The following is a 72,089-nucleotide window of genomic DNA, read 5'->3' as shown; positions in this document are numbered from 1 at the left end:
CAGAAAGTTACTTAACATGTCTCCAGCTCCTTGTCTTCAAATGGAGAAGATAATATACAATTTACAGTGCTACAAGGAATTGAACTATATAGGTAGAGGAAGTTAAACTAGGTACAGCACTTTGGGTAGACAATTTGTAGAAACTATAAAAATATAAATGTTCTTGTCACTTATTCAGCAGTTCAATTACTTCAAATCTATTCCAGAAAAATGCTCTCCAAACTTTACATAGATTTATGGACAAGCTATTTCTTTGCAGCATTGTTTTGAATAGAAAAAAATGAGAAGCAACTTTCAGTGTGAGAATTGTTAAATAAATTATGATGCATCAATGCTTGGGAATGTATTACATAGCCATAAAGATGAGTAAGGTAGATAGTATATTGACAAAGGAAAATCCCTATGATATATGGTTAAGGGAAAAATAGTCTCATTCACTTATATAGAGTCGAAGCTCAGAGAAATTTTGAAGCATCCAGTGTTTCCCAGCAGGTGGGAGACAGAACAGGTACAGTTATTCCACATAGTTCAGTATTCCTGCTCCATGACATAGTCATTTTTAAGAACCCTACTCCTAGGGGCTGGGATTTAGCTCAGCCGCATAAGCGCCTGCCTTGGAAGCAGGCAGTCATGAGTTCAATCCCTGGTACCAATAAGAACGAAAAACACAAAAAAAAAAAAAAAAAAAAAAAAAAGAGCCCTACTCCTAGCTGCAATGCCCCCTGCACACACACATAAATGCTCCCAAAGTCATAACTGCAATGACAAAAACATGATCATCTTAGAGCCATTCTGAAATATTTATGTCTTTCCTTCTGGATTTTGTTTCTACTGACTTATTTTTTGAAAAGCTCACCAATTTTCAAAACCAATTGATATTGCCCAAGTTTTCTCCATCACTAACCATTTCTTCCCCAGAAACTCACTTTGCTTATGCCAAGGTAGACAACGCCAAGAGCACAGCTCAGTTCTTCTGTATCCACAAGGAGATGGGCAAGCCACGTCAAGCCAGGCCACCAGAAACCTACCCAATGCTTTCATCCAAAGCTGGGTATAGGAGCAACTCTGAGATATCTGAGAAGGCCTGACTCAAGACCCAACACCCAGTGGACCTTGTCAGCCACCCTGTAGATGGACTGACTGCTGGTGATTGTCAGTTGGGCAAAGCAACAGCAAGGTTTATGGAAGGGGACCTAGTGGACCGCAGTTATCCCTGAGGACATTCACGGAGGACAGAGGAACTGGTGCCCTCAGTATTAATGAGCTAGGTAGAGTCAGCCAGCCAGTGTCTATGGATTTTTCATTCTGGATTCAAATAGCATGGACTACAAATATATATTCTTAAATAGTGTCTGTACATGTTCAGTACAGACTTTTTCTTTGTTTTTTCCTAAACCATATACATAGCATTTACATTCTATTACATAGTATAATCAGTTTAGAGATGACTTAAGGAATATGGGGCAAGTACCTAGGTTATATGCAAAACCTATACCATTTTACAAGAGAGCCTTGAGCATCCTCAGATTTTGGTATTCTAGGACTTCAATTCTGAAATCCTGGAACCAAACTCCTGTGGGTACCTAAGGACAACTTTGTATACATAATCTTAGAGTTTTCACGATAATCTTACAGGGTCAGTGTTTATACCCTGATTAGGTAGATGAAGACTCTAGGGTTAAGGCACCACCCAAAGCTTCAGTGGCAAACAGAAACATTGAAACATCACCCGGGATTTGGAGGCAAGTTCATTTAATGTTGATGGGCTCTGATAGGGATTCATTCCCAAGTTTTCAGGCCCTGATCTCAGGTGCTCTAAGATTTATGTAGTACTTGTTACATAAGTAGAATATTTGGCAGTTAATGATTAGTTATATCTTACCGTATTATTACTGATTGGCCTAAAACTATGTGAACTGATGAAGAGCTAGAAATGTAGGAGGAAAGGTTTTATTCTACTCCTTAAGGAAGTATCAATTAGAGTGAGAAGAGAAGCAACACACAATGAAAGAGGAGTAGCAGCAGACGGTGAGTGGTCTATTTCAAATGGCCTAGAGAAACCTTTCCAGGCCAGGCAACACCTCCACGCGGAAGTGCTCTCTATTGCCCCAAGTACTAACCGCTCTTCCTAGGAATCTTTGAATTTCATTTGTTGGAGACAATGTACTTACCCGTCATTTCCCCAGGAGACTCTGGGATTGCTGAAGTAGGCATTTTTGCAGGTTTGTTGCGGGTTCCTGAGGTCCAGGCAAAAACTGAGACCAGCAGAAAACATGCTTACTGATGTAAATGTGACTGGTGAGAGCAGAGCACCTGGATCAGACCAAACTGGAGTTCTGCACAGAGTGGCTTCTGCCTCTCAGAATGGGATGCAATGAAAACTATCAAAATCTTTCACTGCTGACTCGCTCCTCTCACCTACTTTTGCCCATTAACATGCCAATTCATAGTGCTGTGTGAATCTATTGTCATGTCTTGAAAATTGTTCCAAGATGACAGCATAGGAAAGGAGACCACTAGACCTAGCCAAAGGACCTAAATTGGAATACTGGTTTGTCAGTAGCACACTCTAACAGTGAGGAGGCCAACAGTTCTGTGAGCATTAGTTTTATCTGTAAGATCAAAAGGTTGAACTGCATGGACCCAAGACTTTTTCCTGTAAACCAATTCTAATAAGCTGAGAAGAACTGTATGAAGAAGGTGCCCACAAAGGGTGATATTCAGCCCAGCCACCAGGGAAAACAGGAGCCTTTTGACTAATGACTTTGTAGATATGCAGTGGGCACCATAAACCTCCTTTGCCATTCTCTGTGTTATAATTCCAGCTCATTGTCACTACCATCCTAGTTCCTGCAGTAATTACATTTAATTTTATGTCCTGGCTCCTCCAGCCTTCCTAGTCAGATAAGCATATTTGACAGTATGGAGGATGATGCAATGATTTTTAAGGTTTCGAGCTGTGTATAAACCAGCCAGATCAACAGGATAGCAGAAAGAATCAATTTTACCTCTGGGACAGACTTCCTTACAGGCAAATTCATAGGCCAGTGTGGCTGGCATGGGGGACAATGGAGTGCTCACCAAAGGCATGAAATGAGCAAGAAATGGCCACAAGTGCAAGCAAGCAAGCATGGATTAGCTCCACCTTGGAAGAGCTCCACAGTAGCTAAGCATAAGATCTTGAAAGCATAAAGTAGTGGGACAGGGTCACTTATTACTCAGCTGCTTAGGGTAAGTCAATCCCCTTCCTGAGCCTTCTCTTATCCAAGCAGGCCATCAGCTCCAGAATTTCAGGCCCAGTACTGGAAGTGAGGCCAGCCAAATGCTGATGTTTATTCAGCTTGTTCCTTTGTGAGCAAACTCCTCGGGAACAAATCTTAGGATTAACTTTTTGCCTCATATCTCCAGTTATAGCAAAGCACTTGACCAGGAGAGATTCAGGATATACTTGATGGGACCAGAGGATCCTATGACAAGTGAAGTGAAAACACCACCTCCAAACAGGCCTGGGCTTGGGGAAGAGGAGGCTAGAGGAGAAAGTTCCATTTTTCTCCTGCCTTTAAGTGGCTCTGCCTAACTGAGAAGCAGATACAATTGAAGGACTATCTGCCTTGCTCCGATCGGGCAGGTTTTGTAGAGGTGAGTTACCCAGCAGAGCAAGGTTGCACCTATGGAAGGCCAACTGGGACTTACTAGGGAAGTTTGAGATGAAATAGAGGACAGAAGAAAGAACGACCTTTCTTGAAGGTAGAAATGTAGCCCTGACCAGCAAGGTACCTGGAGTTTAGCACAAAGGCCAAGGCCTGGAGTCCAGTGGGAAGTACAGCAGGCACCATGGATCCCTAGTGGCTCCAAGCTTCAGCCTCAAGATGGTGCTGTGACCCAGAACATGGTACCAGCACATGGGTACCAGCCCCTACCTGCTGGAGCACATTTTTGTACAGCGCATTCCATCCCCAGGACAACTGTACGGCAGGTGTGAGCCTGCCTTGCAGACAGAGATGAGAATTTTGTTAAGTGGGTGGGAAAGCTGTCACAAGCATACAACTGACAGACAGAAGGAGGGATGAGACCTCCAGGCAGTACTCTCACCACAGCACTGTTGGCAGATGAGGCCAGTTCTCTCTTTTGGGGGAGCTTTTCAGGGCATTACAGGATGCTTCCCCCTTTCTTGCCCCCAACCCACTGGATGCCAGTGGCACTTCATTCCCAGTTTTGACTCCTAAAATATTTCCAGACACAGTCACACATCTCCAGGGAGGAAAGGCAGAATCAGCTCCCCTGGAAGCGATGGTCCCAGAGAGTGGCAGACTCTCATCAGGAAGCAGATAGTTTCAATGTCAACTTTATCACTCGCTGAGATGGGGTGTGGAGGCTGAGGTGAGGCTACAAGAAAGTGCTCAGGAAGGGTGCTGAGCTTAGCCTAGCAGATGAGGTAGAGGAGTGAGCTGCCCGAGGATGAGGAATCAGCTGTGGAAGGAACTGGGGTGGGTGTCCCAGGCCCAGGAACAAGCATGGGAGTGTGAGAAGTGGCCTTTTAGAAATATGTATGTCATACTCCTGCTCATTGAGAGCTGTTCCGTCCCTGTGCCTCTGGGAGAGAAAGCTCCAGGGTGAGTTCTTGGATCTGCACTTTGACAGCACGCCATGGAGTATGGGCTAACACTACGGTCAGGGCTCACATGAGTTTGGTGCAGCTGATGCTCTTCATGTGATCAGAAGCCTCCAGGACTGAAGGATCCTCTGAGAGGACTCTGAATGTGAAAAGAACTGGATGCATAGACGAGACTGTCCTACCTCTGTTATCCATGGAGCAGCTGCTCCTCATTTGAAATCTAGTAGCTGGGCTTCCTCACTTAATGAGATATTATCATAGCCTTTGCTTGACTATAGGGGGAAAAACAGAATAAAAAAGGAAACATGGATTTTGTAGTCACATGGATTTGAGCTTGGATCTACCACATACAGACCATCAACACCATCAGTGCTTTTGAGTCTGTTTTCCTAATTTTAATATAAGCAGAGGCATGTACCCATAGTGCCTCTGGAGCCATGATGCCCTGTTATAATGACTATGGCATCACCAGGAGTAGGAGCTTTTCAGATGTATTATAATCTCATGGGACTGTCATCATATATGAGATCCATCATAGCACTGATGGTCTGTCTCATTAAGTGAGTTTGATCCCCCCAAAAAGTAAAAAAAGAACCATAATACATGTTATGTTTTCTCAATTTGCAGATTTGCAAATAAGCCCACTGAAAATGCATAGGAAAATGCAGGATTCCAGGCAACCTTGAGATATCAGCAGAGTTACTTCTGGTTTAAACCCATGTAGGTGACTAAGAATAATTGAGGAGCCAATCTGTTCCCTGTTCCCGGCCAGACAAATGCCTTCGGCCACAGTCACAATTACAAAGGTTACCCTTGAGAAGAGACAATGCCTGCATTTGACAAGAGTTGGAAAGAAGTACCGTGGAAATTCTAACAAAGGGGAGTGGTCTCACTGTGCCAAGCACTGTGAAGACTTTGAACACATAACTGTGCCTATGGCAGTGTCCTCTACCTGCGTGGTTTTCCTCCAGAGGATAATGGCAGAGACCAGAAATATTTTTGGTTGTCACAATTAAGGAAGGAGAGTTTGTTCTTGTATTAAGAGGGTAGAGGCCAAGGATGTTGCTAAACATCTTAGCTGCCCACCATGATAAAGAATTATCTAGTTCAAAATGTCATTACTGTCAAGACTGAGTAGCCCTGGCATTCAAATAAACTGTTACTACCCCTATTTCCCAGATGGGGAAATGGAGACCTAGGGAAACTAAATTACTTTTATTTTATTTTTATTTATTTGGTTTTTTTATTGAGAGAAAAAATCAAAGCAAAAAAAAGGATAAATTACTTTTTAAAGATCAATAATTGAGAAAGCAAGATTCGAGTGGAGGTCTATCTGACCTAACAGCTCCATGGTAAGTCACCATTTTAGCCATAGGAAGTATCTTAAATCCAACATACCAAAGTATGGATGACCTGTTTTTAGGATTATCTTAAACTATGTAACCATAAACCCTCAGAAAAGCAGACTGAACAAATACACATTTACAAACAATATTTAAAGAATCTGATGTCACAGCTACTATCAAATTGTTGTGTTGACATTAAATCTCTGAACTCTAAACCTGTTAGTCATCTAAAGACATCTAAAGAAATGAATTCACCTGGAGGTTATAACCACTAACAATGACCAACTGTCACCACCTTCATCTAAATTTCTTCCAGCTAACTAACCAATATGAGGATTTATGAGTCCAATCTAAATTTTGGTTTGCATGTTAGGAAAGGATAGTGCCTTCACCCAAAGGAATTAAAAGAGAAACAGGCATTTCAGACACCAAAATGCCAAAATGGAAATTGTTTGGGGGAGAGTATCCTATCTGTGCACTCATTTCAGAAGATTGAATCCACCTGAGCATCCAGTGGGACCAGCCTGCGAACAAACTTGATGGCCAGGGCAAAGCAGAGTCTGTGAAAACTCCCAACCACTGCAGACCACAGGACCTGCTCTGTGAGCAGCAGCCAGGCTCACCAAGACCTTGGGTGTTCTCTGCACTTGCCCTGGGCCTACACAACTGCAAATGGTGCTGTGCTTTGTGGGTGCCTCTGCTTCATATACACCATCTTGGCCACCAGGCTGGAGCGTTTGAGACAACAGGGAGGGAGGGCAGGGATCTTGAAATCTTCCCATTGGTGGACTGAAGCCATCTCTTGTTTTATAATAAAATTATTGGGAATATCCTCACTGTAAGTAAGTCTGCACACATTCGCAAACAATGATGGTTGATATAAAGAACCCTCATGAAACAACAAGGTAAAAAAAAAAAAAACTAATGAATTTGAACGTCCACTTTAGCAAGGTGGCAGGGCACAGAGTTATCCACAAGAACATTCTGATTTTCTATATTTACAATAAACAACTAGAAAAGGAGATTTTCCAAATTCCTTTAAAATTAATGAAATCTTTAGGAATAAAGCCAATGAAAGATGTTTAAGGCCTCCTCACTGAAAACTCCAAAGTAGACCTCAGACATACAATGTCTCTGAAAAAAGAACAGAAAGAATCCTATTTGGAATTTTCAAAGTTGTTGACAAAAATCAAATCGCAGATCCAGGCATATGGTATACACAACACATACTATTTTATACAAATGTACTATTGTACTCAGTGGTTTTTGCAAAGGAATAGATTTATTACAGGACATATGATTTATATGATTATTTTATAATATTCACCCAACAAGTCAAATGTAGAAGAACACAAGACATCCATCCTCATGCTAGAGATCCAGAGAATCCAGCAGAGGGCCTGGGTCCCAGAACAATGTCATCCATGAGTCCAGCTGAAGGCCTACAGCCCAAAACAGTGTTCCATGCAAAGACCTGCACCAAGGAGGCCCAAATGTCAGTGGTGGAAGCTAGAAAGTCTGGGCCAGTAGGGTAAAGGATCTATACCAGAAAGCTAAGGAATTTGCATGGATCTAGGAAGTGATGCTCAAGGTGGAGACCAGAGCTTCCCACAGAGAACAACATCCACCCCAGGTGACAGAAGAAACCAAGTTCCTCCTCCAATGAGAACAGCCAAGTTGTCAAGTTTCTATCAGAAAACCAGCGTGACAAGCTTCTCTCAGAAAAATCAACAGCATGTTGACTTCTGCTTCCATTCTCTTTTTATGCTGTTCAAGCAACAAATCTCAGAACCACACTAACTCAGTTCAGCTAGGCAATCCCACTTCAACTGACCATTACTTAATCCACCACATACATCAAGGCTTGTAACATTGCAGGAAACTGCAGGAAAGCAGAACAAAAACAAGATACAGAAAAAAGTACAAGGGAAAATGCCTCATCTACACAGGAAGAAGAAGAAGAATTAATAACTAAACTTCTCTTCAGAAGCCAGGCAAGCAAGAAGGGAGTAGAATATTAAAGTTAAAGTACTGACACAAAAATACCAACTTAGAATTCTGAATTCAATTAAATTATCTTACAAATGTGAAGGAAATCATTGTAAACATTGTAAGAAATAGTAATATTATTACTATTACTACAATAGTAACAGTTATTACCATTTCCTGAGTAAACAAAAACTGAGCGACTGTATTACCAGTAGACCTGAGTCCCAAGAAGTGCTTTTTTAAAAGCCCTCCAGAAAAAAAGGAAATTGTGCAGGTCAGAAACTCAACAGTGTTAGAGAGTAAATAGAAGGTTATATTGGGAATAAGCAAACTTTTTATCTTTTGGACATTGTCAACATGGAGCCTTTCCCTGATCAAATGTATGGATGTTTATTCCACATCAAGTAATTCTCCATTTCTCACAACTCACAAGAAATTGTTCTATCATCCAATTCAATCCTGACACTGTTTAGAGAGTTCAGCCCATGTGACCATGCCCACTTCACACACCAATCACAAATAGTAAGACCTCAAGCTGCCCATAATTTCTGTCCAACTTGACTACAAACCCCAAGTTTTTGCAATCTATTCTTGGGCTCCTGTACTAGAATGGTTCATGGAACTCTGGGAAACATTGTCTTACATTAAACAGCCAAATTGAAAAGATGTCTAACACAAGGTGTGAGAGACAAGGCCTGGAGCTTCTATGCTTTCTGTGTCCATGTCATTTTTCTAACACCTCCATGTGTTCAGCAAACCCAAAGCTGCTCAAAACCGTTCTTTCAGGCTTTTATGAAGATATCAGCATATTGGAACGATTGATTACATCGTCCATCACTGGTGATCAACTCAAACTCAAATGGCTCTCCTCTCACCAGAGGTTCGGGCAAGGCTAGGGTAGGGAACTGAACATTTCAACTCTCTAACCATGTAATTGGCAACTAGTCACACTGTAAGCCTGTGGATAGACCCCAGCCATCATCTCATTGTCATACAAAGTACATCACTTTCGAGACATCAAGGGTTTTAACAATTATGTACCACTATTTGTCTTAGGCATAGGAGAACTCATGCTTTTCCTTATAGAGATTCGGATGTTTTATCTAAAACTTTAAAATTGGGAGACATGGTCTTAGCTACTTTCTTGTTTCTGGTGTGAAATATTTTACTCACAAGTTAAGGAAGTAAAGGCTTATTTTAGTATACAGTTTATAGAGGTTTCAGTCAATAGCTAGTTGGTTCCAAGTAAGGAGAGCTTGGCAGAGGAGAGAGAGTCTATGGCATGGAAAGCAGGAGGCAGGGATCCTTCTTTCTTCTTTCCCTTTTTATTCCATCTAGGTTACAAGCCTATTGGTTAGTGCCACCCATAGCCAGAGTGGGTCTTCTCTCTTCAGGAAATCCATCATGCATACTCAGTATTGCAAAATTTAATCAATAAATTAACTAATTAATTAAACAAGGAAATTTGCTGGTAGGACTGTGCAATCCAGAATGCCAGTGAGAGGGCTCAGAGATTCAAACTGACACACCACAGCCTCCCATTAAGGGATACAAAACATGACTGGGAGACTTGATGCTTTGAGTGGTAAGTCAGAATAACAGCAACACTCAACAGCACTGTGAAAGAAGACAAAACAATTGAATCCAAGACTTTAAAGTTACAGTCAGGAGACTGCAAACAAATTGTACTCATGTTCACTGAAGGTCAAACCACAAGATGCTCCAGTGGACTAGATGAACAGTCTCAGTCAATATCCAGTGTCTTTGTACCTCTCTGAGCTAAAAACACCCCCTTAACTCATCCATCAGACTAAGTTTGAAATTTCAGATTTTTACCCAGTAAAGCCACTGTTTCTGAAAACAAAACCTGTGGAAATTTCCTTCCAAAAGACCTCTTACCCTACATTTGCCTTGCAGGAACTATTCAATGTGCCCTAATTGCAATTCTTTATTTCTCAGACAAACGCTATTCCCTTTTACCTCTGTTCAATTTCATCTTAAACAGCAGTATTGACTCCTGTAGTGTATGGAGAGAAGGCGGCCTACTTGGAGCCTCATCTAGAATTGATTATGCAATGGGATGGGGAGTCAGGGTCAATCCTTCAAAGGGAACATAACACACACACACATACACACACACACACACACACACACACACACACACACAAACACCCTTTCTATGTTGTGAGCAGACAAAGCTAGCCCACTGAGTTAAATTGTCTCCTTGGTATTGTCCATGTGTATTTTTTAAAAACATGGTCATGGACTTAATTTCTGCTAAATTTCATCCTGTTAAATCAAGTCTATTTTGCTAGCCAGCTGAGATCTTTCTGATATTATATGCTTTCCCTTTAGTTTACAAGGTTTCTTCAAAAAAAAAAAATTTAAATAGTACACAAAACCGTTGTTTTTTTAAAGCAACCCTCTTTTACCATATATATCTCTACCCCAGCCTGCTCACCAAGGCCTCTTTCACCATCCCTGACTGTGGGACTTCAGCTGGTTACTTCTCTAGTTAATCCCAGTTTTTTATTCACCAGCTATAACGTCTAGTGACTTCTTTGGCTGGATCTACTTCCTTTTAGTCTGCTTCTACGAAGCAGAGATTATCTATCAGAGCTCCATCAGATCAGTGTTCAAGCAGATGAGGCCAAAGAGAGCCCCAGCCTAAACCCGAGTATGGAGAAGCAGGGTGCTCACTCTATCCCCATCCTGGTCCATACCCTGTGTGCTGTAGAGTGCTGTTACATGTGCCTGGAAAATAGAATTTTGAGTGAAATAAATCAGACACATAGTTTAAATACCATACATTATCTCTTATTTAAGTAAGGCAATGAAATAAATGATGGATAGAAGGTGTATTAGATACTTTCTTATTACTGGGGCAAAATACCAGACCTACAATTAAAGGAGGAAAGGTTTATTTAGCTCACAATTTGTAGAGATTTTACATCACAGTCAACTGGTTCCAAGGCAAGGTGGCATCACAGAGGAGAAACAGTCCACGGCCAACCAAACAGAAGACAGCAAAGCAAGCCTCCCTTTCCCTTTTATTCTATCCAGGTACAAACCTTTTGGGTGGTTCCAAAGTAGACCTTCCCCTTACTCATACCCAGAGCAGTACTAGACCAATCAGTGGACTAATTTAATTCCATACACTCTTAATCCTAATATCAGACACCCAGATGCAGCTATCTCTAAAAAGCCCTATCTTGAGCGCCTGAAGCTTTGGAGAGACACCCAGATACAAGTCATAACAGAAGCAAACAAGATGATAGATATTCTGCAAGTGGAAAGGGGTCCAGGAAACTAAGCATAAGGGTGAGATCGAGAGGAAGGGGAAATAAGAATTACATATGCTATGTACAGGGACCAAATGCCCCACCGTGAATGTAAACATCACGTGTCCCAACATGAGCTAAGAATGCAAATGAGGAATAGGAATGGAGAGATGGAGGGAGGGAAGTAGACAGGAAAGGAAAAGGGACTAGAAAAGGAAAACAGTTGAAATATGTACAGGTACAAACTCCCCACGATGAACGTAAACATCATGTACTGCAAATACATACATATAAAATTTTAAAAATAGCAAATAAATAAAAATTTTTAAATGTAAAAAAAATTGCTGGAGACGTTTCACCTGGGCACCCTGGGCCAGCTGTAATAGCATAGTTCTCCCTTGCCCTCAACACCCCCACGAGTGGTTTCATCCTGGAAAGTAAGGCCTTTTACTGGACCTCCGACCTGAGCCCCTCCAAACTCTGTGCCCTTAATCCTCCCATAGTCAGCAGCCTCCCCATGGGGCTCCCAACCACTGACTCATGGGAGAATGATGGCAGTTCATTACTTTGACACCATCTCCACTTCCTTTACTGCCTTCTCCAAATGCTGCATACTATATTTGGTCTTCCCTTGGCTGATTGTCTTAGTGACCTGAAGAGAGCGTTCCTTGGGGTGCTGTCCACCAGCTGTGCCTCAGTCCTGCGGTGGAAAGTGAGATTACCATCACTCTCACACTTCACTTCCTTCTTTCCGATCCATCTCCCGGACATCCATAGTGTCATCAGGTGCCAAAAATCACTTTCTGCTCGGAAACCTCCAGTGAATGCTGGTTGTGTTTCCTGTTGGTTTTTTGAACCAATGAACCAGTTGCCAGTGACCATCTCAGAACTGCTGCCAGTGCAGAGCCACCTGGTGCCAGAGGTTTCTGTCTCTTGTTTGTAGGGTCCAGCTTCTTGTCCCCAGACTTTGCCAAGGGAAAGTGAATGAGGTGCCTTGGATGATCTCCTCTCACTCTGCACTGTGGCCCCAGTGCTGACTTTCAGTTAGCTTTAGACTTGGACTTGGACTTAACTATGACGTATGTGTATAACTTCTTGTTTGTTTGGCTTTTGCCCTCACAAAAGCAATGTATATGTTCTTACTACTTTTTTAGGTATCCTGTCTCCTCTGAGTAGTATCCTTTCAGTGATTTTCTTTCTATAAATTTTTTTAGTCTTTAAGATTAGTGCACATTTGCAGTCAAAATGATTGTGTTCTCACCAGGAGCTGGTGCATGTATGTAACAAGTCTTCATTCTTCTTAGCCCTCCATATTTTGCTCCCCTCCCCATTTGCAAAAGATCTATCTCCCTATTTCCCGTTATTTATCTTCATTTCACATTTTATATTATTTATACTTTCTCACCTAGAATGAACCATGTATCCTCAAGTTATAACCCACAGGAATGGGACTAACGCCTGGATGTGGGCAGTGCTCTCTAAGCCATCCCCATGGCCCGTTCCCGGATTCTTCCTCTTTTGCCATCTCCTTTGATTGGTATATATTATTCCCTGACAACTGTCTTCTGTGTGAGCAGTAACATTTTCTGTCATTAGTCTCCAGAAACGCCTTTATTCTCCTCTCGTAGTCCATTGATCAATTAGCCAGGTGCTTGGCATAAGCTTTGGAGTCCTCTGCAGGCCCCTCCAGCTCCCAAAGCACTGTTCTATTCAGGTCCAGTGCTCTGTGTTCCTGATGTGACTTCCAATGCCAGTCTGGTTTTATTGTTATGTAGAAGGTGCTCTCTGTCTCCCACTTCCCCACTTCTCTGTGAAAACTTTAAAAATCTTTTCTTTATCATTGCTATTCTGGAGTTTCATCGTATACAAATGCACACATTTTTAAAAATTCTGCCACTTCAATATGAAGACTGGGGCCCTTCATTAGCTCTGAGATATGTGCTCTTTCCTCCTTTCATTTTTCTCGATTCTTCACATATACAGCCATCCCTCTTTCTAGAGGTCTGCATCAGTGGGTTTACACAACCACAAATTTAAAATGTTGGGGGGAAACAGCATCAATATGGAACATACATAGATGATTTTTCTTGTCACTGTTTCATAAGCAATATAAATGAGAGCCATTTTTACAACCTTCCCACTTCACTGAACGTTATAGTGATACATTCATGAAATCACATGGAAGGAGGCTGTAGGTGATGTGCAAATATTCATACTTGGCAGATCCCAGAGTGGACAGCAGTATTTATGTGCAATTTTCCCCTTCCATAGTCTGTTTTATTTTTTGAGAAATTCATATTTATTGGACCCCCTACATTACGACTCACCTCTTCACTATTTTCTCTTGTTTTGCTCTCAGCCTACTGAAATTTCTGTATTTAACTTTTACGCTGAATTTTTATTTCAGCTATTATTTTATTAATTCCAAAAACTTTCACTTATTTGCTTTGCTTTTTCAGAATACATTAGTCTTATTTTAAGCTTCTTTCATCTCTGAGTATACTCAAGTTCTTTGTGCCTTTATTTTTCTTAAAGTCTTTTCTTTTTCTTCTAAGGTTAGTGTTTTTATGCCCTTTAGACACATTGGCATTTTCTTCCACACATATGACTTGTGTGTCATTTGTAGTTGTCTGTCAGAGTTTAAAAATAAGTGACCAGCCTGAGAGAGAGGTATTTAATCAGCTTCCTCACTGAATAAAATCCCTGGGGGAGGCTGGGGAGCTGCCCGGCTGGACAGGGGCAGGGGTCAAATCTCAGGAGGAGAAGGATCTTCTGTCCCGCACCAACAGTTTCTTGACTTTCTTGGAGGTTGCACATCTTTTCTGTCCGTAGGGTAAAATCCCTGTGACTTGTCTGACATTTTGTTCCTAAAGTTGAGGAAATGGGGAGAATCATCCTCTACCTCAAACAAACCATAAGCCAGCCCCTTTGGTCTCATCCCTATATTCATGCTCCCTCCTCCAACCTACCGACCCTGAGCCCAAGTCGTGAACTCTGGAGGTCATCATCCTGACCAAATGCGCCTGTGCCCTCCTCCTGTGCCTCTGGGTTGCAGTTCCAGCTCTCCGCTGCCTCCCTTCAGCAGGTCCTAACCCTATGCCATTGTGCAAGAGCATCCTGTTATGATCCCTTCACCTAGCTGCAGTAGACTTCCAAAAGGGAGAGCGTCCTAAACCTGCTGAGGCTATTGCCTTGAGCTTAAGGAAGGTATAAATGAGAAAAGTAAACAGTTACTCGAGTCCCGGTGGCCATTCCTCTGTAAGTGGACACAGTTCTACCTAGTTACAGTCACGATGATGCACCTATGTCCTTTCATGTATGATTACTTCACACAGTATTCTTTAGTGTTTTCTACCATGCTATGAAGACAATTTTACCATCACTGACAAATATACAAACTTCCCAGGGGAATCCCACACCAGCCCTCCATGGCGCCTCAGCCCTGGCTGCCTTCAAACCTCTTAAAGGCAAAGTCACTTAACAAAGTGTCAAGTGGTGAACCAGAAATGAGAGGGGATATCTGCCATATTCCAAACTCTGCCTGTCTTTGTGAGATCTTTCACTGAATTAAATAAAATTAAAAATATAAAGTTCATTGCAAAAGTTTGGAAAGTGTAATTACCATTTCAGTCCTTCCTCCTTTGTCACAAAGGTATATGTCCCCATTTCCCCCATCCTCTTGGCCAAAGAGAGTAAGAGCCAAGATAAGACGCCTTCTTCTGCTTCTTCCAGGGCTCCTTCTTTCCCTGAGTGGGCTCCGGATTCAAGGTGTGCCAGATGGAGATGAGGACTTTAGTTCTGCTCCCCAGCAACTTAACACCAAAGACAATGGGTACAAAGCAAATAATGATTCCTAAAGATCAAAAATACTTTCTTGCTGCTAGGAATTCCCACTTGTCTGTTCTGACGGTAACTGTGGAGAACCATGTGAACCTTGTTTGGAAGCTCCCTTTTCTGTGTGTCTCAGATAAACCATTGTGCACAAGACTCCAGGTGTGCAATGGCACCAAGAGACACCGAGGACTCTGGCCTGTGTATGGGGTAGGTGGGGGGGATCTGGTTGGTACTTCCTACTGCAGAACTTTAAAGATGGAAATCTGGAGGGATTTTAGCTCAGTCTTGTGCAGCTATGTGGGCAAAAGTGGTCAGGTCACCTGTCTGGTCCTGAGTTACCTCTTCTGCTAAGAGCAGAGCAAGAAAACAGGCCAAAGCACCATCTATAGTGACAACTGGCTGGAACAACTTGCAATAGCCATACATGGAAAAGCCTAACATAGAACCAAGCCTAGCACATTCTAGATGCTCCAGAAATTGTCCCTCTTCATATAACCCTACATCTTTTAGAAACATTTTTATGAGAAATTACACATCTTCTGGAGTGTCTGAGCCTCCCATGCCAAGCTGTGCTATCTCCTACACACTGACCATTGCTAGAGATTCAGGTTTCCTGTGGCATTTCTTTGGGGTTTTCCCCACCTAGTGTGAAGCTTTTCTAATTTTCTCAGGCTGCTTGAAAAAAAGATCAGATTTAGAGCTCATATCAGCAAATGAGTTCTGCCCCTGCATCTCTCCCTCTCCCAGGCCACATGCTTCTCCCACTGGGTTGCTCTGCTGTTCCCTGTCACCTAGTGATGCTGGACTACTCTGGTTGCCCAAAGAGTTTCCTTGGACTGAGATGCTCTTGTAAATTAAGAGCACAGGATACAGGTGCCCACAGCCTCTGCTGATGTTCTCCTGATGCCTCCTTCCACACCTTTCTCTCTGGGAACCTTTGCACAAGGGAACCAATCCTCCAGCAATGACTGGAAGAAAGAGGACCAGGGGCTCAGCTTGGTGCCCATTTCTCCCTTGCATGAGGATGCTGCTGTTCTTTAAGGCTTCCCCACGCAAGGGATGCTCTTCAGAAAGATCATTCTTCCAGGGAATGGAAGAGTTTCCCAGCTAAGACTGCAGAGCTCACAGCCACTGGTCTTTCCATGCTATTGTCTGTGGTCTTTCTGTGAGGTACAGATCTCCTCTCAGTTCCCAGCCTCCCCACCCCCTGCCTCCAGCTCTTCATTACCAGGAGCTTTTGACAACATGAACTGTATTCCAGGTTCTCTCTCATTCTCTCTCTCTCTCTCTCTCTCTCTCTCTCTCTCTCTCTCTCTCTCTCTTCCTTCTTTTTAAATTATGGTTAGCCACACTTCGGTTTTCATAAAAGCCAAAGCATTCACCCTAAGAATATATGATTTTCAAATAAGCATATAACAGTACATACAACCTTACTGGTAACTACATACCTTTTTCATCTACTGAACTAACAATGATTTAAAACCTGATGCTTCCTTCTGGCAAGGGTCCCTGAATTAAGCACTGGTCATCTTAATTCAGAAACTTAAATTGCTATAGCTACAACTTACAAACACATCAAAAGACCTAAACACTCCTAATCATTGATCCAGGAATTTCACTTTAAGAATATACACTAAGAAAACTAGGAAACACAGGTATTTATATTCACATGGCTTATCACAGCATTATTTAAAAGATTTAATAGATATCATTTCATAATTAAATGAATTAAAGAGTTAATAATTTTAGATAGGAAAACAGTTGTGACATAAGAGTAGGCAGGGAGAGACAAGCCCTCAAAATCACATATTCAGTAAAATCTTGGTAGTATCGAGCCAGCATCCACAACTTCACGAAAAAGACTAAAAGAACGTAGTGTACTAGAGATTATTCACACTTGTTGGTTTCTTTTTTCCCCTCCATTTAAATATGTTTCTCACAAAGAATATCTATGACCTGAATGAAGAGAAAATATTGTCATTAAAACTTTTAAAGGATCCAAGGACGGCCCCCGTTCTGCCAACAAACTCTGCCTCAGGCATGTATCACAGCCAGACCCCACCTCCTCCCATGGTGGCAGTGTGCCTCAATGTGGGTGGGGTACGGTGGGCAAGGGGCCTTCCCCCTGAGGTTCCCTTTTGGTGTGTGTCAGAGGGAAGAGGCAGTGTCCTTCCAGCCTCAGTCACACTTGCTGACCAAAAGAAGGCTCAAAAGCAGTCATACAGAACTGCTCAGAACCTCAGCATTCCCAGCTTACAAAAGGGCACTTGGCAATACTCACATGTGGATACACTTCTGGGACTGGAAGTCAGACTCTTCCATATCACCTAGTTTTTCATATGATTATTTTACCTTTTTTATGAAATTACTCCTTTACTTAAAAGTAGATATTTCCATGGCTAAATTATCTTAATGGCATCCAATATTTCCCTATTAGCAAAACTACTATTCACTATTAATACACCCTTTACCTCTTTTCTCAATGATCTGGGGCCCTCACTGTACACAAAATGTGTCCTTTAAGAGGGAGAAAACACCCATCTTGAAATAATTCTTATCTGCTAAGAATATGGCATAGTTAATTCTTAACTATGTTACTCACAATAACCTAACTTTACAGATTGCTTCAATTTTATGAAGGAGAAAACTATGGTACAGAGAAGTGGAATAAAATGCTGAATGTTTTCCAGCTAGTGAGAACTAACCCCAGTCTAGTCCCCGGGCCTTGGCGTCTTGATTAGAGCTGAATTTAAAGTCATATAATATTAATGTTAATCAGATCTTGGTGTTTTAGGATGTTTGTTTTTGCTTTTCTTCTATAAGGAATTGTTAATTTTTTGTGCTTTTATCTGTCCTACCTGGAAAATTAAATAAGTGAAGTCTCCATGATGGATAATGTCTTGGGTAAGTTAGTTCAAGGTAAGCCTCCAAGACAGCCATACGGGCCTACACAGTCACCTGAGGGACTGCCTCCTCAGCTTCGGTGGGAATCTCTGCTTCCTCCCAGTTTTCCAGCTTTATTTCAGCTCACTGAAGTCATTTTTAATGTATTCACTTAGAATAGAGGGGCCTATTGTATAACATGAACATACTTTTTAAAAGTTAAACTTTTATGTTATGAATTATTAACTTACATTAAATGCTTCTTCTACCCTACTATTACTATTACTTGACAAACGTTGTTTCTGTACATTTCTGGAAAATACAGAATACTTGCCTCTATTGCATTTTTGAGGAAATCAAAACTCCAAAGTAGCCACATCTGGCAAAAGACATTTGTTGACTAGCTCATGTCAGGTCAACATACATACAGCACAGAGCTTGACTGAAGATGTACAGGCAGTGCAGGTTTCATTATCCAGGTAGAGCTAATTATGGATGTTTTCTCACTTTGTAGAATGCAGTCCAAATATCAGTCCTCAAATTTCTACAGCTTCAGAAATAGACAAGATCTCTACATCCTGAATTATCAAAAAAAAAAAATGAGCAAAAAGAATATCTGATCACAACAGTGATCTCAAACATGCTATAGAGCTATAGAAACCAAGAGAGGCTCATGATATAAAAACAACAGACAGACCACGGAAACATCCAGAAAATAAATCTACACATTTAGAGCCAACTGAATTTCAACAAAGGCACCAAAATATACAGTGAAGAAATCATCACCTCTTCAAAAAATGGTACTGGCGAAACTGGATATCCATATATAGAAGGTTAAAATATGACTTGTCTCTCAGTGTATACCAAAATCAACTCAAAATGTATCAAAGACCTAAATATAATACGTGAATCTGAATCTACTAGAAGAAAACAAAGGGAAAATTCTCCAAATCATTGGTAGAAGACCCCAAAGGCACAGGCAAGAAAAGCAAAAATAAATATATGGGATTATATCAAACTGAGAAGCTTCCAAGTAGAAAAGGAAACAGCCAACAGAGTGAAAAGACAGCCCAGAGAAGGGGAGAAAATATTTGCAAACTAGGCATCTGGTAACCAATTAATATCCAGAAGACTCAAGAAGCAAGCAAACAAACCCACAATGACAAAATCTACTTAAAAGTAAGTGAATGATCTGAATAAACATTTTTCAAAAAAAATACAAATGGCCAACAAATATATCAAAAAAAACCACCTTTGCCAGCATGAAAATGAAAACATGAGACCCCATTTCATCACCATCAGAATGACAATGATCAAAAACAAAAAGCAGCAGAAGCTGGCAAGTATGCAGAGGAAAAGGGCTCACACAACGCCGGTGGGAATTAAATTAATAGTCATTGTGGCTAGCAGTACAGAGGTTCCTCAAAAATTGGAAGTAGGGCTCCAGTGCAACCCAGCCTTTTCCCTTCTGGATGTACAGCCAAAGAAAATCAGACCAATGTGTTAGAGATACCCAGGCCCCAGAGTACTACAGCCTCCTGACCCGTAGCCAAGAAATGCGATCAACTTAAGCGTTCACTGGTGGGTGAGTGATAAAGAAAACATGTTGTGTGTGCACAAAGAAACATTATTCCGTGAAAGAAGAATGAAATTCTGCCATTCGCAGCAAAATGGATCAGAGGGGAGAACATGGTGTGAAGCAAACTATGCCACAGAAAAGCAAATCCTGCCTGTTTGCAGAAAAAGGGGGGTTGGAAGGTGGGCAGAGCGCTGCAGAACTTACCGTGGCCAGGAAAGGTAGGGAGGAGGGAGAGTGGGTAAAGGGAGACAATTTCTTCTGTGAACAGCATAACTCAAATTCACAAAAAGCGACGGAGTATTTTATGAAGACCTAGAAGAGCTGAGCTCAACGCCACAGGCCTTGGTTGGATCCGCACCTCCAGTGTTGTACTGAAGTACTGCAAGTATCCCATTAATACGTAGTTATTATCTGATAAGTAAAAAGAGATTTCAAAAGATTTCACCCCCGGGGCTGGGCTGGCTCAGGGAGGCCCGGCGGCTGTCAGGCTGCGGAGCATCAAGTGAGGCTCCAGTGTGAGTCAGCGCGGCGTGCACGCCTGCCCAAGGTACCCAGCCTGGCCACCGCGGGCAGGTTCTGAGTTTTCAAGAGGAATTTTCAAGTTCAGCCTCTGCATCTGACAGTTGTAGATGGAAACGGGAAAAAAATAAGGAGGAGAAAGAGATGGAGGAAGTGGAGAAGGAGGAGGAAGAGGAGAAAGAGGAGGAGGAAGAGGAGGAGGAGGAGTTGAAATAGAAAGAGTTGCGCGGGAAGTTGAAGCGCAGAAGAGTTGAAAGTGGGCGGCCGCGTTTCCGCCGGGGGTGGGGACCTGCTGGTGCGGAGCGGACTGCGGCCGCCCGGCCTATCTGGGCCGAGCCCCTCCCTGGCCGGGGCGGCGCGGAGCGCGGGGGGACTTCGGGGACGGGCTGCTGCTCCCCGCCAGCGCGCCCGCGCAGGAGCCTCGCCATGAGCAGCCTGAGCGCCACGACGTCCCGGCCGTCCTCGCCGCCTGGTGAGTATCCCGGGGGACCCGGGCCTGGGCGGGCTGACCGCGGCCCGGCCCGCTCGCGCCCGCACTAACCCGGCCTGGCAGGGTCCCCTTCCTGCGCCCTGAGCCGGGAGAGGCCGGGGCCCGGGCCGCGCGCCGTACGCCCACTCGCTCTCTGTTCTTTGTGTGGGGCCAGGATTTGTGTCCCCAGGACAGGGGGGATGCCTGGTAACGGCCAGGCCCGGAGCAGCCAGGGGCCACCCGTGCAGAAACAGGTCGCCTTCCTGGCTGCTGCACCCTGGGCCGCCTTCCCAGAGGCGCGCACAAGTTCGGGGATCCCCTGACTTTGCCCTGTGAGAGTTCCTAAAACTACTGCTGAGTTCTGTTTGTTTTCTGTTTTAATCAGCACACGTTTTCTTGCTGATGGGGAATCCCAGGCACGGGAGGCATTGCTGGGCTTCTTTTGGGCTGCCACTGGGCTTTTGGGAGAGAAACTAAAGTTGTATTTTAAAATATTGACTGTTGGTCGCCCCCCCCCGCCCCCACTGCCTTGGTTAGGACAAATAGAGATAGAGGGGAGATGGTCTAATCTACACTATGGCCACATTAAGATGTTACTATGACAATGAGACACAGACTTTCCCTAAATCTTTAAAATGAGGGTAGTAACCAGGCATCATCATGTTCCCCAGCCTGGGTGTGGGTGGGGAGCGCTTCGATCTGCAGGTGTGCACCACATTGCTTGCACCGGAACCCCAGGGTGTCAGTGCAGGTGCACACTACCCCAACCCTAGGTGGAGGCCTGGGCCTCTTGATCTGTACTGGAATCATTCATGCCATTTATTGGCAAGTAAATCTGCTTAACTTGGGCTTCATCACCTGCAAAATGAGACTCAACACAGGACATTCCTCCTCCCACTGGGCTATAAGAGTTAAGCCCGCATAAATAGCACAGTCCAGAGATGTGCATAGCCAGAGCTCAGGAAATGTCAGGCAACTGAGTATTAACTTTGCCTGAGAAGTGCAGCCCTGTGTTGGTGCTCATGAGTCTCTCTACAGGCATGAGTACCAGGGCCTGGGCTAAGGAGATGGGAGACAGAAGCCACTGTGGTCACCTCGGTGCAGGCACTGAGGAAGTGCAGGCTGCAGCCCTCCCCCAACCTGAAGAGGACAGCCCACTCCTTCCCCAACCCTGGGAAGTCCTCCATTTCAAACACCTCCTTTCTGGGACTGATGGGAAGGTAGCCTCAACTTGCATTCCATCCTAGATTACCACTGAGATCTGATTTATGGCAGGATCCCTCCTGTGGGGCCCTGTTTCTCACTGTTAACTCAGACAGGATGTGTCTATATCCTGTCTCAGTTTACATAGCTACAAACTAGAAGCTGGAGTGGAAAGAAGCTGCATCCCTGGGCCCAGCCTGCTCTGCTTAGCTGGGTCCCCACTCCCAAGTCTCCCAGGCCTGAATGCCATGGTTTTTGCAAGAATATCATGCACAGCAGACCCCCATTGCCTTCTCTTTCCTTAGAAGGGGTCAACACAGCAAAGAGACATCCAGGTTTGGCAGCTTTATATAGAATTTGCTTCTGCCTCTGGCAAAAGCAGGGAGAGTTGTATTAAGTGCCAGATGAAATTCTATCACAGCCATTGCTCAATCCTTCCCGATATTGGCGGAGTACTAGGAGTCACACGGGGCTGGCACAGTCAGCAGTCCAGCAGCTGGACCTTCCCAGGGTGTCTTTGGTTGGGCAAGTATTTTGGGGACTGGCAAAGCACTCTGGAAAGCAAAGGAGTGTGGGTAAGAGATATTCTGTGTTTATAGTTGGAGCCAGTAAACCCTGTGACCACAAGGAGGAAGAAGCCTCCTCTGCAGGGTTGAGGCTTGAGAGTTGATTTGCCTGTTGTGATGTCTGAAGAGTGTGTGTGTGTGTGTGTGTGTGTGTGTGTGTGTGTGTGTGAGAGAGAGAGAGAGAGAGAGAGAGAGAGAGAGAGAGAGAGAGATCAGAGACAGGCAGAGAGAGAGGGAAAGAGAGAGAAAGAGAGGGAGAGGGAGAAATGGAGAGGAGATCAAAGAAAGAGAGATCCATTTCTGGGGGCTCATTCCAGTGTCTGAGCAAGCACTATAGACTCAGCAGCACCAGCTAAAAAACAAAACGAAATAAACAAGAATTTTGAACGGTAAACAGTTCATAACAGGAAAGAGAAAGACAACGCCTTTCCACCACAAGGCCACTTGTGTTGTATTGATTGTTGAGAACCGTTCTGAAAGTTTCATGTGCATTTACAATTGCTTCTTATTTGGCATCACGGGACCTGTTTATATATTCCACTTTCTCTTGCATTTTTCTGTAAGAACACATTTTAAGGGTTACCCCCATCACCATTCAGTAACTCACCCTTGGAACTGCAGAGCATGAACTGTATGAGTGTGTTTTTCATTGAACCGAGTTCTGGGCTAATGAGCAGTTAGGGTGTATGTACACCTTAATTTCTTTCTGACTAGATGCAGTGCTTCCATGGCAATCCTTGTAAACTGACTTTCTCTTGCATGTAAATGGAAAGATAAATTTCTCCACCTCACAGTTTAAGACTGTGTTTAAAGTCTTATTGCTAATGATCGCAGCAGTTTCTCATGTTGAAGGGTAACCTGTTTCCCCATATCCTTACCTTGTTTAAGGTAACAAGGCCAAACAGATGAGTAGAAAGTGTCTTCACTTTGGAATGAATGTGCCTCTAATTAGAAGTGAAGCCAAGTGTGCTTCCTTGCCTCTAAGAGGTGGCATGTCACTTTCTTGGAAAGTGCTTATCAGAGCCCTGCCCACGCAGGGAACTGGGCCTGGACACTACCAGCTGCCAGCTGTAGGAGAGGTGTAATGTGCCTCAGTGTTCTCATCTGTCCAAGAGAATAATAACAGCACCTGGAAGGAGACATATAATGGACCAGAGTGTGAAAACCTGGCCTGGTGAAGTGATGGTGTGAACAGAATTTATCAAAGCGAGTTTGGCCTATAAGGCCTGGCTCCCCTGTTAGCTTTTGCCTTTGGCTTTTATAATATAACAAAACAACATTGCTATTTCTGGGCCAATCCCTGCAGGGCCTTTCCTGAGTCACCCCCAACACACACACAAACACACACACACACACACACACACACACACACACACACACACACACACCTACTGGAATTACTGGAAATGCTGCTACCTCAGGGGAGATCACCTGCCTCAGGGCTCTCAGGTCCCCAATGAAGTTGCAGACAGAGGCTGTCAGACCCCAGCCCACACTAAGAGGTCATTAGTCCTCTTAGTCTGGAGGCCTGCCACTGGCTATGCTTAGTGAGATGTCTTGCTCTCCACAAGGGTTGTCCTGAAAATCACTCCAGAAGAACCCTGTGGGGCACTGGTGCTCAGGACCTGCCAGGCACATAATGCAGTCCCAGACCACTGTTGCCTCACTCCCACTTCTTGTCCTGTGCTGGACAGTCCTTAATGCTACAGCATCCCCAGGCCACTATCCTGCACCGTGCATGAGCATCCCACAACCACCCAGCAGCTCAGGGCACGCTTTGTAGCATTAAGGCCCTGACCTCCTGAGAGGCTCCATGATGTATTATCTCCCCCCCCACCCAACACACACACACACACACACACACACACACACATCCACCTCGGGGCCTGGTGCACAAAGGACTGGCTACTTAGAACCAACACTCAGAGCCAATACTCAGCTAGCAGCATCCGAAGACCAGCAAACATTTATTGCAGTCTGGAAGTGCTTTTTAAAATCATAAGCTCAGTACTCCTAGGCGAGAACTTGGCATAAGCTGGGAGGTCAGGAAGTAATACAAGGAAACGAACAGGAAGCTTAACCAAGATGCATGCTAGGAACCCAGCAAGGAGGCCCCAAAAGTCACTTCCAACCAGGGTAGGATCCTGTTCCTGCCCTCTGCCATCTACCCCTTCTTCTCTGTCTCCCTCTCATCTTATCTGGGCGTTTCTTTAGGTCATTTCATATTCTGACCTTCTAGGGAATTTGACCCTGAATGTGGCATAAATTTAAATTTTTGTACATTCTCACAGAGCAGTGTTCCTTTACAACCCTTAGCCTGACAAGGGCCCTTTCCACCAGTGAACTAGAGTCCAGCCCTCAGCTCCGATTCCTTCTCCTGTGGAAGGACTGGACCTGGCCGTCCCATAACTCCTCTTTGTGCCCCCCATCCCTGTGCACTGGCACACTGCAGAGGAGCAGGGAGGCACCTGCTGTGCCATTTTGCTTTGTGGTCCCTGCCCTTCTCTTGCTTTAACACCCTCAAGGTCCTCCTCTTCGTCACCTCACTCCTGATGACCCCTCTTCATCCTTCCTTGTTTCTGCTTAGCTGGCAGAGTCACCCCTGGTGTCTCATTACCAGAGCCCTGTGATCCCTACAAAGGAATGATAGCCCCTTCCTAGGGCTGTGCCCATCTTGGGCAAGACCAGGGCAAGGCTGCCTCAGTTATCCTGTTGCACCCAACACATGGATGCAGCTCTTTATCTCCTCTTTGCATGGGACAGAGGGCCACTGCCAGCCTTGCCTGTGCCCTCCGTGCCTGCGTGCACTGTACGCAAGGCTTGGACAGGGCACTTTCACTGACTCCAGGCCTCAGCTCTGCCACATCCTTCCGTGGACACCGACTGGAGAATCTTCACATTTTACCAACAGCTAATAGGCACCTCCACTCTTCAGAGTCTCAGAGAAGGAAATTAGGGCTCGCCAAATGCAACCTGATAGAACAGTCCTGCCTGTTACCTTTTGCACTGAGCCTCAGCTGATGATTCTTTTGTTCTCTGGGCAGCAGAGTTCACACCCTGCAAATGCCTATTTGACAGAAACACTTGTTAAAATCTATATGTGACCTGCAGCAAGGCTACAGACTCCATGTTCGGGTTTCCCTGCAGTATTTTTTTTTAAACATCTACTTAGCTCAAATACACTTTGCCAGTGTGCTGGTCACAAAAGGCTAAATAATGCCAGTTGGTCAATGATTCTGGGATCCACAGATATGGACCCATGACGAGCTGGCTATGATCATGGAGGAGTAGCTGGGCCACTGTATGACCAGCTCATTATCCAGCACGGGACCAGCCTCAGGGGTGTGGGACCCCTGCAGTCCCCTAGGACCCTGCACCTAGGGGTGCCTGTACTCACTTTGCTTCATGCTAAACTGTCACTACCTTGAAATTCCTTCTCCAGCAAGGGGCATCTATTTTCCTCTTGCATTTGACCCCCAAATTGTACAGGTAGTCTTGATCCTACAATACTTTACCCTAGCCTTTTGTTCTAAGGATGCCATGTCTTTTCATAGATTGAATTCTTAGCGCAGTGCCTGGGCATGCTTGTGCTTATGTTTAACACCAGCCTTTCCCTGGTAAGTGTGTTCTGTGTGAGTGTTGGGTCACTTCTCAAAGCTCTACTCCCCCAAGCCCCCTTAGCCTTGCCCCCTTTGCCCCTTTGCCACTAAAAATCATACCAAAAAACAAAGATCCATTATCCCAAGTCCCGATGAGCAGGGGGCAAAGTCCCATACCAGTCAAGGCCACCTCCTCCTCAGACCTCTGCTATGGTGGGCTCCACACCATCGTGTTCATGGGCCAACAACAGCTGGGGAAAACCTGCAGCTAGCTCTGGTCCTACACACACAGGTGGGAAGAGAGCTCATCTCTGGCCATCTGACAGCAGGCATTTCAGCTGTGTTGTTCTCCACTGGCAAGTCTAATCTTTACAACTCCCCATGGAAGAATGAATAAACGTGAATGAATGGATGTGAAAGCTAGAGTAACCAGGCATAGTGTTCACACTCTCCGCCAGTCCTGTGCGAGGCCCTGCCCTGGGCAGCCCAAGCCCAGTGTTCTCAGTACTCTGCTGTGTACAGCTCGAACCCACCCTAGGAGCTCCCCACACCCCTCTCTGTGTGCAGTGGAGGCCCCCAAGTCTCTCCCTTCCTCTTCTCCCACCAGCATTGTTCTCTAGGATCCCCTTTGAGAAGCAAGGCCAGGGCTCTGGGGCGTTCTCTGAGGCCCTGGCTTCCCTCTAGTGAGGAGGGCTTTTCCTGTCCCCAACACTCCCCCCAGCCTCACTCCCTTGGATCCTGACTTAGGACTGATGTGGTTATTGATTCACTTTCCCTCAACTTCTGCATGATTTCTCGTTTTAGTGAAATTAATTTCAGTTATGGCTGAAGTCTATGAGTATTCTCATTTTAAAATTTACAATCTTTTTCTTTTTTTTGCCCGCTCCACAAACATTCCAAACCTGCCTTCAGTGACTATCCCTTACTCAAAGCAGAGTTGTAGGCTGCACTTAGCATCAGTTATCTCGTTTCACTCCTGAGCAGCCCCAGGAGAGGTATTTTTATCTCCCTTTAGCATGTGATGATACCGAAGCCAGAGAGTATGTGGGACAGGCTGCGTGAGAGCCTCAGCCCTCCCTGGAAGGAGTTTCTCTTCTCTCCCCAGCCCAATGGAGGCTCAGTTGGTCCCTCCTTGACCTCAGGCACAAGGTAGAGGATCTGAGTTGAATTTACAAGCTCACAAATGTGTCTTGGTTTCATTTAAAATCAGAAATAAGAAAATGATCCTTTAAGGTCATATGTCTTAATACCAATGCAACCATAAAATATAATTTATAATGTTTGTGAGAATGAAAGGACTCAAAAAGACAAAGCAGCTAGGCCCTAAGAAGTCACACTGTGGCCCTAGGCCCAGAACCACTGCAAGTTAAAAAAAAAAAAAAACCTGGGCTATTGGGTACTAAGAGAGTACAGGCACCTCTAGGTGAAGGGCCCTGGGGGACTTCAGGGGTCCCACACCACATCCCTATGCATATTCTATGTCTCTCTGTGTGTGTGTGTGTGTGTGTGTGTGTGTGTGTGTGTGTCTCTCTCTCTCTCTCTCTCTCTCCCTCTCTCTCTCTCTCTTTCTCTCTCTCTGATTCTTTTGGACTTTTAAGCCATGAACTTTGTCTATTCCTCATTTAAAAGTTTACAAATCAGCGTTCTTTGCCCTGCTTCAGTTTTCCAGAAGCAATCCATATTCTTTGTAGTATTGTAGAACGCAGCTGAGAGGTTGTTGGATGATTCTCTTTTGAGAAGAGGGTGACTTGGAGATGCTCACAGGACAGATGCCTGATGAGTAGGAGGTATTGCAGGGGAGACTTGGATAGAAAGGGCCCATTGGGAGCCAGGAGAGGTTGGGGATTGAACTAGTTGCTCTGTTGGGGCAGAGAATAGATGTGGAGCAAAGCCTGAGGCTGAGGTGTTAGCAGGAATACATAAGGGCAGGCAGTGGATGGCGCTTGGCATGGGCCCATTATCCTCCACTCAATGAGGACCCTTGCATATGGCGCCTTGTTTAACCCTGGAGATGTCAATTCCAGGGTGGTGATACGGCAGCTGAGGTCCAAAGAGGTTGCTTTCCCAGGGCCTCCCTGGGTACTGTCACCAGTTTCTAATTCATGGCCTCCACCACTGAGATTCTGTTACCTGCCATGCTGGGATGGGGTTCCCCCAACCCTCGGATCTTCTGCTTAGCCCCATAAAGCCCTGACCTCAAGACAAAAGGAATTTCTTTGTCTACTGTATCACTGCCTGGGTAGCTCACACCTGGCTACTAAAGGCCAGCTTATGGCTGAGCAAGCCTTGCAGCCTAGGCCAACCACTGTCTCCAGAGAAACAGTGGTCAATTGCATCTTAGGGTTACTGCAGAGGCACAAGAGAAATCATGCCTCTGCCAATTCTTGGAATGCCACACCAAGGCTGGCAGCTGCGTGGGTGTTAAAATACAACAGCTGTAAGTACATGAGATCCCTGAGTGGGAAAAGCTGATGATGGGGCTGAAGGGTCAGGAGAAGGAAGAAATGGTAATCCTGACCTTATAGTCTCCCATTCATTCTTCCTCCCCCACAGAATACATCAGCATACATACACACATCTGGTGTAGCCACACATGTGTGTGCACACACATGTCATCTTTCATTCATCAGCAACAGACAGGTGTCAGCCTTAGGCTTGAGCAGAGGGCAAGATCTGGTTTGGTCTAGGACAAGGCAGACAGGATGGTCCTTAGGTCCTACCAAGACACGTAGAAAAAACTGTTAATGCCCCCAAAGCCCATAGCATTTTCAGGCCTTGCATTACCAGCTGGCTGTTGCTTTTGAGACTTTTTTTGTACACCACTGTTTTGGGGTCACAATTTCTGCTTCTGCCTCTGTATATAATTGTACAATATCACTGGCTGTCTGCAATGTGTTCTGTTCCTGTGCAGCATCGAGACCCCAACAGGCACAGACACACAGATTGAGAGAACCCAGCAAGGTAGTTTGGTTCCGTTTGGTTTGGCCTCTCCCATCTCCTCTGTCACTGAACACACCTGAGTCCATTGCTAAGACACAATCAGCCTTCCCCTGCCTTGGGTGCTACCACACCCTGCCCCAGTCACTAATACCTGGGGCAGACTTTGGATGTTACTCCTGCATGCATGTTTCTTTGCTCCCAGCCCATCACTTTTCTGATAAGTCGCAAGGCTGCAAGGACCCCTTGGCAGCAGGCAATGTGAGTCTTTGGCTTTTCTATCCACTAGTGGTGTGTCCAGGCCAGGGCACTGCAGTGTGGGGCCATGATGCACATCAATTTCAATCCCATGAGTCCCTGCTGTTACCAAAGTGTTGCACAGGAGAGACAAGGGAGCATGGCACTGTTATCAAACTGTTTGAGAGGCAAGGCCCATGAAAGTAGGAGAACAAAGCAAGTCTAAACTTGACTCAGAGACACTCAGTGCACAGGCTGCATGCCACACCTGGCTCAGGCCCTGTAACAGGACTGGCCCCCTCTGGAATGCAGAGTCTGTGGCCTTCAAAAGACGCAGCTGCCACCTGAGGTTCCCACTCTGAAGGCACACAGGAAAATGAATTTGTGGCTAAAAATCTCTGTTGTGATTATTTTTATTTCCTATTATTCTTTAGCAGGTTTGTCAAACCTACAAACTAATTCATAGATGAAGTCCAGAAATGCAAGAGACAAGGCTCTTCTAATTCAGTTGACTAGGAGAAGAGGGCTGGTGATCACGCCTCTGATGGCTCCATCCTGAGAAAGGTTTGAAAATGCAGAGCCAGAGCAGTGAGAAGACACAGCTACCGCTTGCTGCTGCTGGAGGAGAGAATAGCATTGATTCACAGACCCCCTTCCTTAGGAATGGGCAGGGGTGGCTGCCTTTGTACCTGCGGAGCAAGTGTTTAGTGGCATTTGCCTGTCACTGCAGGCTGTGCTGTGCTGTGCAACAGGGTGGGTGCTACCTCTCTTGAGGGAACAGGGGCACAGAAGAGTGGCAAGCTGTGTTATGAACCCTGTTGGCCTGGCCCCAGGACCATCTTTGAAGCCCTGTATGACACTAACCTTCATATGTTCAGATAAAGAATTCAAAAGAACAAAGTGTCCATTCACAGGGGAGTGAAAGAAAAGTGGTTGGAATAGGCTACCTGCATTTATTTATATTAAGCTTTGGTAATTACCCTGGGCCATTTCCTATTTAAGCCTGGAGCCCAGAAAACCCTTTTGAAACATGCTATTTTTAAACAGTTCATTTGAAATGCTTCTTGTCACTCATTGAGAAAATAAACAGTGCTACAGGAAGTCAGATGCATCTTTGAGGACACCATGGTCACAGTCAGTGAAGTCCACGCTGTTCCTGCGCGCACAGATTGCCTGTGTTCCCCACCCAGGGCACTTCCAAGCTGCTCTTGGTATTATATATCCTTGAGACTATTGGTCTCTGTCTAACTCTGTTTCTGGGGTGGTGCTTTTGACAAAAGATATGTCTGAAGTTTCACCATTTTAAAGGCATAATTACCCGAGTCCTGGCCTCTTGGTCCTTGTCCCAGGGCTGCAGTGACAGAGTAGTGAATGTCTGAGGATGGAAAGGCAGCCCTGCCGCCTGCCCCCACAGAACCCTGGTGGCCCAAAAATGGTCTGCCCTTGAGCTCCCCACCCATGGGGCCCTTCCCAAGGATAAAACTGCTCCCTGACCCTGGACGGCCACGCTCCCTGGCAGCTCTTTCTGAACAGCAGCTCCCACTGCTCCCCAAGCTGTATCAGGACACTGCCCAGATCTCATCCAGCCCCTCTGGCCAAGCCCACAGATTAGACACTTAGGCCTTTTCTGGACCCTGATGCCCCCGGTGGTCAGGATGTCCTCAAGAATCTTTCTGTGACAGAGCCTAGGCAGCCAGCACAGTTGGCCAGAGAGCCCATTCCAAGCACCGAAGTGTGCCTAGCAAATGTGGGTTAGGCCTCACTACTGATCAGTGAGTGTGGCCACAGGGTGCTGGCTTCTCCTCTTTTGGTCTCTGCTTTCTCAGCTGATGCATATGTCCTAGGGTGTTCAGAGATGACACAAGACCCTGATTCTGTAAAAGACAATGAGAAACAAAAGAGTGCCCTTTCAGGACCAGAGGCTTTGAGTGAGATAGACCTGGATTGAAAATGCAGCCTGGCTTTGCTGTGTGGGCCCTTTCAAGGAGAAGGCATGGAGGAGGAATCCACACTCAGTGAATGTTAATCTGGGAGGCAAGAGGTTCAGATGCGGAGATTTAAACCAGAGGCTGCAGACCACTGAGGCCCACAGGACATAAACTGACAGGAGAATCTCTAAATGGTGCAACTTCTAGGGCAAGAGAGCAGCTGGCCCTGTCACACCCTCTCCAGGGTTATCATAGCCTCATGAGTAGAGGGGAAACCCCAGGAGACAGACACTGGAGAGGCCTATGCAGGGTACTTCAGGAAGCACCTCGGTCCTCGCCGCCTCATCTGCCACTGCCCCCTCATCTCCTCCTTCCTTCCACCCCACCCCAGCGTGAATGCAGGCACTCAGGGCACTGCCCCTGCCTTTCAGAAGATTCTCATTGCACTTAGGCATGTACAGGGCGAGTGCTCAACTGGGCTCCCCCAAGCCTTGGGGCTGCACTCAGTCAGCTTGCTCCTGTCCTTTCCACCAAGAAGTCAAGGCTAGTGATGCTTCTACATGGCAGGCATCAAGCCAGGCGCCATGCACCTTTCCTTACCAAAGCCTCTCCCTGCCTCAGCAGTCATCTCCAGATTTGAAAAAAGAGACTCGGGGGTTGTATATGTCCCCATTTGGCCAGTTTTATGATCAAGGCCCCAAGCTGTGCTCTTGTCACTGAGCCAGGCCTTTGTGCCTGTTATATGGGATGCTGTTCCCTGAAATAACAAGTTTTGCAAGAGAGAGTTCTTAACAAAGTGGCAGGTCCTGGAGACCTCTCCCATTCACCTCCTGAGGACTGGCTTTGGAGCTGTTTGTAGGCTGAGGTGTGAGAAAGGTGACTGGTGGTTAGGAAGTGCTGTAATTGGTGCTCCATGGGGATGTAATCAGGTATGAGAGGCTATCACCCCCCTGCCCCACTATCAGAACTGTTATCTACCTGGTGATTTTTATAGTCAACTAAAAGCAAGTAACTAAGAGCAGATGCAGTGGGTTAAGCCTAGAAAAGCCGTTAACTGAGAATGGACGAAGAGTGAGTTGAGCCTGCAGGTTTGCTCAGAAACTAAGCTGGTGGTTTTCTCAGGTCCTCCCTCTGCCACCATCAGTGGCTGTGGCCCAGGAGTTGCACTCCACAGATGAATACTGAACACAGTTGTGTCAGGCCTGGGCCTGTGACAGTGGGCTGCCCAGCAGTGACGGCAGAGGGGGCTTACATTCTAATGAAGTTGGACAGATAGATGCAAGCTACATGGGTGGAACACTGCACACGTCAGGATGGTAAGGGCTGAGGAGGCAATGAGGCCAGGAAGGGATTTCAAAGATTGTGGTGAGAGAAGGCTTCGCTGTGGAGTGTTTGAGAAAGACCCGAAGGAAGCAAGAGTGGCAGACAAAAGGGTCTGCCACTGCCATCTGAGAGGAGCAGCATCGGCAGCAGGCAGCAAGTACAAAACCTGGCCTGAGGATAGAGTGAGGGGAGAGGAGCAGGAGATACAGATGGAGAAGTGAGCTGGCGGACAGCCGATGGACAGGCCATCACTCAGTACCCAGCATAGCGTCTAGATTCCTGCAGTCTCCTGAGTCTGGGTGCTTTGAGCCCCAGATGTAAGGCTTATGACTCTCAGAGAGAAAGTCCTTCAGCCTACCAGCTGATGCTGTAGCAGTGAGCTAAAATCAGGGCCTTGAGGAAGAGCATGATAGAGAACTCCTAGACTCCTGAATCAGGGCAATCCAGGAGGGTCTTATCCAAGTGTCCAGTTTGCACATGCATACACACACACTCATACACAGACCAGCTTGCAAAGCCTGCTTGAAATTGCTGATTGCATCTTTCAGGTGAAGCTTTCCTGCAGTCAAAGGGCTATGTCACTTCGCCTTGAATACATATGAGTGTGGGGCTCCTGACTCCCAGCACCTGCAACCTCCAGAGGGTACAGGACCTCAGGAAGCAGTGAGGAGCTCAGCTCAGACATGGGAACAAGCCCTGTCCAGGGCTGGGCAGAGGTGCATGGACCCTGGCCTGCACCTCCAGGCTGATGCAACACCAGCCCAGCACAGAGAAAGCTCCTCTTTCTCATCTTTTCAGAATGCAGGGCTGGCCCAGGGGCAGACAGCAGACAACCACAAAAAGCTGTGACACACATGACTGGTCTCATGGACATGTGTGGTCACAGTCTACTACTAGTGGTACAAGCTTCCCCCTGCCCCCCACAATTTTCAGAAGCCTGATGAAAGCACAGCTCAAAAATATAGGCTCCTTTCCCCTCCAAACCAGGGAGGTGAAGAGAGGGGTTCACAAAACTAAAAACTCCATAGTCAAGAGTTTGCCCTCTCGGGACTTGTACCGCCCACACCAGAGGTGCCAATTCATAGACCTTACAGGGAGGCAAGTCACATTGTCACTCAGGGTTCTAAAACTAGGAAGGGGACAGGAAGTTCACTTCTGTCGGCTCCATACCCCATGAACAGCCTGCTTATCTGGATGTCAGGGAGCAAAGCTCCTTAATCACAAGCCCACAGGCTCAACCTGCGCTCCTCTCCTTATATAAAGAGACCTCAGGATGGGTGTCCAGTTGGTACTGACATGACAGATGCCTGACTAATAGGCTATTGATCATCACCTAACAGCTCTGGCTGGCTGACCACCTGAGCATGTTCTGAACTTGGAGCCACTTGAGGATGCTGGTAAAGTAGGGCTCACATTTCCTGTCCCTTCTGTTCTTGCCACAACCAACACAGTGGAGGGCACTGTCATTCAGTGAGCTGGCTTCATGCAGGGGCAGCTGTCTGTGTGATCTGGGGTGAGAGTGTGATTATAAAAGCAAGCACCTGCTATTGTTTGAATCTTGGGTGTTTCCCTAAAGCCCATGTACCCCTGGCTTGATCCCCAGTCCCTGGAGCTATTGGGATGAAGTGGAATCCTTAATAGGCAGGGCCTAGCCCAGACCCTTTAAGATATTGGAGGTATGGCTTGAGAGAGGGCTCCAGGGCCCTAGTCCTCCTTCTTCTCACTCTTTTGCATCTAGGCCATGAAGGGAGCAGCTTTTCTCTGTGCACTCCTGCCAGGATGTGCTGCCTGTCAACAGACCCTGAGCCACAGGGCCAATGGATCAGGAACTGAGACTTGGCAAACTGTGAGCCAGAATCATCATTTTCTCTTTATGAGTTGGTTATGCCAGGTTTCTGTTACGGGGACAGAAAGCTGACAATACAGGTCCCAATCCAACCTGGAATCCTGAGCATCCCTGAAGACAGGGGTTTGGAAAGGTGTGGAGTAACTGTGCCAAGGCAGAGCCAGGACTGGAATCTGTGTGTTTTCTACATTTGTAGCCCACATCTGTCACCCAAACTCAGATGAGGTCATCTTTCTCTTTGTGGTCAGTCACTGTGTGCTTTAGGTTCTTTAATCAAGTGGCTGCATAGTCAGCACTATTTGCTCTTCCCCATTGCATCACACACGGGTGCATGTGCATACACACGCACACACACACAGTGTTGAGTTGACTTGAGTGGAGCTCAGGTGTCTGCTGTGCTGCAGACTCTGGGCAGCCCGAATGCTCAGCTTATTCCTGAGTAATGGTGAATGAGGGTCCTTGCTGTGAGGATCATCTTGGGGATCCTATCGCTGAATGGGTAGCTGTCTCATATCTGCACCAATGGGTCCCAGAGTTCGAGCTCACAGACAGGCAGCTCCTAAGGCTGTGCAAGGGTGCTGGATTTCCTCAGAGACCCTTTTCCCTCCCGTATTCAACCTGAGGGATGGGGCTCCCACCCAGGATGCCTCTGATAAGCCTTTGGAGGCAACTGAGCTTCTTATCAGGCAGCTCCAGGGGCACCTGGGAGCTCTGGGCCGGGCAGCTGACTCTGATAGCTTGGGCCAGCCTGACTGCTTTCTCAGACCCTTTCCTGAGGCCCAGTGACTAGGAAGTAGGACAGGGACACCCAGGAACGGCCTTTATGTTTTTAACAACCAAGGCAGGGCAGGCTTGATTGAGAATGCATGCAGATAAAGGCTCAGTGAGAGGACCTGTGGGCAAGCATGCTGGTGGGCCCTGCGGTTCCTTGTGGCAGGGGAAGTTTGTGTCTCCCAGGGAAGTGGGATCATTCCTCCCCTCAAGCTTTGCCAGAGTTCCTCATGATGCAGTTGCCATGATTTCCATTTTACAATTAAGATGCCAGTCGAAGTGCAGAAAGGTATCAAGGTAGAGCGAGCATCTACTGAGCTATGGTTAGGGCAGAGGCCCAGTTTGCTGACACCAAGAGCCCAGCATGCCTTCCTCTCTTTGAGCATGACTGAGGGGTTTATCACTGCTGCCAGACACAGTTTGACCACAGTGGGCTATGCCTTTAGAGGTTCAGCTCCCAAGCACCTGGGACTGTTAAACCCCAGGCACATGTGCTGAGTTCAAAGGGCTGAACCACCTGTGCAGCTGCAAGGAGTATTTGGGATGTACTTATATCAAGACATATTTTATTGTTTATCTGAAATTCAGATTTAACTTCTGTCCCAGTTTACCCAGCAACCCTAGTAGAATGGAGTTTAACTATGAGTGTGTAAGGTTTTGTTTTTGTTCTTGCAGGGATTGAACCCCCAATGTCCCACTTTGAGCAATATCCCCAGCCCTAGAAATCTGGTTTTGAATGTAAATTTGAAAAATATGAGACACATGTTCAATTTTAATACATGAAATCACGTAATTATGAAAGTAATTCAATGGAAATGTAAACTGAGAATGGCGTTCGTGTCCTTCCTGCCTCTTCCACCACCCAGATGAAGTTCTGGTCACTCTCCTGTGGGACCCTTGTCAGGCCTGCCTCCCTGCAGCCCAGCCTGCTGCCACAGCCTTGTCCTCACTGTCCTCCCCAGATGGCATCTTGGTTTTCTCTCTGTAGCTCCCAAGTTCTCTTTAAGTGTGAGTACCCCTTCTCCCCAGCTTTACTCCACTACAGCATCTCTAAAGAACCCCGTTTTCTGCCATCTAACACCTGCAGCATCTGCTCCTTCCCTCCTTGAGAGGCCTCAGCTCTCTTCACCTGGTCGTCAAGACTCTTCACTGCCCCAAAGCAGCTGAATAATAAAATACATTAATGATGAGGAACATAGTAGTGACGGTGGAAGAAGGGATAAGACAAGAAAAAGGAAAATAAGCTTGTAACATGTACTGGATTTGGCCATTCACATTCTTTCCTTTATTCCCCCTCAAATCTCAGCTTATATTTTTCTCAAAACAAAATTCAGAAGTAGTCACTTTGAAGGCATAGATAAGTTCCATCTTTCAACATGAAATTATAATACTACGAAAGATACGAGTAATTGTATCACACCTCCTGACTTGTCAGAACACCTGTAATCCCGAAGGTCAGGGAAATCTAACATGACCTTTTAACTCTCTTCACACTGTGGTCTGCTTTGCTTGAGCAGGCTCTCTGCCTTTACTAAAGAAATTGCTGCAACTTTCTGAAGAGTAGCTTCTGCAAAGACAATGTTAGGTCTCTAACCTGCTCTTGAGATGGGAGACCCCAGGGGAGGTCATAAGCACAGTATCCTGTTGGTGTTTGTTTGGGTTGCTCCACCCATATCTGCTAGTGCTGAGACGCCAATTCATGGTGGGACTTAAGCTACCTGACCTAAAAATTTCTGAAATGAAACTAGGTCTAAGTCTGTTTCTTTGATTAGTCTCTGAGATATTTATCATGTTCTGTGAAAGAAACATTTAATTTAAATGGCAGTTGATTTGTGCCATGGAATTTCAGCTGACAGGAGGCAGAGTTAAGTATGTGTTTATGGCTTCTTTGCTTTTAAAAGATGTATGTTGGGCGATTATAAATCACAAGACCTGAATATAGAGGATGGGAAGCTAAACCAGGAGCTTGCTGGGGTGAGGCACCCGTGGAGTGTTTTCATCAGCCAGGAACACAGCAGCCGGTGGGGCACAGAGCAGACAGCACAAGGGCTCCCCCATGGGAAAGAGGTTTCCTGTCTCTGGCACAGATGCAAAACTAGGAAGTGAGTGGGTGACTTCCTGAGTACTTTTCCTACCCTGAGGCCCAGAAGATAGGAGCCCAGGACAAAGCAGGGTACAGCCCTTTGGGAAAGAACTCAGGAAGTTGGTCTGTCACTGAAGATAACTGACCACACCCTTCCCTCCTTAGTCCTGGGGACCAGTCCCTGAGCCTCCAGCTGTGCCCCACCCTCCACAGTGCAGAGCAGGCTTGTGGGGGCCTGTGGGTGTGCCTGTGTGTGGCCAGGCACCCTGTGTGAGGATGTGGAGGAGCCATTGGTAAATACACAGACAGTAGGAAGAGAATCCTGTGTGTGGTAGCGGGGGCCATCCAGGGTGCTCTGTGTGCGCTGCCACCATTGTCCTTTTCTACGGAAGTGGGAGCTGCGAGGACATGGGTGTGTGCACCTAGGGCTGGGATTCTTGACAACTGTCTGTGGCATCAAACCCCACTCTCTCTGTGTGACACCCATCAGGTTGGAGCACTTGGAAATAATTTTGTAAAAAGCCATTTGCTGATGTGCATTCATCCTTGTCTTTAGTGTACCCGGAGTGATATGCTCCCTATACTTACACCCTACCTTGCTAACACACTGCCAGTGCAAATCTAGCATAAGAGACACACCACAGTAGCACAGATGCTAAACAAAGGCTCACTGCCCTACGTGCAGAGCCAGTGCTATGGCACTGGGGGTTTTGCAGCAAAATGGCTTTGTTGCATTCAGCTTAGTGAGGAAGCCAAGAGGCAAAAAGATACTCACATCTACCTCCCTAATCAGTTGACAGTGATGGGATTTGTATGGGGGAGGAGAATAGAAAAGCTGTTTGATGACAATGACAAAAGGGGAGTTTTAGGGTTCTTTCAAGTGGTCCACCTTGCCTCTACACAGGAGCCATGTTTCTTTGCAGGGGGAATTATCATGTTCAGTGAGCGGGTTTTGAATTTATGGCATTGAAAGGTCATTGACTAGAGGAGCTACATTCTTCTGCCCATATCCATTCTTAGAAAGCTAGTTCCAAATCATCTTCGCGCTGATTCTGGAGTCTTGCCCTGGAAAACAGTTGAAGCAGGTTGTTATTGAAGGAATTTTGTTATGTAAGGAAGTTAGGACTGGACATGTCCACACCACAGTTGATCTCAGCATCACAGACAGTGAGAGTGCCTTGTACCCGTGTAAACTCCCACCTGACCTTCAACAGCAGCACCTTCTAGGAGCTCGGCCACCTGCCCTGGAGATAGATTTTCTCCTGTGGGTACACATCCTTTCCCAAGGCACTGACAGTTCTCTGGGGGCTTCCCCCAGATACAAGAGGAAGAGAAGCATTCTAGGGAGCAGTAGAGAGGAAGAGAAGCATTCTAGGGAGCAGCAGAAATGACACCCAGCTTCCTGTTTCCCTTCCTCTCCTTCCTGCCAGGATTCTACACATTGCAGCTCCACCTGTCTCTCTCTTCCAGGATGGGCAATGGCATTGCTAGGTCACACTGTCCTTCCTTGATGCCTTTTGGGGAAGCCCCAGTGTCTCCTGCAGGAGGCTCCCTCAAAACTTTGAGCAGAGGTGGCAGAAGCCACTTCCCCTTCCTCCTGCCCCCTGCACTGCTCACTCTGGACTTGGACTCCGCTGCTCCTGGCGGTCAGACCCCATGGCCATACCCTGCATGCAGACAGATAGAAACCCAGTGTCAGAGCATGGCTAACTAAATCATCATTATTTACACATAGAGCCTGATCGAGGACATTTAGCCGTGTAATTAGGTACCTAATTATGCTGAAAATGCAATTATGTGATTTTTAAAGCAAATTAAATCCCCTGGAGAAGTGGTAAAGACAAGTGCACATAATCCAGCTAGAGAGCAAGGACCTTGGAGGGCCTCATTGTGGCTCTGGGCTGGATAGAGGCCTCGCAAGCTGAACTTGAGTCACACGTGCAAACACGCACAACACAGTGGGCTCATGTGTGCACATTCAAGGAAGTGTCACCCAGACTCTGCAGAGGCCAGCTGCATGCTGAGAACATGATACACGATAGCAGCTCATGTCACAGAAAACCTAGTGTACATCTGTGGAGTGACTGTTTAGTGACTTATAGAATCTGAGGGAGGACATTTCTTCAGCATGTGATACAAGATACAGAACAGATAAAAATGCTAGCATGCTTACTTGGACTGTCAAAGGACAGTTTACACATCATCACTTACTCCCTCAACAAATACGTGGCAGAAATTAATGCCTGTGGATTGGTCACTGGAACAAAATTCCCAACACCCTCTACTTAAAGGAAGAAAGCTTAATTCACCTCACAGTTTCAGAGGTATTAGTTCATGGTTGGCTAGATCAAGGCAGGAACATAAGGCAGAAGAACCTAGCTAGGCCAAACTGCTCACTTAGGGTGGCGGGAAGCAGAATGCACCCGAAGACACACACCCTGTGACCCATAGCTGACTGTGTCTAATAGCATACCTCTAACAGCACATTCATCTGAGATCTTGGGAGAGCACCCCATGATCCAGTCCTGTCTCCAGTAGTCTCTTGAACCAGTCAAGGTGGCAATCACAGCAAGAAATCCAGTCCTTGTCTTCTAGTAGCAGCTCAAAAATGAATGCAGAGATGTACACCTACAAAGCTTTTTTTCTCCTCCTTCTCTTTCTCTTCTTCCTCCTTGTCCTCTTCTTCATCCTCCTCCCTTCTCCTTCTCCTTCTTTTTGGTGGTACCTAAAAAAGAACCCAGGAGCGTTGTATAGAGATACGCCCCTAACCTTTTTCACAGTGAGATAGAATCACAATAAATCACTTAATAGCCCAAATAGGCTTGAATTTTTTGTTCTTTGGCCTCAGGCTCCCAGATTACAGGTGGAGTGTAATGCTTGAACTGGATTATATGGCCAACACCTTTCACAGTCCTGAGCTCAGTAGTTCTCAACGTGAGGTTTAGGACCACCAGCATCTGCAGCACTCTAGAACGTGCTAGAAATGCAGATTCCTGGTTCCACTTCTGAACTGATGACTACTCAGAATCCCACATTGCAGGAGGAGGTAGTGACTTGTGGCCTCATAATTCCCCAGGCAGTTCCAATGCTCAAGTCTGGGCACCAGAGCTTTGGCTCCTCGGCCCCACAATAACCTTATTAGGCAGGAGGAAGCAAGGAAGCTGTTATTCTAGCTCTAGATGGGAAAGGTAGATAAGGTACCATTTGAGAAGGAGACTGAGTCTCCTATGAACATTTAATCCCCTCCTTCCTTGAATTTTGGTTTTATGGTGTGTACACTAATTTGTTCCCTTGTTATGCACCAAACCCACATTCTCATTGAGTGCAGCTGTATTCTCAATTTCCCCTTGGCTCCTGCAAAAGAAATAGGAGCTGTGCTCTTCCCCTGGAGGATACCCACCTACCCGACCTGGTTCTGTGCAGGTTCGTGCCCATTCACCCAGAGAACTGGCATTCTTTACCCTCAGGAGCAGAGGTCAGTGGTTGAGAGGCATCTGGTCCACACTCACCGGAACAGAGGTCCGTGTTCCTCCAGCTTGGATGCTGTAGCCACCAGCTCCACCCTTACATAGGTCAGGCCAAAAGACCCTAAACCAAAAATGAGCAGAGTAGCCCATGACAAGGCATTGATCCCTGTGGAGAAGTGTCACTGCAAATGTGAGGAAGTTTAGAGGAAAGTCCAGGGCTGAGTTCTGAGAAGGAAAGAAATGCCTTTTGGAAGATGTGAGCCCACCTGCTGGGGTCTCAAGAAAGGACTATGTCCAGAAGTGGGGTTCTCTGGATCCTGGCCCCTGGATGCTGTGTTGCTCCTAGGTGTCATCTGCTGCTTCTCTGTTGCTCTCAGCTTCCATTCCTCCTAAGGCTTTTGTTCACCTTTCTGGTGTCAATCAGTCAACTAAAGAAACAGACACAAATTAGAAGTCGCAGGGTCTCCTCCATGTGCTAAAGTCACACTGACTTCTTCACGGGCAGATTTTTCTCTTATTAAAGAAGATAGAACCAATAAGCTGCCTCTCGGTGGTCTCTGCGTTGTCTTTAGACTGAGTTTGTGCAGTCACTGGCTGCCACGGCCCCCTTCTCCCAGCCAGGCGGCTCCCAGTCACAGCGGCCCCCTTGGGAGCCAGCGCACAGTCCTGGGCAGAATCTCCTCTGACTCCCTCCTTGCCGCTTCTAAATTGGTTTTTCTAAAACCCTTCGACTTGGTGTGTCTGCTAGGATCAGGAGAACAATAACCCCTTCTCCTTCACTCTGTGCCACACAGAAGGGTGTTTGGTGACAAAGGCTGCTCCCTGGAGAATTTCTGTGTGAGCAGTGATGACTTCATCCTGCTCAGCACAGCACCTTTCTTTCTGATTACCCCTGATGTCACCATCCTCAGGTGAGGAGGATTCCATTCTTATTGTGTGGCCCTAGAATAGAGACAAGGTATTGCACCTTTGAACTTGGCCTGTATAGCTCAACCAAAGCAGATTGGCTTTGGTGTTAAAATAGGACCCTATTAATTTAAAAACAGTGCTTGTGGATAATAGCAGAGGAAGATACGTGGAGAAGAACTTGGAGCCAGGTGCTCTTAGCGATGAGTTATGACATCTCCCCCACTTTACGGCCCCCTCCGGAAACAGGTCTCCAGAGCAAATGCTCAGATGTGAAAAATGACGGAGCAAGATTCCAAAGTGCACACAGGGCAGAGATGCTCTTTCCTGACTCTGCTTCCCACCACTGAGTCCGTTCAGTGATGTAGGAATGAACATGTCCCCCAGGGCCAGCCAGGCCCTAAGCGCCAGTCACATGGCTAGAATTCAATGTGGATGGTGTGGTGCAGAGTATAAGGCTTCTCATACCAGTGTCTGCACAATCATTCTGTACAGTAGCAGCAGCAGGACAGTGTTCAAGAGGAGAAATGCAGCGGGACCACTTTACAGGCTGTCACAGCAGTATAACTACATTGTGTCACACTTTGGTGTCCTGGGATTAGGATGTTGTTTACAAAGTGACCAAGGGGAGCTATGGGGTCTTCATTTTGGCCTTGAGACTGACAAACATGTTCTGACACAGGAGGTCTGGTTGACACAGGAATCAGCGTACCTTCCATCCTCATGCCCAGGTGAGCACTGTAAATTGCAGTGATCCTCTGCCCCAGGGGTCTTTTGTCACATAGCGAGTCAGGAGATTCTAACTTTTCATATCAATGTGCTATGGCTCTGCAGTCAGATCCCAGGATACAGACCTTCGTCCTCCCTTCTGCAGCCTGTGGCTGAGTGGGTGAATATGGAGAGCTCAGTCAACAGTGACTGGCTCCTGGGAGAAGGCAATGAGTATGGAATGAGCTGGCCACTTGATTCTGCAGGGCACTCCAATCTACTGGAAACCCAAAACCTGAATCCTGTGTCCATTCATTCTGGAACAGTAGCAGCAAATTCTCAAGGAAAAATAAATGCAATGGACCTTTTCAACCAAAAGGAAAAGTTGGTTAGTGAATTTCAGCTGTCAAGTGTCAACTCCACTTGCACAAGGGCATTGAGAAAGCTGGAACAAAAAGGGGAAACCCCAGTGTGAGCCAAGGAAAACTTTCTGTACCCTCAACAGCGTCTGTCCCTTCCCCACAGCCATCTCACTCCACGTCAGACTCACCAGAGCCCTCACTGACCCCCGGTACTTGGTCCAAGGGCTTCTCTAACTGGGGCTGTAGGTCTGAAGCCTGCTTGCCAAGTGCCCCCCAGCAGTGCCCTGTGGGATTTCACCTCCACGCCCAGCTGCCTGGGCTCTAACTGACCCCCTTTGATGCTCCTTGACCCAGAGAAAATAATAACACCTTTCTCAATTCAGCTTCCCAGTCTGTAAAATGGGACAATCATAAATCCTACCAGAAGGAATGGTTCAAGACCAAAGTAAGTTGAAAAGCCAAGAACTGCCTAGTATGTGGTAAGCAATTATGGATTGATATGAAGAGAGAAAGAAACAGGCTAGCCCTACTAGACAAACTAAGTTAAGAAATGCTGGTCTTCACCTAGGGAACTCTTTAGATTAATTCTCAGTACTGGAGTTCTGGAACCATCCTTGAGAAAGGTGTCCCCCTTCTTCCTGACTAGAAAGATGTCTGGTGATTGACTAAGAAAGCCTAGAACTCCTACCCCTTTGTCCATATGTCCAGGAGCCCTGCATTTTTCCTGACCTCAGTGAATATCTGCTGCGTATATCCCATGCTAGGTACTCAGTCACAAGCCGCATTGTCCACAGCAGGCAGCAGAACCCGGTGTCCACGTGAGCTTGATGGTTTGGGTCATCAGCATTCTTCCTCCCTGCCTGCCTCTGGGTGCCTGCGCACTCTCTCCTTGCTGACTTGATAGCTGGTTTCGTCTTCCTTCTTATCTCTGGGCTCTTTGCTGGTCCCAGACCACTTACCGGGGCTCTTCTGTTCTGGGCCTCTGGTCTTTTTCCCCTCTTTGATGTCCCTTCTGACACCCACCGCCTGTTTCTTACTAGGCAGTGTCCCCAGGAAGGTGACCTTACAGCACTACCATGGCAGTGGCCCTCAGTGGAAATGCTTATTAGAAAGCGTGCATCTCTTTTTAATATGCATAGTTACTGTAATAGGAATGTGGCATTTCCATGTTAACAATGATGTTTCTGTGGTCTAATAAATCTCCTTTCTCACTCCTCTCCCAAAGGAGAGGAGATGTTGTTTGCAGCAGCTCAAGGTTCCCACTCTCCCTAAGCTCTTTGCCCATCAGCCAAATCACTGGGCTGCAGAAAACCACAGTAACTCAGATAGCCACAAGCTCCCCAGGAGATTCGATGCAATGATTGGGGGAGGAGTCTCAGGGAGGGGTTTTCAAGAGGGAAAGTGCACCCCAAAGTAAGAATGATGGGAAACTCCCAAAGCATCTTTGGATGAGTTGTGTGACTACAGGCTCATTGCATCTCTTAAGACTCAGTGTTCTATCTGAAAAGCTAGGCTTGTGACACCAGAGTGCACAGAACTGCTGTGTGGACCAATGGAGAGCATAGATTGAAGGCAGTGAAAACAACAAAACCTGGCAAGAACAGACACTTCACAGATGGCCTATGTTACACCCAACCGTGCGCACTTAAGTCCCACTGATACCGGATAGGCATCCATCAGTGTGGGCAGCAGTCTCAGAGCTGGGACTCACCAAGTACCTGACATGGTGATTCTAAGGGTTGTCAGAGTTCTCCAGCCTGGGCAGCAGCCAAGCCGAGCCCCAGTCAGATCGGTATGCCCATGCAGCCATTCCTATCTGCCTGGGCCCTTCGTAGAGCTGCTTACAGGTACGTAGAGAACATGAGCTCAGGCCAAAGTGTCATTAGTGCAAACAGCTTTCCCATCCCATCAGACTCCTCTTTTCTCTCTGCAGCACTCTCTGCGGTATTTCATTATGCATCGACACCTCATGGCAACACACTAGCACCTGACCCAGGGACATCCTATACCACCGTGCCAGCGCCTGATGCAAGGATAGCCTTTCCCACAACAATGGATATCGCCATTATTGCAGGTGAGCCCGCATGAAGGTCCCTTCTGGCAACTGGGAGAGGTCCCAGGGAAGAACTGGCCTGAGAGTCCCATGATCAGCCACCTCCTTCTTCAGTGGAGGCTTTGACTGTGGGGTGGAAGAGTCCTGTCCTAAGAAATGCTCAGCATGGTGCCTGGCACAGAAGATGGAAGCATGCTGAGGGCAAGAGAGGCCACGACCACCAGGGCAGGAAACACGCTCTCTCCCCACCTTGATCCTAGCTTAGTAACAGCTCATACAACTAAAAGAAAAAGCCAGAGGCTGCAAGAAGCCATCAAAGGCACCTGCTCAATTTTATTTAACCCAGCATTTCTCCTGCTCACTAGACCCTGGGCCTTTTCTTCTTTGATACCATTATTAACATTGAACCTACACTAGTTCCTCTAAGAAGGACAAAGAAAGCTGAGGAAATTCTTCCATAAAAGTGTGATGTGGAGCAGTTTTAGCCACACCACATTCTCCAATAACTTCTCCCCAGAGTCCCCTGAATAAACCCAATTCCAAGGAAAGATAGAGGCTTATTCTGTAGCCTCAAAGCAAATGGCCAAAGTCAACCCTGCCCTGAGCCTGCACCCTTCAGGCCTTCCTGAAACTGCCCAGTCTCAGTGCCTTGCCCCATCACTCCCAAAGCCAGGCATGATCTGACAGTTTGTGACCTGCCTCTGCCTCACTCCCCTGCCCTCTCCCTGTCCCAGCAGACCCAAGCTGTTGACTGGCTCCGTGGCCTCGGTAAGGCCAAGTCCACTCCTGCCTGACTCCAGAGTAAAAGGCAGCAGGCAGAGTGAGGGGCACCTGTCAAAACTACACTTCCCACCCCCTAGCCCAGGCCCTGTCAGAAACCCTGGTCATTTTATCCCTTTGAAGGTGCAGAGAGCAGACACCTCTTGTCAGTTTTCTAGTTTTTGCCCAAAACGTATGTCCCAGAAAACCCCCAGGTGAGATCATCTGAAGAAATTAAAGTTCAGCATCCCCCAAACTGCTCAGTTCATGCCAAGCCACGTATCTTCACCGGCCAATGGCACATCCCACAAGGCTCTTCCTCAGTAGAACGAGTGCCTCCAAGTGGTGACCAGTCCTGGGCTATGGTTGTGCCCAGCAGTGCGCAGATAGAGGCAGGTAGGGGAAAAAGCAGGAGGAAGGGAGGGAAGAGGAGAAAATAGATGCTCTGAGATGACTAGGAGGGAGAAGCACAAGATGGGAAGCAGATTGCCAGGCTGGGGTTGATGCCATGGCAGCAGCGTGACTGTCTTGTTGACACGGCTCCTGTGGGTCCTGAAACCCCAAGGAACCTGCCCCAGACTGACCCCGAATGTCTTCCTTCCCACAGCTGTGATCACCGCTGTGACCCTCGTCCTGCTCTGCCTTCTCCTCGTCATGCTCCGATACCTGTTCCGGCACAAGGGCACCTATCACACCAACGAGGCTAAGGGCACGGAGTTCGCTGAGAGCGCCGATGTGGCCTTGCAGAGTGACCCTGCCCTCCAGGATGCTGGTGACACCAACAAAAAGGAATATTTTATCTGAGGGAAGACAGACCTCACCTCCCCCATAGACTTCCTCTAAGTGCAGAACGGGAAACACGCCTCCCACCATTACTGGCACCACCAGGCAGACCTCAAGGGCACAGCCTCTTCCTGAGATTTGCACCTGAGAACAGTGGGTGCCTGCGGGGGTGGGGGGTATGATGCCCAAGCTGTGAGACACCTCTCCAGGGATGCATTGGCCACCCCAGGAGGCAAGCCTTTGTTCTGCCAGGAAGAAAGTTCAGATCTCCAGGTCTCCCTGAGTGCTGTTGGATGCCATCTCACAGGTGTGAGTTGGGTGGTGATGCAAGGAAGCATGATGTCGACGGACTGACTCAGGATAATTGCATCAAATGTCAGTCCTTGACATTTGGGGGAACAGCAGGTGCCTGAGCTAAAAGGTACCTTTGTTTCCCATTAATCCTGCTCAAAAATGATTGGAAATAAATATGAAATGTAACCAAGCATTCAGAGTCCAACTGCAATTACCTGGGAAACCGTGCTTGCTTTTTGCCCTGCTGTGATTTTGTTTTCTCTGACAGGATTTCTGTGCATGGAGCTGGGACTGTCTAGTTCTGGCAAGCAAACAAGAACAAGTGACTGGTCCCTTTACCTGAGGGTTCCAGCTGCATGAAGCTAATGGGAGGATAAAGTGTTCCTCTGGAAATAGATTGTCCCAGGGATCAAGGCACCAGTTGAAGTGTTGGATTTCCTAATTCGTAGTATCAGAAAAAATGGACCAGTTAAACAATTACGTGTGTACCCTATACATCCATAGTCACAGTGACAGTGACCCCCAGGGCTCTGAACATGGGCTGCAGAGCCGCAGTCCCTGGGTTTAGATTCTGGATCAACTTTGCTGCTCTTGGGACCTGAAGCAACTTGCTTGACCTCTCTGGCCCCAATGTGCTCGTCTCTCAAGAGGAAATGATGCCAAGAATGGTACCTCTGTGGTACCTAACTCACAGCATTGAGGGCAGGAGTAAATAGACATGTCAGGTACTGAGCGTTCTCTGTATCCAGTGTCACACACCGAATGGTGTGCATGTATTGGTTGATGAAATTTCCTCATTGAATCACTTCTAAGTGCCTAATTAGGAATAACTGTCACTTAAGATGAATAACAGAGAGAGAGAAAATGAACTCATTAACCATCTCCTCTCAGGTGAGTTTTTGGAAGATTCCCAACAGCTCAACACTCAGAGATCAGCAGCTGATTAAAGATGACCCAGAGATTAAAAACCACCTGGGAGCACCAGGTTTGCTTAGAGACCCTCTGCTTATTGAGGCTGCACCATCCCCACCTAAGAGTCAGCAAAAGTCAGCCTCTTGTTTTCCCTAAAAAGTTAATTAGGATCCAGATGCAGCTGGAGATGGTCCCCAGGAAAAGGAGCTAGAAGTCCTGGAGAGATCTTGGGGGAGAAGCAGAGAGAGCTCAGAGGGGCTGATAATGGCAAGAGCGTGGTCAGATGCAAGGCCATTCTCCACCCGAGCCCAGATCACTCCTGACCCTCCCTTCCTCATTTATGCAGTAAAAGACTGGGCAGCAGTAGTCACCCCTTCTCTGAGGGCTATTTGTTCTGAGATCCCTAGTGGGTGCCTGAAACCAAAGATAATACCAAACTTTACATATGAGAAGTTTTTTGTTTCATTTTATATACCTAAATTTTAATTTATGTATTAAACAGTAAAAGATTAACAATAATAACTAATAGTAAAGTAGTACAAGTATAAACTGTAATAAAAGTTACTTTAAAATAATGAATTGTTTATTTTTGAATTTTCCACCTAATAGTCTCAGACCGCAGCTGGCCATGGGTAGCTAAAACTCTAGAAAGTAAAACTGCAGGCAACGGGGCACGACTGCATACCACTGCATCTCAGATCTTCAGAACGCCAGCCCGGTAATATAATTATGGAATAGCGTGAAGAAAAGGGTGTTCTGTGTGCAGGTAAGTTTAAAAAATGACATAGTTAAACCAGCACAGAACTTCTAGGTACTGTCACTAGTACAATGTAAAATTCGGCTCCGAAAGGAAGGAGCAAAACAATGCAGCAGCCTCCAAAGCTGCTTTCCCAGAGACCTCATTGCCTTACAAAGTGCCTGTGACAGCCTGCAGCATTCCTTGGAACACATTTGGGAAAAGCAAAGTGACTTCTAACATCGCTTCCTGTTGTGATGTCACTTCTGGATTTTGAGAGGCACCAGCCTTGTCCTTGAGATTGAATCGGTGCCATCTCACATTGACTCACCTGTGTTTGGAAAAGGTTCCAAGAACACAGTAGTCTCTGAGCCCCTCACCTCCCTGAGGGCTGATGTCCACCTGGAACAGGATGCTGGCCACGTCCCCATCTCCCTCTGTGCTGCCTGAGACTGGCCCACAAGCCAGCTCCCTGTCTTCCTGCCTTACCTTCCTCATTTCCTCTCATCCTCATTCCCTTTGCCTGCCCTGAGTCCTGGGAAGGCTATGGAAACAGCCTGCTCCCTAACCTGTGGAGAACCGGCCCCAGCCAGGGTCAGGCTCAGCAGTAGCAGTGACACAAGCTGGAGGGATAGGTCATCTAAAGTGGCCCATGCCAGATGCCAGGAGAAGTTATAGGTCAGATGGCCACATAAAAGGGTACAATGACCTAATGGCATGGTGCACATGTGTACACACACACACACACACACACACACACACACACGCACACACACACATGCAAATAATGTCCCTCCTGTTTAGGAAGCAGCATTCTTTATCTTGGATCCCTTGTCTAGCACTGCACCTTGAGTCATTATGCAGTATGTGTGCAACAAATGTCAGTCAGGGTAAATATGCACAGATACACACATTGATGCTTCCAAAAACTGTTAAGGAGGAAAGGGAACTAGTACATGAAAAAGCAGAGAGAGAGGATAAGAGAGTCTGGGAGAAGAGAGAAGGGCACTCGGCACACTGAATAAATCCTGGCTTCTTCACACACGAGCCTCCTATGACCCTCACTTAAGTCAAGCAGCCTGATAACCTCATCTGTTCCCTAGGTCAGTAGAAACTAAGTTTCATGAAGGCTGAGGGGTCCTGGAAGTCACACCACCACTAGTGGAAGATGGAGTGCTCAAATCAGACCTGCCTGCCCTTCTCCCTTAAGCAGGAACTTCTGGGGAGCAGAACAGGAGAACCAGGACTCCCGAATGCAGGAGTGGCTGATGAATAGTGGGGTGAACACCCAGGCCAGGCTTGGGCCATCCAGCAGACTGGCCCCATGTAGTCTGGGCTCCTGTGCTTCCCACCCCTTCCCTGCTAAACGCTGGCCTGGTATGAGAGACCACTCTGCACGGTGGGAGCAAATGGGTTGCCGGCCTTAGCAGGATAGCAGAAAGGTCAAGTCAGCAAATGCTTAAGGCCAGTCTCTCCTCATCCACATTACAAGTCATGAGAGGCCGGCTGTCCAGGCTGTTCCTGTCAAACAGAAAATGTTTCTCTAGGTGACTTCATGGCAAAGTACCTGTACCAACCCTTCCAGGATAATCTATACATCTGAAAGTGGTCATCCTCAGAGTCAGAGTATAGATGCTTCTGACCGCTCCTCTATATCACATCCCTGTAAGCACACCACGAACTGAAGATATCATAAGCTCTAAATTTCAATGTACCTAACTTACCAAACATAACTTAGCCTAGTGTTGTGGCCTAAATAGATGTCCCCCCAAAGCCTCATGCCCTCGATGGTGGGGCTTTGGGAAGTGTTTATATCACAGGGGTGCTAGACCTTGGGTGTGTGATACTGTAGGATTCCACTGATTGGTTTAGCATAGTTATGGGGACAGAAGATGGATTTACTGAAGAGGGAAGCCCCACCCTGAGTGTGGGGAGGCCCCAGCCAATAGACTCATAGCACGGATGGAATGGAAAGGGGAAGCAGAATGAAGGTAACCCACTTCCCAACTGCTGTCCCCTTCATCATGCCACCCTGCCTGAAAACCATTTGACCATGGACTAAAACCTCTACAAATGGTGAGCCACAATGAACTCCTTTAACTTGTGGGTATCAGGTATTTCATCTCAGCCACAAAGAAAATGGTCTAAGACCATTCAATCCCACTTAAAGTTTCTCAGAATATTTGTTCTACCCTGTATAATTGAGCAAAATTATATAACACAAACCTAATTTATAATAACATACTAAGTATTTCATCTCATTCATTGAATCTGGTGGTAAAAATAAAAATCAGAATAATGGTATAGATGTCATTCCCCAACTTTGTAGAATCAAAGACTCCTGAGTCAAATTACCATAAGTCAGAGACTTATTTAGTGATATTTATGTGTGCTCATGGTATGTGTGTTTGTGTGCACAAACATTTACCAAGTGCTCATGTGAGTGTGAGATTTGCATAGCAGGCGATAGTGGTTTCTGCTTTAAGGGGATCAGTGTTTGGTGGAGAAGACAAAAATGCAAATTTATACAGTTGTGAAGAGTTGAAAACACTGGAAGTAAAATGATACAGACAAATCTGTAGGTTGTAAAGGGAGACAGCAGTGCTACCTGGGGAATGAGGTGGACAGGAAAGTCTTCAGAGAGGAAGGGAGGGCTTGGGCTGTCTGGAAAACAGACCATAAAGAATGCCAGGACCCACACCAAGAAACTGGGATTAGTCAGATGGGCAATTGGGACCCCTGAAGAATCAAGTCAGTCTCTGTCATTAGGACAAGACAGTGATCAAATTAACAAAGATTTTAAAAAATTAACCAAGATACAAGATGAAAATTTGCCATGGAATTTTAGAAAATTTTGGAATTTCCAAAGGCTGATCAAGATTTCAACTCTGGCCCCAGAGCTGGAGACCATCCCCTCCTACCTCCACCACCTCCACTAGAGCTTACCTGCTCCTGCTACCCCGCTGTTTAGCTTGGATTTCACATGACTCCATCCATCCTGCCTGCTGAGAAATGCATCTCATCTGTTCTCCAAAAGAAAGGACAGCAGGTCAGGGCTTTGAGCCAAGCATTATGTAAATACTAGAGAAGAACTGTTTTGTCATTTTTTAATGGAAGGAACTTCTGATGATTTTATCTTGTTTATCCTGCTTGTTTTTTTTTTTTTTTTTTTTTTTTCCTGAACATTTTTATCATCATAGTAACACGATGACTTCAGGCTAGCAGGATTTTCACAGGCCCAGTGCCAGGAACAGAACTACAGGCATTTTAATATTTGGAACATGACACATCAACATGGTGTTAATGGAAAGGACATGGTTCTGGAATCAGAATCAGACAAAAAAAATCTCACCTCAGGTGCTAGCTAGCTTGTGACCTAGGAAAAGTTACTTAATTTTGCCACAGAGGGGCTGGGGATTTAGCTCAGCGGCTTAAACACCTGACTTAATTTTGCCACACTCTTCTCATCACCAACATGACAATCAAAATGTTTGAATTTTAGTACACCAGAATATTTATTTAAATAAAGAGATAAGTTTGCCTATAACTCCAGAGGGACTGAGATTATGTTTTGTTTCCAAGTGAGCAAGTGGGCCTGTACTGACCAAAGAGGTGAGATGGAGGTATGTGAACCTCAATATACGTGTATCAAATCACCTGGCTCCCAGGTCCTACAGGATGATATAAATCACCTCAGAGAAGCTCGCCCTAATGGTAGATTAAGTTCCAGAAGAAAACCACGAACAAAAAAATACCAGAATTCCTTTAAATGCCCAGCATGCCCAGCTTTTGCTCTAGGCGGAATACACTACCTCTGCCTTCCTAGACTGCCTCATATGCACATATGCAAATATTTCACAGGAAAGATAGGTCATAACAATGGGCCATGCCCACCTCACTTACCAGATGTGAAAAATAGGAGCGGCCATGAAAAATCATCTCCACAGAGAAGACACATGTCAGCATGTGAGCACCTAATACTACTGGAACAAATGAGCATTACATTAAGCCCCAGCAATGTGCCGAATAACTAAGTTCATAGACCTGGGAAGTATTCCAACCTTCTTATCAGAAAATCAGAAATGTTAGCCTTTTGGGTCACATAAGGGGATTTTTAAATTAGGAAATTTTTCCCATCCCTTCATTAGCATATAGCTGCAAGTTTGGTTGTTTGGATTGGTCTCCAATCACAGGAATTTGTGCAAGCTGCAGCTGCAGGAAAGTCTTAGCTTCCTAAGTCTGGAGCCTGGCAATGAGGTTGGGTGGAGCCTTCTTCAGCCAAGATTGCCTGAGATCATGGGGTCTCTCTTGCCAGTGAAGACCTCAACTTAATATACTCAGACCTCTCACTTTTCAACTTCCAGCCAAACGCACTAGCCAACTTTTATGTTTCCAATAGCTGAACTTTTTCTTTTCAAGTCAAAAAGTGTTGAGGGGTGTATTCAGCCCTCTTAGATCTCAAGCATACTCCAGGCCTTCTGAGACACCCTGAGTCAGGCTGCCCCTGACTCCAGAGAAAGAAAGTTTCACTCACAGCTGTTGTGCACTGGGCATTGTCTTCTTCAGTGACAGTGGGTATGTTATAACCAGAGGATAGTGAGCACCCAGGCAGCAAATCCCTCCATTCTTTCCTTCATGCAGTCTACCAACAAAGATTGTCTGAGGCTACATCACTTGGTAAGCACAATGCCAGTGACATAAGACTGAGCACAGCCTTACCCCACCCTGGAGAATGCTCCCTACCAAAGGACATGTGCAAAAATGGCTCCAGTCAGCCAGGGGCCCATTGAAGGCCCATGATCTAATCCATTGGACCTCATGATCTAAATCCAATGAAGGATTCTTGGAGGAAGAAATCCAAGCTAAAAGAGTGAAGGGATGTCAAATTCAGAGAAAGAAGCGAGACTAAAGTTTCAGGCCAGAATGGATGGATGGATGGATGCCAAGAACCGTGTCAAGAGGGGCCTGGGTTCCATATTATGCAGTTTGGATACTGACTCATAGGTGGTGAGAGCCCTTAGAGGAGTTTGTAGAGAGATAAGAGGCACTGGTAAAGTCAGATGTGAAAATCACTTTGGTAGCCAATGCTGAAGATATATTACTGTAGAATATGTGTTCTAGAAAGAAAGCTTAGAAATTATGAATAGGGGAAGACAGTTTATAAGAGACCCCTCAGATGGAGGTAATTCACCATTGTGAACCAGCTGACTTGTATTGGCTAATGGAGAATCATGTCTACAAAACACTGCAACCCTTCAAGCTAAAGATCAAGATCAATTCGTGGGCTTAGGAGATAAAGACTGCTTCTCAGCCTCTGAAACTAAGAACTTTAAGAACTTTATGGGATGAACCAGGTTATTCAATACCATAGATGCATCCACATCACCTCTGGGATAGAGGATACCTGAATAGAATCCCAGAAGGGAAATGAAAACAGAGAATTCAGAAAGGCTACTCATTAAGTCTGCTCCGTATGGCACCTGAGATGCCAAGGGAAGACCACAGTACCCAGCTCTGAACCCTTTGTCAGTCAAAAATTCCACTATTCAAGTTCTCTGCTTTAGGGGGAGTATCACAAAGGTCTCTGCCATATGTACACCTCAAGCAGAGGGGAAGCAGGGAACACTGAGGTCCCACATGTCCCATCTCCATCCAGACTGGCTTACAGTAGAGGACCTGGGGGTGGTGGAGGGGAAGGGGGCGCTGAGGTGTGGCTGCATGCTGTAAAGAGAGGTGAACACAGTGGAACAGATGGCTTGCACTAATACTGCTTTCCCAGGGCTCAGTTGAAAACTTTCTCTTGCCAGAATGACAGCCTGACCCATGCAGAACAGATGCCTGGCAATTGCACACTGCTAAGCACCTATGCAACACTGAGCACCTGGGCAATGCCTGCACCTGTACCTAGCTGCAGCTCAGCAACACCTGGCACCTGTGCAATAAGTGGGCACAGATGTGGAGCTGACAACTACAATGAGCTTCTTGGTGTGTGGCAGCTGCTTGTCAGCGGTTGAAGAAGACAAGCTGGTTCCAGAACGATGACATAGAGCAGAGTCACGTGGCTGTCCTCTTGGAGATGTGGATCCTCAGGAGTAAACAGGGTGAGATAAATCCTGCATCATGGAACAGATAGAATAAGCCAAAGCCGTGAAATATAAAGGTGCTAAGAAGTAAACACAGCCCTCTACCATGAATATTTTCCATTTCTTTCAATACTCTGTTGAAACATACAATCAGAAACATGTTTTTTATTGTTTATAAGGAGAGTTTTCCCCTCCGAAACATGTTTGATTTACAAAAGAACTTGGCTGTAGATTGAAACAACTGAACTGCTTTAGAATTCTTGGCAGCTAAGTGCAGCTGCCCCTTCGGGAGTTAGAAGGAAGTCCTCTAACTTGTTTATTCCAACCACTATGAATCACTTGCCTTTGAAAAAATTATTTTAACAGGAAAACAATGTGTGGTTGCATTATTAATTAAAATATACAGATATATGTGTATGGGTACATATATACGTGTACATGTAACTATACATGTATGCATATATGTATGGTGTTACGTCTGTGTGCCTATATCACATTTTAATACACTACTTAAGGCAGTGATCATGTAAAAGAAACTTAACTAAAGACACGAAGTGTCTAATGGGATCACCGGGGCTGGTAAGAACAGGTTGAGCATTTGGCAGTGCGCCGACAATCTTGTAAATATTCACGTTCTTTGATTCAGAAATTCTACATCTAAAGCTATCCTGAGAAAATCTCCTGAAATACAGGCCAAGATTTTCATTTAAACAGTCTTATAATGGCTCTCTTTATAGCAGGCAAAATATAGAACTGTTTAAGTGCTCATCATTAAGGAAATATTAAGAGAATTATAATACAAGCTTGTAGTCAGATACTGTGCAGCAAGCAAATGATGTTGCAAAGAATTTTAATAAGTTTGGGAAATGCATGTGATATAAGCGAAAATGTTAAAATATATAGGAATCAGTGTAAAGTCAAGTGTGCTAAAAAAAAAAAAAAAAAAAAAAAAAAAAACAATCATAGGGAAGTTTAGAGAAGTCCACCCGCACATCAGCAGTAACGACTCCTGGTGCCAAGACCACTAGGATGGGTTTCTGTGGGTGCTAAGGAAGCTGTTCTGAGGCTCTATCCCATTCAGAGGCTGAAACTGGAACTTCAGTGTACACCTCTTATATTTGCCCTCCAGGATCAGACCCCTCTGTAATTGTGGCAGTTAACTACAGTGTCAACTTGAAAGGATTAAGACTCACCCAGGGGGTTGGGAGAGCAGTTCTGGGTGCATCCATGGATGACTGACATGTAGGCTGCACACTGAAGGAGGAAAACCCACCCCAGATGTGGGTGGCACCAACAAATAGGCTTGTAGCTGGGAGGGAATAAACAGGGAAAGAAGGGGCACATCTGCCCTTTCACCCCTTCAGAGTAGCCCCAGTCTGTGTCATCGCCTTTGGACATTTATCTCCAGGATCTGCAGGCTTCTAGCACAGGCTCTTCAGACCTTCCAGAGCAGACCTTCGGCTTTCTGACACATGCTTCCTCTCCAGGCCTTTGACCTTCCAGTGGGTTGCCTGCGCCCCAGCTCTCAGACAGCCCTTTGTGTTCTGCTACCTGACTCTACAGATGGACTCTGAAAGCCTAATGTGTAAATCCTTTTTATATCGTATATGCTCTTATATTAAATCTGTTCCTCTAGTGAACCCTGACTGATGCACTGAGTTCGCTCACACTACTGCCTGCTTCCTATTAAAGTGGCCTCCTGTATGTGGTCCTCATTCTCATGAAACCCTGCACACCAGGCCATCTGTGCTCCATTTACTGTGCAGAAGGCCTTCCCTCCTCAAGCCAAGGTTCCTTAGCGCACAGTACCTGGTTACAAATCATTGTTTTCTGGTATTTCCTTCCTATCGAGCACTTCCCAAATCATCTCCCAAAGTATATAATCAGAAAAAGAATGTCAGAATTAGAACAGTCTAGCCTGGAATTGACACTGTTACAAAGGGCAGTGTGTTTTACAACCCACTGTCGTGGCACTTGTCCTTAGAATCAAATAGAAAGAACTGATCATCACGATTATGGAAAATTGCAATCAGGGTTATTCAAAGAGTGGTTTCAAACTTGTGCCAAGTCATATTGCCTGGTAGAAAGATCATCAATGTTGGAAAAGCTAGGTAAGGTGGGTGGCGAGGTGTGTGAGACCAGAGATCTCGGTTGATGAAAGGCATGGAAGATGTTGTACAGCCTGGCTCTTTCACTGGACAGGTAGGAAGGTAGGGGAAGGGATCAAAGGCTTGTCTGACATTATCCAATTTATTAGAGGCAAGTTATGACTTTTAATGTATGGAGTACTTACTATGTACCAACTATGGTCTACTGTATTAATTCATTTAATCCTTACAACAATCATCTGAGGTTGACGTTTGTGATAATCATTTTAGGTGTCAACTCAACTGAATTGAGAGATGCTAGAGAATAGGCAAAGCATACTTTTGAGTGTGTCTGTGAGTGTATTTTCAGAGAAGATCGGCATGGGGGTCAGAGAACTACATAGGGAAGACTTGTCCTGCATAGAGACAGTGCCATCCAATGAGCTAATCCCCCTTGGAACATAAACAGGGAAGTCACCCTTCACTTCCTCGTTCTGCTGGAGTGGGCACATACTTTGCTGCTGTGGCCCATGCACATAGGACTATAGGTAATTCAGCCCTTGGACTCTGGAACGTGTACCAGCAGCTATCCAAAAGTCCACAGGGCATCAGTCTCAGTGTAGGGCTACATCCTGTACCTCCCTGGTTCTGATCCTCTAACCTCTTGCACTGAACCATGCTACCAGCCTGCAGAGAGTCATCATGGAAAGTTTTAGACTCTGGGATCATGAGAGAAAATCTAATAAATCCATGTGTGACATATGATAACATGTATGATGAATATTAAACTTTTGAAAATTTATTGCAATAAAGACATATCGCCCTTGTAATTCCAGCACTTGGGAGGCTGAGGCAGATGAACTGCCCTGAGTTCAAGGCCAGGCTGGACTATGTAGCAAGACCTTGTCTCAAAAAAAAGCATGTTGCCTTTACTTTCACTCAAAACATTCCGCACTCCCCTTGCATCAAACACACTTACTCCACTGTTCTTATCACTTTCTGACGCAGTTCTTGAAGACAGCTTTCATGAGAGCATTTATGAGATGTGAACAAAAATACAGTGAATGCTGCTGCCAATTGCCATCCAGTGGAAAGGCAGACTTGTAAAAACCTCACAATGTGTCTTCAGTTGTCTTATTCACCAGGTCTGGTGCTGTATAAATTCTGGCTCCTCCCTAAAGTCAAAATCACCGTGGAAGGTAAACACTGTGACTCAGTTCAGGACACAGGGATATCTGTGACGGTGCAATTAAACATGCTCGCTGAAGGAGACTTCCAGAACCGCTATAGAAAGTAGCAGCAACAATGCTGTCAGTGTGAAGAGAGGAGGAGGAGTTTGAGGGAGATTAATTAACAATTCACTATAATAGTATTTTAATTAATTAAGTTTACTGGCACATTTTAGGTTTACATAATGATCACATTCATCATAGAGAATTTGTACCTGTACGTGATGTATCTTGATTCATTTTTCCCATTCCTCTCCCATCCCTTCAACCCTTTCCCCCTCCTTATTAACAAAAGCTTTTACCCTTTTTCTTTTTCTTATATGTTTGAATCATACTAGTAGATAGATAGATGGATAGATAGATAGATAGATAGATAGATAGATAGATTCTGCCAAAAAGTATATACATTAGGAAAAGAAAACCTTGTATAAATATTTTAATACTAAATTTATTGAAACATCATATGATTAACACAAATTACCTTTGCTTCTGCAATTACAACAGATGCTCAAAGTGGCAGACATCAGCTTCCAGACATTGATTAGTATGGCAAACTGCTCAAGTATGTACACTTTCATTTCGATCTTTATTGGTACTTTGGATTTCTCATAGGAAAGAAATCATACAGGCATTTAAGCTTGTATATCTGATTTATTTCACGTTACATTACATTTTAAAGATGCACCTATTTTCCCACAGATACCTCAAATTTATTCTTTATTCTGTTTCTCTGGAGAACTCTAACTAATGCAGTGGTATTATTTAGTTCCTGTTTTACAGATAGGAAACAGAGACAGAGAAACTTTGGAAGCTTATCCAGATTGTACAGCATAAGGTACCAAGATTTGAACCCAGGCATCATCAGTTAAGACATCACTTTTTTTTTTTTTTAAGAAATTGCAGTTCTGAAGTGACACAGTTATGCTGAGTTTCTTGGTTACTGAGATCAGTTTAACTTCAGGGTTTGCTGGGCCCAGACAGCCTCTGAGAGGACCCTGAGGTATATCGGTTCCTCTGCAACCTTGACCCATCCAAGCCAACAGATCTAAGCACAAAGCTGGCTTTTTTCCAGTGGAGGCACAGCTTTCCAAGGCAAACACCCAGAGGCAAAGGCAGACCGATTCTCAGACACCTGACAAGGAATCTGTACCTTTGGGATTTCCTGCTGCACCAGGGCTATAGCCAGGGATGGGAAAGAGAGGAGGAGCTGTCCTTTCAGGATGCAGATACAATTTCCAGGAAAAGGATGAAAAGGCCCTGAGGGACACTGCTGTCCTGCATTGAGCTGGGAACCTGTGCACCAGTCACGTCAGAGAATGGCGTGTGCAGCCATGAAAGTGGAGAGAACTTGCACACCAGCTTCCTCCCAAGCTTCCTCCCAGACCTCTGAGTATGTGCCTGGCCCTGGGTCTGTAGAGAGGGATGATGGCCTCAAGTGGTCAAGGAGGCCACAGGAGGAACAGACAGCCATCCAAAAATGTCAATGTTAAGTGCAGGGATAGAAGGAACCACAGAATACTTCCATACAAGGCCCAAAAAATGCCAGGATAGGGAGAGACCAGTCAGTCAACAAAACTGCTTAGAAGAAGAACTCTATTGGTCTGAAAGAATAAATAGGAATTATAGAGTCATAGACTATTTCAGTGACAGGGTGTTTCAGGAAGAAGGTGATCCAATTGATATGGATAATGACATCGCCAAAGTTCTGAGGGTAGTTGGTGTACGTTTGAGGGGGCAGGGAAGGTGGCAGGAGGTGAGCCTGGAGATGTAAACAGGAAGATGCTCACAGATAGCCTGGAGGTCAAGCTATCAGGTCCCTAAGGTCACACACCGCACAATGCCATTTCAGTCAGTGAGGAGCCATGTATAAGCCAGAAATCCGCAGGTCACAATGAGCTAGTGAGGGAGGTCACGGCCATCATCTGGCTCAATGCAAAGCATTGCTCATACATGTGGTGATGGTGCTGTCATGAAAACTGCTGCTGCCTGTCATAAAAATGTATGGCACCGCTTTTCCGCCTGCTCCCCTCTACCCCCAAGCACTGCTCTAGCTGCTCCGAGCTCCCTCTGAGCTCCCAGCTCCTGCTCAGCTAGCACAGCTGCAGTCTCCCATCAGCTGCCACTATGATTACCTACCGGGACCTCATCAGTCATGATGGGATGTTCTCTGACATTTACAAGATCCTGGAGATCACGGATGGGCTACACCTAGAGGTGGAGAGCAAGATGGTCAGTAAACAGAGGGTGACATTGATGACTCGCTCATGGGTGGAAATGCCACCTCTGCTGAAGGCCCAGAGGCAGAAGGCACCCAAAGCACAGCAGTCATAGGTGTTGATACTGTCGTGAACCATCACTTGCAGGAAATCAGTTTCAGAAAAGAGACCTATAGGAAGTACATCAACCATATGAAATCAATCAGAGGCAAACTTGAAGAACAAAGACCTGAAAGAGTGAAACGGTTTATGATGGGTTGCAGAACAAATCAAGCATATCCTTGCTAATTTCAGAGAGTCTCAGTTCTTTATTGTTGCAAACATGAATCCCGATGGCATGGCTGCTCTCCTGGACTACCGGGAAGATGGTATGACTTCCTTTATAATTTTAAGGGTGGATATAGAAACGGAAAAATGGATCTAGTGGTTACCTTGGATCTGTCACTTGTCATAACTGCTGCTTGTCATCCACACAACACCAGGATTTTAAACAAATACGACTGATGTCATCTTGTGCTCTTCCTTTATTTTGACCATGATTTATTTGGAGTGGAGATATTGTTTTTTAGAGAAAAAGCCTATGTCATGTGGGTTGTTTAAAAATAAAGTGCATTTAAACTAAAAAAAAAAAAGATGTGACACATACCTTTATGTGCAGTACATAATATTTGCCAATAGTAATAAGTGACTATGTTTATGTATTTACTATACTATACTTTTAATTATTATTTTAGACAGCACTGCTTCTTATAGCAAAATGTTAAACCTCACCTATCTTGGGTTCAGTGCACCTCCTGGTCTGCTCAACGCACTTCTGTAAGTGACGGACCTAGTCCATCTAGGTTTGCAGGGATGCTCTCTGGCATGTCCACACAGTGAGCAAATCACCAAACCATCCATGAAGGAGTTTTGCTTTGTAATCAGTAGAATTCCTTGGAGGATTCTGAGCTGGGAGGGGCATGATTTAGAAATATCACTTTAAGTGTCAATGAGAGATGGACTAAACTGAGTCTTCACTCACCAAGGCCAAAATGATAGAAACTCCCACCACTTTTTAAAATCAGCAGTTGAGAGGAACACATTCACTGTCTTGGAAAGGGAAGTGAGGAAAATGCACACAGTTTCCCAGGTGCCTTCCTTACCTGGGTAAGGCCCTTGTATCACCTTGTGTGTCAACACCCTCCAACATATGAGCAGTTACAATGTGGGAACCTCCAGTGAGGAAGCAAAGTCTTGACCAAAGATCAAGTAAGCATGGACAGGTTACTCATTTTTTACACCATTTGGATACACTTTGTATTTTTTTATTAGTGCACGTTTGCAATGCATGATGTTTACATTCATCTTAGTGGGTAGGGGCATATACTTATCTTAGTCTGGTTTTTCCCCTCCCCCCCATCAATCCTTCCATCTCTACATTTTGTTCCCCCCATTTTCATTATTTTCTTAGGTCATATTTGCAATGTGTAATTTCATTCATTGAGAGTAGTTGGTACACGCACATGGTACACCTTAAATCTTTTCTTTCTTTTATGTCCCCTTCCCACCCCTGTCTCTTGGTCTCTTTCGAATTTGCAAAAAAAAAAAAAAAAAAAAAAAACTATCTGCCTGTTTCCATTCATCACTCGTTTATTTTGATCTTTGTTCCATTCGTATTTTTGGATTTCTTGTGTAAGAGAAGCCATACAGTATTTAAGCTTGTGTGTCTGACCTACTTATGTTTTAAAGATGTATCTACTTTCCTGCAAATGTCTTAAATTTATTCTTCTTTATAACCTACAAGTATTTCATTATGTAGAGATACCCTAGTTTATCTTTTGATGCACAAGCTGCTTCCATGATTTAGCTATAATGAATTATATTGCTATAAACATTGGTATACATGTGTCAGTATAGTGTGGTGTCTTTAGCTCTTTTGGGAAGATACTAAAAGGGGTCTAGCTGGATCAAATGGAATTTCTGCTTTTTAGTTTTGTGATCAATCTCCATACTAATTTTCATAATGCTTGTACTATTTTACATTCCCACAAGAATGTAACCAGAATGGTTCTTTTTCACTATAGTCTCACCAGCATTTGTTATTATCTGATTTATTGATGAAGGCCATTCTTTCTAGAGTAACATGAAACTTCAGTATTGTTTTAATTTGCATTTCTGCAATGGCCAGTGAAGTTGAACATTTTCTCATATATTTATTGTTCATTTATATTTCTTCTTCTGAGAAGTATCTACTTACTTCAGTTGCCAATTTTTTGATTGGTTATTTTATTTTGTGAAAGTCTAACTTTTTGAATCCTTCATAGATATTAGTATTCTGTCCAAGGTAAAACTGGCAAAACTTTTTTCCCCATTCTTTAGGTTGTCTCTTCACTCTGTTGATTGTTTCCTCTGCTGTGCTAAAGCTTTTTGGTTTGATATAATCCCATAAATGCTGTTATTTCTTGTGCAACTGAAGTTTTGTTCAGAAGTCCTTATCTATACTTATGACTTCAAGAGTTTTACCTATTTGGTCTTCCAGTAGGTTAAGTGTTTCTGTTTTAATATTTAGATCTTCAGTCCATTTTGACTTTACTTTAGTACATAATGAGACATGTGAGTCTAGCTTCAATCTTTAGCACATGAATAGCCAGTTTTGCCAGAACCATTTACTAAAGAGGTTATCTTTCTTTTAGCATATGTCTTTAACTCCTTCATCAAAGATCAAGTGAATGAATATGCCTGGGGTTATTATGTCTTCTATTTTGTTTCACTGAATCATATGTGTTTTGTACTAATATCATGCTGTTTTTATTGCTGTGGCCTTGTAGTAAAACTTAAAGTCAGGTATTGTCATTCCTCCTTCTTTGCTTTTGTTGCCTGGGTTTCCTTCTGATACTCTGGGTCTCTTCTGGTTCCATGTAAATTTTAGTATTGTTTTCTCTACTACTGTAAGGAACGCTGTAAGTATTTTGACTTACATTGCATTAAATCCATATATCAGTTAGGAAGTTTGGCCATTTTGACAACATTGATTTTGTCCATGCAAGAACAGGAAATATCTTTCCATGTTCTGATGTCCTCTTCAAAGACCTTTTTCAGGGTACTGTGGTTTACATTACAGAGGCCTTTCCCTTCCTTCATTAGCTTAATTCCTATGTATTTAATCTTTCTTGATGTTATTATAAATGATATTGCTTTCCTAATTTCTTTTTCAGTGAGTTCATTCATATGCTTTTAGAAGTAATGGCTTTAGTCTAGATGACACAAGCGAATTCCCTTTTTAGGTTTATTGCCTGGGTTTTAAATATATGGTAATAAGAAGCTCAACACACAGGAAAGAAGGCCTCAAAAGCAAGAAAGGTATTTCTGTGAAAGCAGAAAAGAAAAAGATACAAAGAGGTGCCAGTCTGGTCATATGAAGTGAAATCTTTCACCCAGAAAAGGAGATCTAAAAGGTTCAGAGTCGGACACTCAGTGAGATTTTTCCTCTGAACTCAGAGGAAGATGAGCAGAGTAAATTCAAAGTTTGATACATCCTAGTGAGGCCACAGAAAGGCAAGTGGCAGGAGAGATCACCTCCCGAGGAGTGACAGTGGGCTAACGGATGACATTGTGGATGACATCTTCCCAGTGACAAAGGAAGCCAGAAGGCAGCAACTTTTGTGCTAAGGCAAAGAGAAACAACAAGTTGTCGGCAGGAGTTATAAGATAAAAGATGAAACTAAGACTAGGTAAGGAAGATTGAGTAAGGAGATTGGGTAAAGGATTAATACATATTTAATTGAAATTTTAGACAAGGAAGAGAGAAACGAGGATAGCTAACAGTTACCTGGGAATTTCCCAAAATTCATTAAGAGCATTGGTCTTCAGAATACAGAAATCCCAGATTCCTAAGCAAGATAAATGCAAAGAATTCACACCTAGGCAAATCACAGTGAAATTCTTAAGCAGGGATGAGAATATGTTAGAGGTAACAGGAGAAAATATAGGTTAGGTGCCAACGTGCCAAATATCATTTAGATAGAAAACTTCTCAACCACAACAAAGGCAGTCAAAATTGAAATGATACCTTCAAGAAGAAAGGAAACTGCCAAATTAGAGTTGTATACATATCAAAACAAGCTTTTAAGAACATGATAAAAGAAGACATTTTCAAAAATTATCATGAAGGAACTTCTAAAATAATGCAGGCAACAGAAAGTAATCTCAGGAAAAGTGTGTGAAGTGAGATGAAATGTTAAGCAAAAGTATAAGTAAAGCCAAGCAAATGCAGAGCTTTTACCCAACAAGAATAATAATGTCATGCGGGTTAGAAACATTACAGTAAAACTAAATATGAATATCAACACCATATTTAGAAATAAGGGTTAAAATAATGTTGAGTCCTGTATTCTCATGATAATGATATCAATTAAAATTTGACTCTAATAAACACACATGTAAAACAACATGAAAAATGTACAAATTCAAAAATAGATCAAAGCCAAAATATGAAATAAAAGAAGAAATCCAGTAATACAAGTATGGAAAAGATTGGAAAGAAAAAAAGGAAACAGACCAAAAAGACTTGAAAAGCTCAACAATTTTGATGTAATGGAGATCAGTTGTGTAGGGAAAGATAGATGGTAATGATAGCTAACTAGATAATCAACTAATATTCATACTGTCCAGCAGCAGAGAAATATACATTCTTTAAATACATATGAAATAGTCACAAAAATTGTTTACCTAGTAAGACCAAAGAAAAATATCAACAGCTGTCAAAGAATTGGTATCGGGCTGGGGATTTAGCTCAGCGGCATAAGCGCCTGCCTTGCAAGCAGGCAGTCGTGAGTTCCATCCCTGGTACCGATAAAAAAGAAACGAAAAAGACAAAAAAAAAAAAAAAAGTTAAAAACTTGTTTCATCTCACTCCTGAAAGGATGGCCAGGATCAAGAAAACCAACCACAACAAATGCTGGAGAGGCTGTGGGGAAAAAGGAACTCTCCTGCACTGTTGGTGGGAGTGTAGACTGGTGCAGCCTTTGTGGAGGTCTGTCTGGAGGTTTCTCAAAAAGTTGGGACTGGAAATCCCATTTATTCCAGCTATTCCACTTCTAGGCATATTCCCAGAAGAACTGAAAGCATCATACCACAGTGATATATGTGCACCTATGTTTATAGCAGCACAATTTGTAATCACCAGATCTTGGAAACAACCCAAGTGTCCATCAACTGAGGAATGGATAAAAAAGTTGTGGTATTTCTATACAATGGAGTATTATTCAGCTATAAAGAAGGATCACATTGAGATATTTATCAATAAATGGGCGCAGCTTGAGACCATACTCATAAGTGAAATAAATCAATCTCGCATGTGTGAATACCGAATAGTTTCCCTAATGTAAGTAATGATTCAAATATATAAAAATATGTGGCAATCATGATTCCCCATTATGTGGCCTTGAAGCCTTATAAAATTTTCACTTATTAATTAGAAAGGCTTTATTCTGGGCTTCTTGATATGGAAATATTTGAAGCTATAGTATATGAAGTTTTATCCAAATATTTCAAGGAAAAAGACAGACACTATGGTAACTACTATTCTTTAAAAAAAATATTTAGTTATTTCTTATGTTTATTTTAATTAAGGGAAAAATTTAAAAAATTAGGATATATAATAGCAACTCTTTTCGATTTCCTATTAACTTGTTTTGAAGTCCTGTAATACTCCCACGATCTTGTTTTGACTGATTAGACTCTGTTCCATTCTGTGTGATAGTATCAAGTCTGAGGGTATAGGCAACTACTTTGAAGGCAATAAGATTCACTAAGATGCCCATTCTGGTTTGACTATTGTCTCCTTTGGAAGTCCTATAATGTTTACAATGCCTAAGTTTTATTGGTCTTGTTCTCTACTGTTTTGTCCAACTTTATAATATCTAATGAGATAGACAAATCTTTTTAAGGAAACAAGAGACAACGTTGATAACCATTGTTAATAACCTTGTACTCTGTTCTACATCATGTGCTATGTCTATCCTTGGTTTTGACTGACAGCTTTGTTTTGCCATATTTGACTTTATTCTCTCCCCCCCCAAAAAAAGTAATAAGAACTAAGGAGTAATAAAATCCAAAATGTGTAAATTTTGTTGTAAAAAAGAGAGGAAGGGGGAAAAAAAAGAGCTCTAACGGATATAACAGCAAGTGTGTATAGGGGTGTTAAATAGCTGACTATATTAATGTTTTTGGATCATTGAACACAGCTGTTTGCAGTCTTTCTGTTTGAATGTCTATTTTGTATTCTTTGATACTGTGATTTGAGCAACTATTTCCAAGATGATAATATGTAATCTATTAACAGGTGATTTCTTACTGTTATTTTTTTTTGTAGTTCTGTATTATGTGTAACCTTACACTGCTTTGTTTTGTTGTGTGTTTTTCTCTTTTTCCTCTTAAATAAAAAAAAATAATGTGCACAAAAACAAGAATTGGTATCTTAGTATCTTAAAAGTTCTACTCTAACCACAATGTAATTAATTCAGAAATCAATAATGTAAAGATAATTAACATGTGTACATAAATTCAAAAGCATACTTCTTAGTAACATGCAAGTCAAAGAAGAAATTATAACACAAATTAGGAAACACTTAAAATTGAAAGAATAGAAGCCTGCAATTAAATGGAATGATATTGGTTACATGGATGGAATTTGCAGCCTTAAATATTAATATGAGAAACAAGGTTATAACTTAATGAGCTAAGCACTAAACTTAAAAAGAATAATAAAGTATATCTAAATAAAATAAAAAATATGATACTAAAGATGAAAGCAACACTTAAGGGAAAACATGCATAGACAATAAAGAGAAAAATAGTATCAAAGATGGGTTCTTTGAAAAGCCCAGTTTTAAAACTTTCAGCAAAAGTAATCAAGAGAAACATGAAAGAAGATATGAATAAATAATTCAGGACTAAAACTCAAAATATGATTTTATATGCTGCAGATATTAAAAATCCAGTACACAGACATTATGAGCAACATTATGCCAATAAACTTGGAAACTTAGATGAAATGTATAAATTCATAAAAAAAACTTACTAATACTCAGGAAAAAATTAAATTCTGAATGGTCCTATAGCCATTAAAGTAACTGGTGCAATAGTTTGAGAGAAGCTGCCAGGCTCACAGGGTTCCACAGAAAGCTCTGTCAGATGCCCAAGGGAAGCACAGTGCCAGTTAGACTCAACTCTCACACAGAACAAGGAATGGCCTGATTTTATGAAGCTTCTATAACCTGGACACCAAATCCAACTACAGTGGAATAAGAAAACAAAAGGCCTGGCAGCCTATCTTTTATGAATGTAGAGGTAAGCAACATCTAAGAAAACTCACACAGCATAACTCCCTTGAAGTTCACCCTACAACTACAATGATTTCACATCATTTTAAAACCAGTGAATGAATAGTCACAAGTCAAAGGGAAAAGAATCATAGGTTTATCTATTAGATGCAGAAAAAGCATGTAATAAAATTTAGCCCAGTTATTATAAAATCTTTAGTAAGATGCAAATATAAAATTCTTCTATATAAAACCTGGCGATACAAGCATCACACATAGCAGGGGCAGGTGGAAAAGCATTACCTTCAGGTGAAGAATAGATACAGGGCCATTACTGTGTCTTCTACTGGACATCACAGTGCTGGTCTAGCTGGCACAGAAAGGCAAAGGAAATGTATTATCACTGGGTAGGAAAAACAACAATAGTCAGTACTTGCAGGTAACTGCATACTTACATTAAAAACCTCAGAGTCTATAGAGGTTTTTATAAGTGAATCTATAGGTGAATTATTGATTAATAAGAGAAGTTAGCATTATTCTGATTAATTAGATTACAGGGTAGTGTTCAGTTTTAACAATTGCATCTGGGCACTAATAATATTTTATGTCAACAAATTATGAAAAATGTCATTTTAAAAAATACCACTTTACCTAGGCACAGTGGCACACATTTCTATTTCCAGAACTCTAGGAGATCTAGGCAAAAGGATCACAAATTCAATCCTAATATAGGCAACTTTGTGGCTTAGTGAGATCCTATTTTAAAATTTAAAAGGAAAGAAAAGGTTAGGTTTATAAAAGCCCAGGATTCAATCCTCAGAACCAAGAAAAAAAAGTAACCCTTAAAATTGTGTCAAGAATTTGAGGATATAAAGCCCACAAAAATAAATCTAACAAAGAATGTACTCGATCTTCCAGATAAAATTATCACTAAAAAATGTTAAAGAACACTTGCTGCTCTGATCAGGATAAGCGTCTCCCACAGGTGGACATGTTAAAGGCTTGCTCTCCAGCCTTGGCAATACAGGGAGGTGGGGGGGAACCCAAGGCAGGCAGAGAGGGAGGTCTGAGGTCACTGAGGGCCTCAGTCTCTGTTGCTGTCTTTCACTTCCTGGTCACCAGGAAGTGAGCAGGCTGCTCCACCATGCTCTCCTACCAGTATGCTCTGCCCCACTACATATCCAAGGCAATGTTAAACAGACACAGCCCCAAGATGAAGACACCCCAGTGACCTGGGGCCATGGGCCCCTCTTGTAGGCTTCCCATCTCTCTGTTTCCCTATCACCTTTTATTCCACCTCCTTCTGCACATCATCCCTCCTCCCCATAACTCACTTGTTTGTCCTTTCCCTGTTTATTCTTCAAAATACAAACCAACCAAAATTCCCCTCCCAGAATGACCTCAGCTGTTCCAAAGTCCTTCCTTCCTGAGGCCTTGGCTCCTTGGGTTCACATTTGAGCAGGTTTTGCCTCTGGAGGTCACTGAAGAGTTCAGGGACACCAATAGGCTGTAGGCATGGCACAGGGGACAGAGATTTAAGACAGGTACCTCATACGTTATCAGGAAATAAACTCTATAGGAAATGAATCAGACAAAAAGATGCTCACAGTGACAGATTTATGTTTTCTGCAATTAGTCTATGTCAAGGAATGAGTGGATTGATTCTCCTAGTTTGCCTGTGGCAGTGTATTAGTGGGCTTGGGCTACTCTAACATATACCTCAGACTGGACATTTAACCAGAGAGGGTGGGAAAAGAGAGGGAAGGGGAAGGTGTGGGGGGAGGTCACTGTCCTTTTTTCATAAGAACACTAATCTCATATGGGGACCTATCCTTATGGCTTTATTTAAACCTAATCACATCCCAAAGGCCAAAGGTCCAGCTTCCAATATCATCACAATGGGATTGGGCTTTGACATATAAATTTAGGGAAACGTGGACATTTGTTCTATAACTGGCAGAGTCTCTGCCTTTTAACCATTTTAACGATCAAGGATGTCTCAGGCCCTGCTGGCCCAGCACCTTTCTGTCCTAAGGACTGGCCCCTCTCACACCTCCCGTGTGATTTACACAGGACTCAGTGTATTCACGGGCACTATTCTCTGCCCACAGTTGATTGGTCCAGAGGAAGTACCTGCCAAGATAAGCCAATCATAGTACTTCAAACTTCACCCCCACTTTATAGTTAACTCATTCAAAGCAGGTATTTGGCTCAAGTTAGGCTGTGAGCCTTTCTGTGGAGTTTTTTAATTAAGTTCAGAAAATAAGTGTCCCAGTTCTCCTTTACAGGTGGCCAGTGCAATGTGATGCCAAGGGGCCTGGCTCAAAGCTCTGGGCAGACATGTTACTCACCAGTTTTTAAATACAGTTCCATGGAGGCTTACATTTGCAGGTGTCATAGCCTCTGTCCTGGCACTGGAAGGGGCACAGGGACAGTGACCAACAGCCTGTAGAACAGAGCTCCACTTCCACCTCAGCCAAATGGGGTTTGGACCCCGTTTTGCACAGCACTTTTTAAAATGCTGAATTACTTGTCCACATTTTAAAACTGAAATCCACCTTAAGCTGTCTCATGAAAGTGGAAAAGAAGGGCTTTTGTCCCTGCTAGCAACACTTCCTGGAAACACACAATGGCTGCCTGCTTTAGCTTGGGACATTCTCCCCTACTGACGAGAAGGTCTTCTCCAAGGCATATGTTGGCAACCATGTGTCACGCTCTCTGTACTGCTTCTTTACACAAGTTAGGAGCTAGACCAGGAGGACTGTGATTTTTCAGAAGCTTAGAAAAGAGCACGCTTCTTCAGGGAAAGAAGGAATGATCCCACATGACTGACAAACATAAAATCTGTGGAGGAAAGTGAAGATGCTGCTATGAGAACAATGATTGTCAGCGCCTATTCTCTGCCAGACTCATTCTGCATGATGCTGGCTTGGCCCTTTAGGCATCAGGTTCACCAAGAGCCTATCTAGACTGTGGATCATCCTGTGTACCACTCAAGGTCAACAGTACCCACAGGATAAGATTCTGTACTGTCCATGGAAGAGCCGCTCTGCACTCTGTAGTCTAATATCTTAGCTTCATTTCTGCTGGTACCAAAAAAAAAAAAAAAACTGAAACTGGATAATTCATTAAGAATTTAAATTTATTTTCCACAGTTCTTTTAGAGGCTAAGGATTCCAAGATCAAGGCATTTTCAGGATGTTTCTGCTCAAGACTTCTCTGCTTCCAAGATGCACCCTGAACTCTGCACTCTCCAAGGGATACTGTGATCACATGGAAGAAAAGATAAGGAAGGCATGAGTAGTTTCCTCTGGCCATTGGTTATAGTATCATCCTTCCATGAGGCCTCTGTCTTCTAAAAGCTCCATTCATAATAGTGTTGCACTGGGGATAAAGTTCCAACATGAATTTTGCAGTAAACACAAGCATTCAAATCATAGCAGCTGTTTATGAAAAATTAAAACATGAGAGGTTTTTTGTTTTGGTTTGGTTTGCTTGTTTTGTTGTTTTCATTTTTTTAATGAAAGGCAGAGATTCGACTTAAGAGTCCCTTGAAGGTTTATGGCTAGGAATGTCAAGTTCCCTGTGCTTATAATAAAGAAAATTTAAAATCTCTAAGAAATAAAATGTAGGTTTTTCAGGAAAGAGTTAGCAACTGCCTGAAAGATGTATTTTCATTAGCAAGGTCTGGTAGGACATGAACAAAAGCTCCTGTACCTTATTTATCTAGCAGTGTTGGGCTGCCTGCCTCAGCATGACTTTTCATGGTTGTTAATAAAATATGGAACTTAGTGACTTGGCTTCCACCTGCCTTCCTGAGCTTTTCCCAAACACCGTTCCATCCCTCCTCTCTCAGCCAGCCTTAGCACACCACTAACTGCCAAGAGCAGGTAGAGGAGACAGAGCAGACGGCTTCCAAAAGCAAAGAGGTATAAGGACAGCTTTCCCTCAGCAGCTAGTGTGCGCACACTGTGTCTTACATATACTGACACAGGCTAAAAATACACGTTATCTCACTTCATCCTAGCAACGGTATGCAAGAGGTATTGCTTTACAAGATACTGGCTCACAGAAACCAAGGACCACAAAACTTTCACTCATATCAGTTCCTCACAAAGTCAATCTCTTTCTACTCCTGGGCATCAAATAAGTGTTCACTGATGAATTATCTATGGTCTTGTAGGTCTTTCAATTTTATTTAACTTTCTGCTCAGAAACCTCTTCTAACTCAAACATAGATGATAATAGACAGCCCAAGATCAAACTGAGTCATCCCTCCATATACACAGTTTCCTTGCTTATGACCTAACAAGCCACAGGTCATAAATAATTGAAAAACTGTCCAAGAAACCTCCAGAAGAAAACCTTGAACTTTCCATGTACTCAACACTATGCTAAACCAGGGGAAAGCAGTGAGGTTTGGCCAAGTCCCACTGTGCCTCCTGCAATGTCCTCAACCCTCGGTCCCCTCGGGCCTCCTTGGCTGAATGGTGTTCACCTCAAGTCCTGCTCTGTGTTAGGAATCTCAGCCTATGAGCACCGCATCTGGGCCAACCATGTACTGACATTTTTTCTTTGTAGTTATTCCATAAACAATACAACAACAACTACTTACAGAGCATTTACACTTCATTAAGTTATTGTAGATAATCTGGAAGTGAACTATAAAAGTAGGGGAAGATATAAAGAGGTTACATGAAAAACCCCTTAGAGTAGATAAGGGAGTTGAGAAGGCTTTGGGTATCTGAAGGGGTCCTGGCACTGAAGAACAGTACTGACTAGTGAAGTATTCAGGTTCTCACTATCTGGGGCCAGATAGACCTTCTAACATCAGCATTATTGCTAGTCAACAACCTGTTGAGCAATCTTTATGTCTGCCAGCAAAGGAAGGCTTTCAACAGACCTCCCTGGAAGTTTAAGAGGAGAGGACCCTAAGGTGTGCACAGCAGAGTGGCAGTGGGATGGGGGTGCATGGTGGTACAGTAACCATGAGTTTGGGGTGCATGCTGCTGATGGTGATGGTTGAGTGGTGCTTTTCCTGTCTTAGAGTTAGAATGGAGTGTGATGATGGTGATGGCAATTTTGAGGTGAGGATGGGGTACTGATAATGTTCAAGGTACTGCTTGGTGGCAGCAGAGGTGACAGTGGGATCAAGGATGGGGCTGACATCAAGGTGAGTATCATG

General features: G+C 44.6%; 1 protein-coding gene and 1 pseudogene across 1 annotated transcript; both read left to right on the top strand.

Moving 5' to 3' along the window:
• The first annotated feature begins 20,287 nt into the window (after nt 1-20,287).
• Nucleotides 20,288-47,827, top strand: Gypc (glycophorin C (Gerbich blood group)). The gene is made up of 3 exons (XM_023561106.2): nt 20,288-20,518; nt 44,385-44,525; nt 45,871-47,827. The coding sequence occupies exons 1-3, from the start codon at nt 20,473-20,475 to the stop codon at nt 46,065-46,067; spliced, it is 384 nt and encodes a 127-aa protein (XP_023416874.1). The 5' UTR covers nt 20,288-20,472; the 3' UTR covers nt 46,068-47,827.
• On the top strand, nt 47,061-65,729 carry LOC134478261 (translationally-controlled tumor protein-like; annotated as a pseudogene).
• Nucleotides 65,730-72,089: the final 6,360 nt, after the last annotated feature.

Source organism: Cavia porcellus, unplaced genomic scaffold (assembly GCF_034190915.1).
Source record: "Cavia porcellus strain 051 isolate PalLab524CR breed Dunkin Hartley unplaced genomic scaffold, mCavPor4.1 scaffold_12, whole genome shotgun sequence".
In the NCBI taxonomy this organism is placed as follows: domain Eukaryota; kingdom Metazoa; phylum Chordata; class Mammalia; order Rodentia; family Caviidae; genus Cavia; species Cavia porcellus.
Note: the sequence above shows the minus strand (reverse complement) of the source record. Positions and strands in the feature narration are given on the sequence as shown.

What these genes read in the sequence shown, in the direction of transcription:
- Gypc (XM_023561106.2), top strand. Translation starts at nt 20,473, where the DNA reads ATGAGCAGCCTGAGCGCCACGACGTCCCGGCCGTCCTCGCCGCCTG. An exon ending in CCGGCCGTCCTCGCCGCCTG is followed by an intron (nt 20,519 to 44,384) that starts GTGAGTATCCCG and finishes TTCTCTCTGCAG; the next exon opens with CACTCTCTGCGGTATTTCAT. An exon ending in GGATATCGCCATTATTGCAG is followed by an intron (nt 44,526 to 45,870) that starts GTGAGCCCGCAT and finishes TCCTTCCCACAG; the next exon opens with CTGTGATCACCGCTGTGACC.